This window comes from Nicotiana sylvestris, chromosome 3 (genome assembly GCF_000393655.2).
Source record: "Nicotiana sylvestris chromosome 3, ASM39365v2, whole genome shotgun sequence".
NCBI classification, from domain to species: Eukaryota; Viridiplantae; Streptophyta; class Magnoliopsida; order Solanales; family Solanaceae; genus Nicotiana; species Nicotiana sylvestris.
In genome coordinates, this window is record NC_091059.1 from 199,767,129 (window position 1) to 199,837,938 (window position 70,810).

The following is a 70,810-nucleotide window of genomic DNA, read 5'->3' on the forward strand; positions in this document are numbered from 1 at the left end:
GGAGCTTATATACAGAACGGGGCAATTGATTTGAGCCGCTAGATCAGATGATCTCAACGGCTTGGATCAACTGGTAAGGGACAGGACGGGGTCGTTAGGTTTTAATGAAGGGCTGGGTTGACCCGAGTAAACAGGTCGGGTTACGGGCGTGAGCGTGGACCGTTGGATGAGTATGGATGAATGGCTCAGATCAAACGCCCTATGCGGCGTCGTTTTGGGGTGTGCTTGGAGGGCCTGGTTTTGGACTGGGTCTTGGGGTTGGTTTGGGCCCGATTTTTAATTGAATTTTTGGCCCAAATCCGGTATCTTCTTTCCTTATAATTAAACAAAAATTCCTAAAAACCAAAATTAAACTACACAAATATTAATTAACACCTAACAACAATTAACACACGAACTAAAATATTTAATAAAATTACCATGACAACAAATAGAATAAAAATGCATATTTTTGTGATTTTCGCTTTTAAAACCAAATTATGGTTAATTAATTCCTAAATGTACCGTTTATTCCTAAATGCAATGCAACATGTATTTTTGTATTTTTAACTATAGCAAGGCGAGTGTTTACGGACAGAACAATTATCAAAATGTCATGCAAATTCTCAAAATTGTACCCGAAGACAACTTGTTTTATTTATTTTTCGATTTCTTTTGGAGTAGTTTCCGTGAAGCAAAAATCACGTGCTCACACCTCCCGGAATGGCATATTCAAAAGTGAGGGTATGAAAAAATAAGGTAGGGGAGAAGAGCAAAATGACGAAGGGGAAGCCAGAAGAACATGAGAAGTGGCTGGGTGAAAATTTTGGCTAGTACAAAATCTACTAGTACTACCATTTTAAAGCCATTTCTCGAGATGTCGCCTTGGTCCAGAAGGCAATAGCCGGTAGATACTGCCGACACCCTGCTGGAATCCAAAAGGGGTGTAACACGCCGAGCTGAGGGAGGAGGGTGAGCAACGGTATATAATCCGAGCTCCCACTTGAGCAGCGGTGCATAATCCAAAGCATCCCCGGAGCCGGAGAAAGTCGGACCTCTACCTCATTACCCTAGGGCAACGCCAACAACAATGACAACAACAACAACAACATCACAACGGCACAACTTCGCCCAATCAAAAGAGGATCAAGGATTGGGCCACGGAACACATGGCGTAATATCTTAAGGATACAAGCTTCAAACATGACGAGATGACAGAAATTCAAGATAGTAGGAAAGGAAGAAGAGATGGGTGTCAAAGGAAATTTGGATAAAAAGCCAACCTTAAAAAGTCCCATTTATAGGGAAGGCAAAGTAACTGGCGGCATCACCGCCCTCGAAAAAGCGTAACAGCAGGCGTAATCAATGCGTTCATAGAAGTTGAACCGATAACAACAAAGATCAAATAATCGCGATGTTTTGGGTAATCCTGGAAAACCGAAAAGGCGAAGCACCTCGACACTTGTAAAAAAGGGACTGCATCATCACTTCCCTCTAAGAAATGTGGAGACTATCTGTGCACGGTGAAATCTGGGAGGCTGATTTCTCTTCGACTGAATACCTCGAGGGACTATCCCAAAAGCCTAGGATATCGAGCCAGTCACACCCCTCAATATCGGCCGGTATCCTGCCAAGGATAATGTCGACTACAGCCCCATTGAACGCAGGGATCTCCTAAGTAACACACCCGGGCTCAATCAGGTCTATTTAAGCGGCTCGACATCAGCCCATGCATACATCACAGAGTTAGCCGATTGTCTCATCCTATTTTTTTTATCATGCAATGTATCTCGTACGAAGTTGGGACTCCCCCCTTTTCTATAAAAGGGGAGTCACTAACACCCTGTAAAGGAGAGCTCCAACCATTCTACTCAAGTGCAATAATATCTTCTCTCTTTTTCCGCTCTCTAACTCGCTTTCCTTCATTGGCTCGAAGCCACTTAGCTTTATTGCTTTCTTATATGTTATTTGTTTATCACCTAGCATTAGCTCGAAGTCGCTTTAATAGCTATCGTTCTCTTACCTGTTCTTCGTTATACAACTCAATAGTGGCCATAAAGAGCCTTGTTTAATTATATCCTCAACTGTTATCCCATCCCCGACTGTCCCCGATACCTCGAACTCGAACTTGTCGTCGACCCCTAGATCCCCCATCGATCGGATCCACACTAGGGCAGCAGGCACATCGGTTCGATTACTATCTCGTTTTAGCTTGCTTTTCATCATTAGATTCCATATTATTAGCATCAACTGATCTAATAACTAGCTCGGGAATAGATCACGTAATTTTAAAATCCCATTTACAAATTTAATTGTTGTTACCATTTTCACGGTAAACAGACTGTATGCTAATTAAGGTGGCGAATTGGTAATAAATGATTTTCCTTTTAAGTTGGTTGTACAGCTCGTGGAGAAGGCCAAGTATTGAATTTTTTTTTAGTTATTGAAGAGCAAAAAAATGACAATATAATCAACTTATTACAGAGAAAAACTACAAAGTAATTGGTTTCTTATATTTGTCATCGTACTATTTTGTCTAGGTGACTTGTATAGGATTGTGTAATTGTGAGAGTATATATATGGAAAGATGAAGTTAATTTCGTAGTTATATTTTTTGTTATCATCTATTCTTTTTGTATTGAGTTCTCTTTGTATTGAGTTAATTATACTAGGATCACATGTTTACAAGTATTTGAAAAACTAATATTCTTTTTATTTGATGAAAGAATTTTTTTATTGATCTTCACCTTACAAAGATATTTATAAATTTATCTCCCTACTATAACTGTAAGCTATTCTATTTATCTTATCACTAATTATATTCTCCATTTTGCATACCTACTAGGTAGGTCTGCTCTATAGTATACTATCTATACAAAAGATTCATCCATTCCTTTTCTTTTCTATTCTTCCTATTAGCAACTATCAGCTGCACTCTTTGATATTCTTTCACATCTTTGTTGGAATTGGCACAACTTGATTTCATAGAGCTTCATTTCTTGCTTGCCATATTCCACACATAATTGTTGTAATGATTGAAGTCACAAATCCCCCGCAGATTCTTCCTTATATACATATTCCTATCTTTCGCCAAATGTTTTGCTGGTCTGGTTGGCTAATTTTTATTCCCAGCCATCTGCCAAGTTCTTCAATACTTCTTCTGGAAAAATGGTAATCAAAATACAAATGTTGAACTTTTCATCATGCATTCCACACAATAGACATGTTTTCTCCTGGCTCACTTCTATCCTGTGCAATCGATCCCTGATAAGCAGTCTTTGTCTCATGATCAACCAACCTATAAAGCAATATTTTGCACATTTAATATGTTCTAGATCTATCTAGCATATGGCCACTTAAGTGTTATTCCTCTTCTCCATTTGTACCCATCACTCACTATGTACTGCTTCTTTTGTCCCTTTCATCCTTGTTCAAATCCAGTTGCAAAGATTGTTTTTATGTCACAAATCTTCTTCCAGTACCATGCACAGTCTTGTGGTAGCTTATATTGCCATCAATATTTCTCCTTTATATAAATGTGGTTTACCCATTTGACCTATAGAGACCACTTTCTTGCTCAGTATTCTACACATACTTTGTCACCGCTGCTTCATTCCATGCCAAACATTCCTTCCCCCACTTCTTTTGGTCTACATACTGTATCCCATGCTACCAAAGGAGGGTTGTTGGTAATAACTTTCCCATCCCATAAGTAATTCCTACATATAACTACAATTGCTTTCATCACCTTTTTTCGAATGATGAATATAGATGCCCTATAAGTGTATAAGTGCAGCAACACAGTATTCACCAATTGAGTTCTCTTTGCATAGGACAAATTTCTCGACCCCCATCCTTTTATTCTTATTAGAATCTTGTCTATTAATATTTCACAATCTACTACATTCATTTTCTTTGGGGAGACATGTACTCCTAGATATTTGAATGGTAATTTACCTCTTTTGTAACCTGTCAACTCACATATATCTTCAATATCCCTTCCATTCATGTTTGCACAAAAAATATTTGATTTATTTGCATTCAATGTAATTCCTAATGTATTTGAGAAGGACTTATGACCCCTTAGCATGAGCAGTACAGAAGCATACTCTCCTTTTCTAAATAGTATCATGTCATTCACAATGCATAAATGTGTCAGATTAAATCCCTTACATTTGGTATGATAGCTGAATTCTTTCTGTTTAGCTATATGCCCCATTAATCTTGTAAAGTATTCTATACAAATCACAAATAATAGGGGTGAAATTGGGTCCCCTTGTCTTAGTCCTCTCTCTTCCTTTTTATGCTGCCATAACATCATCCATTCAAATTGATTCTATAATTGGTTGTGGTTATGCATGCCATGATCCACCATATAAACCTACTAGGGAAATTTAGTGCATGCAACATTTCCTCCACAAACTTCCATTCAATAGAGTCATATGCTTTCTTCAAATCCACCTTTATCAAACAGCTTTTTGTAGTATTCTTCCTGTTGTATAGTCTGACCATGTCTTAACATATCAATATATTTTGCACTATTGTCCTATCTGCCACAAATGCACTTTGATTATGTGAAATGATATCTAGTAGTACCAGCTTCAATTTATTATATAACATCTTAAAAATTATCTTGTATACCACATTGCAACATGTTATGGGCCTATAGTCCCCCCACTGTTGTTGCACGAGAAGACTTAGGTATGAGAGTTATTACTGTACTGTTTATAGCTTTGAGCATTCTCCCTGATTGGAAGAATTCCAATATTGCACCAGTGATAGCCTCTCCTACAATAATCCAGCTATCTTTAAAGAATCGGCTTCCATACCCGTCTGGTCCTAGTGCCTTTGTCCCATCTATGTCCAACAGTGCCTCTTTGACATCCTTATGTGTAAATCCTTTAGTCAGTTGACTTCTTTGCTCTTCTGAAATAATTGTTCATTCTTTCACTATACCACTTATCACACGGTCTCTATCCTATTTATCAGTGCCCGGAAGATTTATATAGAACTCCTCAAAAGCATCAGATACTGCATTTGTTGTTTGGATTGTTTCCCCATGAATGTTTTGGTGAAAATTCTGGTTGTTGCTCTCTTTGCCTTGATCACCGAGTGGAAATAACTTGTATTCACGTCTTCATACTTGAGCCATTGAACCTTACTCCTTTGCTGCAAATACTTTGTTTTTGCCTCTTTCCAGTATATATACTTCTTAGTCAGTTTCTTCTCCTCGTTGCCTATTCTTTCATTTCTGGGCTCCTTTTGTATTTTCTCCTGGTATTCCATCAGTTCCTTCTTGTTGTCATCTTCTTTTTTCTCCACTTCTGCAAATCTATCCTCGTTTAACTGGATTAACACTTTCTTTAGTCTATTCAACTTTCCAACCACTTTAAACATTTTTGTCCCTTGTATTTGTTGTCTCCAGTTCCCCTCCACTTTGATCATGAAGGATTTATCCATACTCCACATGTTATAGTACCTGAATAGCTTCATTTTAGGTGCTCTTGTCACTTCCCATTGGATAATTGCAGGACTATGATCATACTCCCCTGCTGCCATATAGTGTACTTTAGCAGCTGGCAGTTTATTCACCCAGTCATTATTGGTGAATACCCTATCTATTCTGCTAAGTACTTTGTCGTGTCCTACCTATTTATTACTCCAAGTATAGAATCATCCTGATTATTTCAATTCTTGCAAACTACAGTATTTCACACATTCTTTAAACTCTTTTATTTTTGTATATGTCATCTTACTTCCTACTGTATCCTCTTGATTGAGTATAGAGTTAAAGTCTCCCATTATTACCCATGCCCCTATAACTTGGTCAACTATCCTTCTTATATCTATCTCTCCATAGCTCACTTCTTAATGCATGATCATTAAATCCATAAATCATTATAATATTCATCTTCTTTCCAATGCCGCTATGAGTTATTATATTGTGAATTAGTTGTTCTGTTACCATTTTCACCTGCATAGTGAAGATTTGGGGCCTCCACAGTATCCATACCCTCACTACATTATGATTTAAGTGATTAGTAGTATAGGACTGACATGTGCAATGATTAAGAGCAACTTTGTTAGCCTTAGCTTTCTTAATCTTTGTTTCCAAGAGCCCAAACAGTCCAACCTGCTGCCTTTGAAGGAATAAGTTGACTTCCTTCTGTTTGGTTGTTCTGTTTAGGCTCCTGGTATTCCAAAAATTAATTTTATCCATTAGGGATGTGGTGTTGAGGCCCCCAACCTGCCCTATTTTGCTACTAGCTTTTGGATTTTCTCTTGGTCTTTCCTTTGACTGCTCCTCACCTTCTTTGTTTCCATTGTTCCTATTACTCTCTTGTGTAACAGCCGCATAATTGTTCTGATTACTTCCTCTACTTCTCCATGTTTTCTTGCCTTGCATCACATGACATGTTTCCTGTTCCTTATTGTTGTTGCCTGCCACTGTTTCCTTCTTCTGCATTTCATGCTGCTTCTCAGTATTCTTCTCAACTGGATTATTGTCCCTTGCTTCCAATTGCTATTGTTTCTCTGGTTTCCCCATATGATCTATTTGATTATTGTTCTCCATTCCTTTGGTGCTTATCTCCCCTTCCTTGTCCCGCCTTAATTGCTTCCTACATTTACTAATGGCATGCCCAAAATTGCCACATGCTGTACAATAGATTGACTTCCATTCATATCTTACCTCATGCTCTATAATTGCTCCACATTCATTTTCAAACATGACTATGTCTTGGTAATTCTAATCTGGTTCAACCTCTACCAAAATCCTTGCAAATTGTAATAATTGTTTTTGCATAGTTGCTCTATCTGCTTTCAATGGGTTGCCTATCAGCCCTACTATTTTTGTTAGAGCATTTTCCCCCAAGTACTTAATGTCCAAATTCATTAATCGAATCCACACAGGAATTTTATCAACCACCTGTTTGCTAAATTTGACGTCCGATCTTCATGGTTTAACCACCATTGGCTTTTTATCAAACATTCTAATCACTTCTTCCACCACCTTCTATTTATTCTCGAATGAGTGAAACCTTACTATGAAAACACCACGATTCACCTGAGTGATTTTGTCAATTTCCAGTGATCCCCATACTCGTTTAAAGTATCCTTACATAATTGTTTGTGGAAGATTTGATCCTAAAACATAGCAAATATCAGCTGATTTCCAGTATATTATCTCATCCTTAATATCATTCATTGTGATTTTCACATTCCCTTTCTTTTGTTCCCCTCCCTTCCCAGTTAGATTATATCCTTCAGTATTTTTCCCTTTCCCTATAATTCTACTCCATTTTTCCTCCATTTTTGGTGTTTTTTTTTGCATGGCTGTGTTTCCCACTAGATTCCGAATCACTTACCTCCTCCTCCATCTGCTCTGCTCAGGATTTCGTTATCGGCGTGTTCTCCACCATTGTTGATGTTGACACCAGTGTTCTCTCTAGATTCAGTGGTGCTATGCCTTGAATTGCATTGACATTCCTAAATTTCCTCGTTTCCGATGACTGTGGCACTCTGTTTAGGTCTCTTCTAGTTGTATTGAGCTGTACTGTACTCCTTCCTGCTCCAGATTTTGCTTTCCTCGCCATATCAGTTGCCTGAGATGAGAGCTCACATTCTAGAGAGAGAAAGTTTCAAAAGCCGTAGACTAGATTTTATAGTCCATAATCCATAGTAGGGTGCGATTTGAAGTTAGGTGCAATTTGGAGATTCACATTAGAAGGTACATATAAAAATAACTTATTATCTATTAAATTTAGAAAACCACGACACTTGGAAGGGACAAGCATCTGTATGCTCATATTTATTCACTCTCAATAATAAACAATCAAAATTTGATCGGGCATGCCATCTAATGGGTTATGATGTGTGTCGGGATTGGACAAGATCAGACTCAATGAATTGTGCTTGACACAGATACGTAAAAAGTTTATTAAATATTTGAAGAAGACTAAAAATGCTTAGCTTTGATAAATTTAAAAGATTAAAATTGATTACAATTATATTTATTTTAAATCTATCCAAATATTGGAAACTATTTTATTGTCATTCTTTTTCGATATTTCACGTAAAATTTTGGCCATTATATTAGCGTGTCCATTGCCACGTAAGTAAGCTGACAATAAAAGGTCAAGGGAAACATCCTAACGTTTCAACATATCAGAACGACACCGTATTGTTCCCAAAAGATGCAAGAATATGGCGGGAAAACATCGCAGGAATTGCAATGTGATACAGTCCTAGGGTTTATCAGAAGCGAAAGACTCTTCCGTCGAAGCGAATCCTCGCATTCAGCTCGTTCGAGAAAATGCCGACATACAAGATTAGGGGTATCGATGTCGATTTCCCTTACGAGGCTTACGATTGCCAGATCACGTACATGGAAAAAGTCATTCAGTCCCTTCAAAATGTATATGTCTCCCTTAATCATTCATTGTTTTTATAAATTTTGGGTATCGTTATTCCCAATGCTAAGTTGAATTTTTGATTCATCCTTAATATATACCATATTCAGCTGATATCTTGGAAATTAGTTGCTGAAGTTAACAATCAACTAAACACCTAGACTTTATTTTGGATGGAATGTGAAAAAAGTTTCTTTTTTTGTGCTGAATTTTGATTCTTGACCCGGTATTTTGTGAGTTAATGTTTCGACTAGTCACCATATGACATTAGATCCTTGATCATTGTTTCAATGGGGCTTCTGTTGATGTGAATAAGGAACATCACCCTCATTGTTGTAGCTTCTTGATCGCACATAGTCGGCCCAGTGGCGGAGCCAGGAATTTTTACAAGGGGATTCAAAAAATTAGAATCTGCGACCTAAAACAATTTTTGAGCTATCTTTGCCACCACAGCTTTTGTGCAGTACTATTTTCTAACGAAGAGGATTCAATTGAACCCCCTTCCTTAACTATGGCTTCGCCACTTTGTGGTAACATCAATTTGGTATGTTCACAGTAAGCAGCTGTGCGACTACATTTTTCGTGAAGAGTAGAAGCAACATCCCAGGTGCTAGAGACAAAATATATTTCTAGAATTGAAATTACCTTAGTAAACATGAAGTGTGTTCCATGTCTGTATTCCCATTTCCCCCCTGTAGTCTTCAAAGCTTGTTGTTTTACTGAATGAATGCTTGTGATGTGGCAGAGATGTAATGCATTGCTTGAGAGCCCAACCGGGACTGGAAAGACCCTGTGTCTTCTTTGTGCCACATTGGCTTGGAGGAAGAGTTTGGGGGGTTTCTCAGTCCGGAAGAGTGGAATAAGAGACCGTATTGCCAGTAGCCAGCAGTCAGATGAGTCTTCTCAATCTGAATCCTCAACATTACCGAATATTGTATATGCATCACGCACACACAGCCAAATTCGACAAGTGGTGAAAGAGTTAAAGAGGACCAATTACAGGTAGAGTTAGATTGTGAGTGCATTATTGAACAGGTGGCTTTAGCACTATGTTTTACTGTTGACCAACTATGTTAGCATGTTCTTAAAAGGGTTACTTATTTGCAATACTTTAGATCTGCATATGCTATAAGGTATCTGATTCTGTCAATATAATGTGATGTATAGGCCAAAAATGGTAGTCTTAGGATCTCGGGAACAACTGTGCATTCATGAAGAAGTGAGTCTGCTGCGTGGAAAAACACAGACAAATGCCTGCCATGCACTTTGCAAAAAGCGCAAAAAGCGTTATTGTGGCCATTTTTCTCGCGTTGCAGGTACATTAGCACATTTAGTAACTTGCACTCAAATTCTTCATAATTGAGCTGGACAAATGATAGTATACTTTGGATCTAATACAATAATATAAAAGGTGATTGTGTATCTAAACTTATAAGTAACTTTTTTTTTGTTATTTACTATGCTTGGTGAATTATGACTGTTAATGCTTTTATTATGTACAGAGTTCATGAAGACTAATCCTAGTCTAGGAGAGGAGCCTATTGACATAGAGGATTTGGTCAACATAGGAAGAAGCAGTGGCCCGTAGGTTTTTCTTGTAAGTCTTGCCATTGAATGCTGATAGTATGATGTGGACTCACTTTTGTTTTCTTTATAGGTGCCCGTATTATGTATCACGAGAACTTCACAAGACTGTGGACATATTATTTGCACCTTACAATTATCTTATTGATCGCGGATACAGAAAATCTTTGAACATTCAGTGGACAAACAGTATACTTATATTTGATGAAGCTCATAACTTGGTAAATTGCACCTTCAGTTGTCATGCCAGTATTTTCTTAGAATGTTCACCCTTGTGTCATGCTTCTATTGTAATTAAAGATTCAATTCTAATTTATTTGATGGTTTTCCATTTTGACCAGGAAAGCTTGTGTGCTGATGCAGCCTCTTTTGACCTTTCTTCTGGCCTTCTGACAGCTTGCATTTCTGAAGCTAAAAGTTGTATAGACCTTTCGATAGCAAGGAGGGAGAACTCAAGTGACAAATCATGTAATCCAGATAACTTCGCTATTCTCAGAGGTAAATCGCTAATTTTTGAATAAAATTTTGATAGTTCAATTAGACATGTTTTTATTCGTGGGTATTTTTTGATAAAGTTCTATTCATGGGTATTGAGCTTATAGTGCATTGCCTTTAATTGTTCAAGACGTCTGTAAGTGATTATTGCAATTTAAGAGACATTTCTCATTAGAGTTCAATCAAGTTGCTCGTTACTTCAATTTTGTTGTGTTTGTTCCTCTCGGTCATTTTATACTAAATTCACTTGTTTAACTCCTTTGTATCTGAGGTAGTAATAGTATATGGGTGTCACTTACTCTTTAACAGTGTGCATCTCATGCAGCACTTCTTTTGAAGCTTGAGAAAAAAATTGCTGAAGTGTCCATTGATTCAAAAGAGTTGGGTTTCACGAAGCCTGGGCCATACATTTATGAGTTTCTTGCTGATCTAAATATCACACAGAAAACTGCCAACATGCTCATTGATATAATTGAGGAAGCAACTGTACTTCTTGAAGAAGGTGAGTTCTTACTGCCTTGACCCTATGAATGTAGTTTACCATGTATCAGATCTACTTTGGAGTTTGGAGTGAAAGGTTTGTTTGCATCGCTGTTTAACTTGGCATGAAGACTAATAATTTAGCTTTCGATTCATTCATTATAGGTTTAGTGGTCGAAAATTGTTAAACTAGAGTTAAAATTTGGTCATGAAGTTGGTTTCATAGGGAAAACATGTATTGTTATCTTAGTTTTATTTTTTTTGGAACATGCGCTTAACGTTTATGATGTGCCAAATTTGAATTGTGTCAGAAGCTAATGTACATTTCTGTTTACCAAGGTTTAACCCCTTTTTGTGTGATGGAATTCACTCGTTTACCTTTTTTTTTAATTAAAAAAAATGTGTTCCATGAAATGAAGTGGGGCAGAAAAAATTTGGGTTTGTTTCTAGCTTTTGTAGCCAGGAGTGATATCGTGTTTTATAGTTTTTGTAGCTTGTATGATGCTTCTCCATTTGAAATCACTGTATTCTTGCTCCTCTAATCAGATGCAAACACTACCGAGGATGGAAAAACAAACAAGTCAAAAAGCACGGTCTGTAGATTGGAAAGCATGGGTGACATTCTACAAATGATTTTCAGGAATGATGGAAACCCTCATGCCCAATACTATCGTGTAAGTTAAGAGATTATGTGTCCCTTTTTTCTTTGGTTGGCAGGTTGAAAAATGATTTGTTGGGGACTTACGCGATTGTACTAAATTCTGATTCTCAGTAGGTTGTCTGATTGAAGCTTTTTCACGTCTTATCAGGTTCATGTTCAGGAAGTTCAAGGAGGTGGCATAGATTCCCTTAAAGGTAGTCAAATTTACCGTTGGCTTAGTGCAAAAATAACATCAGTTCTTGGGATACTTGTGTACTCCATAGTTTTTTGTTTTCTTAACCACTAACCCTCTTCCTTCCCCATCCATAATTTTAATTGATTTTGTACTGCAGGAAAGGCATCTAGAACACTGAGCTGGTGGTGTTTCAATCCAGGTATTGCAATGGAGCAGTTCTCCAAATTAGGTGTTGGATCTATCATTTTGACTTCTGGCACATTATCTCCGATGGATTCATTTGCTGAGGAATTGAAGTTGTGAGTCCAATTTATCCAAAAATGTTTTTACTTACATTTTGTTCTGGCATGAATTCTGATTTCCAATCTCTTTTCCTTTCTGCTGCTTGTAGAGATTTTCCAGTTCGTTTAGAGAACCCTCATGTTATATCAGACAATCAGATATGGGCTGGTGTTGTACCCATGGGTCCTTCTGGTTATACATTCAACTCATCATATAGGACTCGTGATTCTATTGAATACAAGCAAGAGCTTGGGAATGCCATTGGTATGAAGAATGTGATGCTGCGTGGTGTATGCATAACTGTGAAATACTGATGATATTTCCAGATAATGTTTCTGATGGACGTTATTCTTTTCTGATTTTATGCTTCAGTCAATTTTGCTCGTGTTGTACCAGATGGACTTCTTGTATTTTTTCCTTCATATTACCTGTTGGAGCAATGCATTGGCTCCTGGAAAACTTCGGTAAGGATCTTGAAGTTTTGAACATATGAAAACAGGCATCCGCTTGGCATTGATTTCTCTGAGCCTAATGTTGCACTATGAAAATTGTCAGGGGCATTCAAACTCAATGGATTCGAGCACAATATGGGAAAGGATATGCAAATACAAGCTGCCTGTCGTTGAACCAAGACAATCTTCTCTTTTTCCAACAGCAATTGAAGTATGCCATATAATTTTTGTAACTTACCTTTTATCCATTCTGTGTTTATGTCTGACTCAGAAATTTTGGGCTTGGACAGGACTATATGACCAAGTTGAAGGACAAATCAGCATCTGGGGCTGTGTTTTTTGCAGTCTGTCGGGGAAAAGTAGGTTTCTGCTTTAAATTTTTTTTCATAGTTTTTGATAGCAGAATTTATAGCTGTTGAGTTTTGAGCTTTTAATTGCAAGCTCATTTTATTTGTGGGTAAGAGATGCTTCTGGAAGTCCTCAACATAGTTTAACTAGTAGCACTTTGACCTGATGGATAATTTTGCCAGTGTTGAATCAATATTCTATCCAGCCATCCTATGCTGCTGCTTGGATCCTAAAGATGATTGTTGTGGCAATATGCTATTATGATTCTTGGAGGGGTTCAGGAAATGACTGTGACTTCGTACCTCAAGTTTCTATCAAAGCTGTTTGAGCTTGTACCTGTATATTGTTGCTTAAGTTTGATGTTCAATCTGGGTCTGATGGCTTTATGACAAACTTTATGCTGGGTTAATTAGTATGTGATGTAGATACAGAGAACTAAAGGATACTTAGGAACTTGCTTATGGAGGTGTTTCATGGCTTGTTTAAATTGAATATTACATTTTCCACCACAAATATTTTGAGCGAATATGGCCCCAGGGCTTTGGTTCAGCGGTGAGGATGCAACACATGAAGTGTGGATTAGGCCGCACATTACGACTTTGAATGCTGCCATTGACTTAAAGCCTGGTATTTAAGTGGGACAGGGTAGAGGGTGTGGGCCCATACTCCTTCGAGTTTCAAACCTCTTAGCACAATTGGGATTGGGCAAGCTAACTTATGTGTCAGTCATTAAAAAACGAAAGAAAGCGAATTTGCCAAAGTATGCTAATTTGACAACCATAGCACTTCACTGGATGACTGCTGCTTTTCTTAGAGACATTTATCTGTAAGGTAAGTTGTATTATTTCTGCTTACTAGGGAAAACCTATGTTTTTTTTCTTCCAAAAATTTTTGGAAGTGGGAAAGCTTAGATGACCACATTTCTTATTTCCTTATGCACACTGTTTTAACAAACTTATCACATTTATACATTGAGAAAATATCTAACTTAGTTGTGGAGACTTCCTAGTGAAGAAAAGGACGTTACTCATTGAACTTATAAATTTAAGTTATTTGCTATTACATACAATGAAGTGGAGGTGGAGCACGGTGGTTCCGCTGTACAAGAACAAAGGTGATATCCAGAGCTGTAACAACTATAGGGGTATCAAATTACTGAGTCATATCGTGAAAGTTTGGGAGAGGGGGGTAGAAGTGAGGGTGAGGAGGACGATGCCTATTTCAGAAAACCAGTTCGGGTTCATGCCAGGGCGTTCTACCACGGAAGCTATCCACCTTATTAGGAGGTTGGTGGAATAGTACAGAATAGGAAGAAGACCTGCACATGGTGTTTATTGATCTGGAGAAAGCGTATGACAAGGTTCCTAGAGAGGTTCTATGGAGATGCTTGAAGGCAAAAGGTGTGCCAATTGCTTACATTAGGGTGATTAAGGATATGTATGATGGAGCTAAGACTCGGGTTAGGACAGTAGGAGGTAACTCGGAGCATTTTCCGGTTGTTATGGGGTTGCACCAAGGGTTGACGCTCAGCCCATTCCTATTTGCCTTGGTGATGGATGCACTGACACACCATATCCAAGGGGAGGTGCCATGGTGTATGTTATTTGCTGACGACATAATTCTGGTTGATAAGTAGCGAGGCAGAGTCAACGAGAGGCTGGAGGTTTAGAGACAAGCCCTTGAGTCCAAAGGTTTCAAGTTGAGCAGGACTAAGACGGAATACCTAGAGTGCAAGTTCAGCGCCGAGCCGTCGGAAGCGGGATTGGACGTGAGGCTTGAATCACAGGTCATCCCCAAGAGGGGCAGTTTCAAGTATCTTGGGTCGGTTATACATGGGGATGAGGAGATCGACGAGGATGTTATACACCGTATAGGGGTGGGATGGATGAAGCGGAGGTTAGCGTCTGGAGTTCTGTGTGACAAGAAAGTGCCACCGATACTCAAAGGTAAGTTCTATAGAGTGGTGGTCAGGCCGGCCATGTTGTATGGGGCTGAGTGTTGGCCAGTTAAGAACTTACATACCCAAAAGATGAAAGTAGCAGAAATGAGGATGTTGAGGTGGATGTGCGGGCACACTAAGATGAATAAGATTAGGAATGAAAATATTCAGGAGAAAGTAGGTGTGGCCCCCATGGATGACAAGTTGCGGGAAGCACGACTCAGATGATTCGGACACATTCAGAGGAGAAGCCCAGATGCCTCGGTAAGGAGGTGTGAGCGGCTGGCTTTGGTGGGTACGAAGAGAGGTAGAGGGCGGCCTAAAAAGTATTGGGAGAGGTGATCAGACATGACATGACGCGACTTCAGATTACCGAGGACATGGACCTAGACAGAAAGTTGTGGAGGTCGAGCTTTAAGGTTGTAGGTTAGGGGTAGTTGTGCATAATTCTACGGCGGTCCAGAGTGAGGCTAGTCTGTTAGTATTTAGTCTTAGACTGCTAGTGGTTAATTTTGAGTTCACACCACTCTTTCGTTTCTCTTAGTACTGGGCTTTATCTACTGGTTATTGTTTTGCTTTTCATCTATTTTCTGGTTCTTGTGATGCTGTTTTTTTCCTATAGTTTGATGGTACTGATATATTACCTCTTTTCATCATCTTTTCGTCTTCTTGAGCCGAGGTTCTTCGGAAACAGCCTCTCTACCCCCTCGGGGTAGGGGTAAGGTCCGCATACACACTACCCAACCCAAACCCCACTAGTGAGATTTCTCTGGGTCGTTGTTGTTATTGTTGCTATTACATACAATGAAGCAGACAACTTGGTTATCTCATAAAAGATGTGTCAAATGTATTAGAGGAACAACCAAATTTTTTTAAAGGTTGAAATGTAAAACATTAATACATATATGTTCCCAAGCTCTTATATAATGGTATACATTCAGGTTATCCTAGATAATTGATGATGATGTTATAAATGGCACCCTTTGACCATGTTTCCTCATTAATGGTTGTTTGGTACAATAGGTGAGTGAGGGACTGGATTTTGCCGACCATGCTGGTAGAGCTGTTTTGATCACTGGCATCCCCTTTGCCACAAGGACTGATCCTAAGGTCTGTGAACATACTTACTGCCATTGTGTCAATTTTCTCGTCGGAATTGTTCCCTGATTCAAGTGTCTTCTAGTTCTTTTTTAGATAAAAAACTTACATCTTCAGTCACTTTGCATCCAAACATATCATCTTCAACAACTAATGTTTTTAATTTAGCTTCCTTCCTGATATTATTTGGTTTGTGGTCATTTTGTTTGTCTTAATATATGAAAGCAACCCAGGGGATGGAGTAATTTGATCTTCGGTTCATCTGAAAACTTTGATCTGAGGCTCTAATTTCCTTAGGAGAAAAATGTGTTGCACTTGTCTGATAAAAAAATGTGTTGAACTTAGTCAGTTGTCACCTCCACGTTGTTGTCTGTTCATACAAATATTAAATGAAACATTGTGCATCTTATGTCCGAATCAGGTTCGTTTGAAACGTGAATTCCTGGATCAACAGATGAACTTGCAATCAACTGGATCTAAGGTACAGGTCAAATTGAAGAGTTGTTTAGTTAATTATGGGCATGTTTCCTGTTGTACCCACCTTTCCCCAAGGGCTGAGCGTGTTCAAACTAAAAAGTGATGTGACAGGTCCTAACAGGAGAAGACTGGTATACTCAACAAGCATCAAGGGCTGTAAATCAGGCTGTGGGTCGTGTCATTCGTCATAGACATGATTTTGGAGCAATAATTTTTTGTGATGAAAGGTCATTATGAGTTTGAATTTTTCACCAAATTGCTGTCATATATTGGCTCCTTTGCCCTTATACATTTGACCAGAATGCTGCTATAAGCTGTAATGAAATATCACATGCTTACAACTTAGTCAAAGCTGTGATTCAGGATAGGATATTTGAAGGACTTGGTTGTGATTGCTTAAGCACATTCTGATAACGAATATATGTATATACACCCACGTACACTTTCATACTGTTGGAATTAAAAGCATTGCCATGAGTCAGCTATATCAGTTCAACAAATAGGAAGTTAGTGATAGGTGAGTCACCTACATCATATTTGCGGAATTAGAGTTGTTACTGTGCGTCATTTGGTCATCATTCTGCTTGTTGCATAGAGCGACCTATCAATTCTTGAAGCATATATCTTTAACTTCTCCTTTATCTTGAGCAGATTCACATACTCCAACCGGCAGTCACAAGTATCACGTTGGATACAACCCCATATCAAGGTTGATTTGTGTGAATTGGTATTTTGCTCTATTTTTGTTTTTATTTTATTTTTTCTAAAGAGTGTCTGCTTCTCTTTTGACTGTCCAGTGTCATTCCAAATTTGGGGAAGTAGTTTTTTCATTGACTCGCTTTTTTCGTGATGGAAGAATTCGTGGCCCTACAAAACTAGAATTGATGCAATCAGATGACAAGGGTAAGTATCACTAGTTAAAGAAAACCACATTACCCTGTTTTGGCTTATTGTTGCACTCTCTTGCTTGTAGCTACTGATGCCATTTTCCCTGAACATTCTAGCTCACTTGATGATACATGGTTGTATTCTTTGCGAACAGTACTAGGTTAACAATACTTGAGGATTTATTCAGATAGATCTCTTTAGATCAAAGGTTGCTCTCACAACTGGTTTGATTTTTCTGTTTAATTATGGTTCAGATATTTTGGCGTGTTTATTCATAGTATTGGGTTATAGCATTTGGTTGAAACCCAAAAAGAATCTGAACTCAAATTAGCAGTTCAGTCTGGTTTGTCGGTTTTTGGTTTGGTTTGAGCATTGAAGAAAAAACCCTGATATTTTGTTTGGTTCAACTGAAAAAGTAAGCTAATCAATGGGAATGTGTGCACGCGCTTAATAATCTCTTCTCTAGCATTCTCTCCCCCAAGCGGCAACTGCGGGGAGCACTTTGTGCACGAGTAAGCCTGTAATTGATCCCTATTTTATCCTTCTACTATGTGTGCTATGCATACACCACCTGAGTTGTGTTCCAGAAGAGCCAAAGTTCCATGACCTGATTGTCTCTAGTAAAACTTCATTCTGAAAGAACTGATGAATGAGCCTATTCACATAATAGTTTCTTGGGACAAAGTGTACACAGCGAATTTAATCTATTTTATCTCTTATCATTAATTTGATGATATGCTCTTTAGCTTGCGTTTATAATAGGTAGTTAGCTCACGACTCGCATTTGCACTCATGTTTTTTTTTTTGGGAACAAACCTAATACCAAAATTTGGTTTAGTTTGGTTGTTACCTAATGCCAGCTCCCTAGTAGAGTTTATAAAAATTTCTGATATTACTGTCAAATATGTGTTGCCTTCTTAATTGACGGTTGATTTCTCATTTCATGTATAATTGAGTATATTGGATGATGTATGTTTGTTTTGGATACACAATATCTTTGATGTGCTAAGTCAATTGATGGAATCTTTTGGACAAGCTTCGTAAACGAGTTTTGTTTAAATTTAATGCCTAACTTTTGGTGTAACTTATAAAAGACTGCAAATTAACAATGATTGCGTAAGTCATCTTTTTTTGGTTATTCACTCTGTTTAAGTTGACTGAACGCACCTCAACCCTCAACTGGAACTTCGTTTAAATCTGTTCAAGCTCATAGATGACACATAACTTGGTGCTTATACCAACTTTGTAGTCTATAGGTTATTGTTGTTGTTGCTTTACAACAACAACAACCTGTTCTTTTCTTTTTCATGTTATTAAAATGCTATACTCAGTGATTTAGTTAAACTATGTGTATCTCTGCGTCCTTCTTTCATTAGTTGAGTCAAATAAAACAGCCCTCCCTGAGGTAATTAAATTTGTAATTGTTATCAAATATGATTGCCATTGTTGTTACCTATTGATTCTGGTTATTCTTCAATATATATTATCTATTCTCTCTTGCAGAAATAGTAAAGAGAATAGGAAGCTCTCAACCTCAACTTCACTTTGAAAAGCTTTTTACCTCTCTGGTAAGCTAATACAGTGTCTGCTTCTTTTGAAGTCAATACAACAGTAATGCACATTTTCTGATTCCTTTCTTCACTTGATTGTGTTCTTAGGACTCATCAGTGGATTTTCCTTGTTCTACTAATCAATTATCTTCTTCAGTTAAGCAAGGCAACAGCCTTGGCAGTCTGGAAGACATACTTCCTGCTAATAAGTCATCTCTTAGGTCTGATAAGCTAGTTAAGAATCTGGCCATAAAACATGCAAGTAATTTGTTGGTCCCTGGACGAAAAGAAATGCTAATTAGCAAGCAGAAAATAATTGACTTGACGAAACATGAATTGTCTGATGAACGACCAGAAGATGTTATTGCACCTTGTTCTCTGAAGAGGCCTCGGCTAACATTAACAGGACCTGATTGTCAAAGAGATCATTCTCGGAAGTCTCATGATAGTCCGGGCCGTTCCTCAGTTGCCCATCACCTGCTGTCAGAAAGTGGCTCTAGCTATATATTGAAGAATAAGAAGTCACAGTACTCTGAGGAACGAAGTACACAAAACACTAAATTAGATAGAACAGACCTGCTTGAAAATGAGATGACATCACGAAAGACTGCAGGTTTAGTTGACCTGCAAAATGAAGATGGCATTGATACCTCTGTGCCTTGCAATAATGAGGAGAAGAAAGGATCAGCTTTTCTTGTTCAGGTAGGTGCTGGAACTCTTCTTTCTTCTTCAGCTTTTTCTTCTTCTTGAGCAGAGGGTCTATCGGAAACAACCTCTCTACCTCTCCAGGTAGCGGTAAGGTCTGCGTACACACTACCCTCCTCAAACCCCACCTATGGGGTTATACTGGGTTTGTTGTTGTTGTAGGTGCTGGAACTTTATTCTTGCCTTATCAACCTCTTATGTATCTTTTACTAGCATGCTAGGACATAGTTTGTCTTACCTGCTTTAGCCGCAGTTGTGCCATTTCTGTGTATTTTGGTCTATCTCAATTTAGTGTCACTGATGGTGAGCAACTAAAAATTGCATTTGTATATTACATAAATCCCGAAGTTATTTAATCTATGGTGTCGCCTTTACTGTTCTGTTGATTCTCTTCTGAAAACAATTTGCTGATTGATATAGGAAAAGGTATAAAATCATGGTGCTTAACTATTGTTTATCTCTACATCTTGACCAGTTAAACTTTTTTTTTTTTTCAGTTTCTGGTTTCACAGGTAACCTGAAATTCTGTTACATTAAGTAATGACTTACTACTGGTGAGTCCACAAGTGTGACTTGCTAAAGAACCGAGTTGACAAAATTTTGGAGCAGAAGTAATATAATACATTTCCACTTTATATGGCATTGCATTGGCTTGACATTGTCACTGTCTGCTTAAATTTATCTTTTGCTACTGGCAAAGACATCTAAATCTATAACCCAAAATTTGGGGTTATTAGTTGAGAGTTTCCATCGTGATTTCCTGTGCAGGTCCGAGAAAAGCTTACTGATACAGAATACCATGAATTCGTGGGGTATATGAAGTCGCTCAAGTCTAAAGCAATGAAGATAGGCCAAGTTCTTCAATCCATTGCCAGATTATTTTCTCTCCCTGATAGAATACCCCTCCTTCACAGGTATGATCTGTACAGTTAACTATTCTCTGATCCGTTAATTGAGCAAGCATCTTCATTTCAATCTAGTTGTTGGTTATATTGCAGATTCAAGGATTATGTTCCTGCGAAGTACCATTCTTTGTATGATCAATATTTAAAAAGAAATCATGAAGTAGCTGGCTTATGAGTCATCCTACTTAAGTCTAAGTCTTCATTGAGAAAAATCCTTGCTGCGCCTAGGCATGCACACAGCCACAAAGTCAGTCAGTGAACAGTATGTTCATGCTGCCGATTAGGCAAAGGAAAAAAGAGAAGCTATGCTTGTGAAGGGCTTTATGATACCATACTACAAGGAAAACGCCACCTCCCCTGCCATTTATCTCAGGGGAGCTTTGTCATGGTCCGCTGGGCCTTTGACAGTGTGGTTCAAGCAGTGTACAGAATCTTAATGTGGGTTGCCCTGTAGTTGTTGGGAGTTAACATCACGAATTGAGCAACAAGGCTTATAGTTTAGTGGTATTGATGAGAGTGTTCCACACAATTTGTATGGGTTGGATTCTCATTGTCCTTTCCATGTAATATAAGTTTCCGAATGAAAAAATTGCGAACTGGTGTACCCTCCATAGGCACCTGGTTTGGAGGCCACTTAATCCTCAAGAGGCGTGTAATTTGTGTAGAGGCCAAGTGGCCTTGTAAGTGGCAACTTATTTATTTATTTGACCCGTCCCTTTTTTCGACGGGGAATTTCAACCTTTCAAAGACTCATATTCCCCCTTTTCTTTTCGTATTTGCGGCACTGGACTATATTTTTGGAAAGTGCATGGACAACTGCCATTTCCACCTTTCACAATGTTCTCGTGAAGTTGCCCACATGTTCCTTTTGATCGATGTGAATCTTTATGTTAATAGTTTCCATTTTATGGTCTTAATTGTGTATTGCATGGTTTAGTATCCCGTGTGGTTTTTGCTGATTCGTTTGTCTTGACATTCATTTGAAATTTTATGGGATTATGTTAATATTTTTTTAGATATTATACGATTTGAGATTTATTGCAGTTCAAGCAAATGAATATCCGAGAGCGGTTGGCTTGTTTTCGATAAATTATACTCCATAAAAATAAGAAAAGAGTTACTTCCAGGTTCCAGCGCCCCAACTAGGGGTGGACATCGGTCGGTTCGGTTCGGTTATGAATACTATCAGTTTAGTATATAGTTATCGGTTTACAAATTTGATAAACCGATAACCGAACCGATAAGATATCGGTTATCGGGTATTGATTAATTGATTATCGGTTCAATTATCGGTTCAGTTATCGGTTTACCCGATAAGATAACTAAATTTAGAGTTAAGCAAAAAAGAAAAGACAACTCACCGGAGTTAAGCAAAAAAGAGAAGAATTCACATATAACATACTAAAGACTTATGCTAGGAGTAACTAGTAAGGTTTACGAAGAATGAAGATGAAACAACTGAAGAGTGGGGTTGAGAAAGAATAGGAGAGAATGAACTGAAGTCCTAGCATTTGTATATACTTAAGGATAAAGTCATAATTTTATTAATTTTTATTGGGTTATCGGTTAACTCATTAACAAAATTGGCAAATCGAAGCCCGAACCGATAACCCAATAGTAAAAAAAATTTAAACAATTATCGAACCGTTAATCCAATAACCTGATACCGATAACCCAATAAAAAATTAACGGTTCGGATTATCGGTTTTACCCGATATATGCCCAGTCCTAGCCCCAACATAAAAAAATAGAATCAATTAAAATAAAAGTAGAGGATAGCATAGACTAAGGGAATTCTAGATGTTCGCGAGACCTGGAAAGCTCGCGAATTAGCAAAGGATTTACCTTGCGACAAAAGTCAAAAGTATCATTATATTTTGGATTTATATACACACAAAATATGTACAGTAATAAATTTTTGTATTGTTAGTGTAATTTAACTTGTTATAATATAGTATTACTTACATATTATTTATTTTAAGCTCCAAGTAGAGTTACTTGTAATTACCTTCTAAATGATCCGCGTGTAAATGTTGTTTACACTGTTAGTACATGAAATAATTCTCACTTCTGATATCTTCAGGTCTTGTCACCAAAAACCTTCCCCGATTGACAAAATGTTGTTCGCTTCTTCTCCATCAAGCACGAAAGTTTAAGGATAACTGTAGGTCGGTGGCTACCTAAGGAAACTCCGATTCGATCCGCCCCGGCTGGAAGGTTTCATGCATTTTAATATGGTGTGGCAAGTTACTCGACTTATTCTATAAGTTACTAATTCCATTTATTAGGTGATACAATAGAATTTCTTTTTGTAGTGACAGTGTATAAAATTTAACCTAAACCCATGCATGAACAAAAGATTTAACTTCAATCTTAAATAAAGTGACACGACGAAAATAAATAGTATATTAATATTTGCATGTGAAGCAACAAAAGGAACAATGCGCTTCCCCGTCAATACATTGACTAGTAATTCAAAATTAAACATGTGACTAGTTTCTTACGTTACGTTTTCCCCTGGTTTAATTCCCCACCCAATGATCTACCATTCCGTGATATCACCGGTACTCTGCCGGAGTTTTCACGCAAAACAACGATCAAATCCACAAACGCACTAAGTATATATTTGTACGATTTCTTATCGTTCAAATTAAAATAACAAAACAATAGCTCTTCCATAAATTCCCAATTGATTTTACCTTGATCATTCAGCCTCGCCTCCATCATCTCTTGCATCGATTGCCTGAAATCATCGTACGGACTTGGAGAATATGTTACGACTGTAATAAAATCATTTGCACTCAGTGTTTCCTTTGATCCATCAGAGGTACTAATTGCCAATGAATCATTTGAAGTAGTATTTGTCGTAGCTGAGGTTGATCCAGTGTCGTCTGAAACTGTCACGCTTGTCCGAGCTTCTTCAATTAGGGAACTTGACGAACCACGTGCCACAAAAAACCGACGAGACCCGCTAATATTTGATGGCGGTATGACATATCTGTTGAAAATATAATTAAGTAATTAAAAATGTATTTTCTCTGATGGTTTACATTTTTAGATTAGATTGTCACACCGTTGAAGAAGGTACAAATTAAAGTAGGTCATTCAAATTTCACTGTCACTTATTACGAATCGAAGGGAATAGTAAAAGCTTTTAGATGCAAATGTATATACCTTGGGGACTCGAACAAAGAATTTGAAGCTCCTGCATTTTCTTCTTTCTTTGGAGCAATATTATCTTCTTTCTTGCCTTTCTTCACGATGTTGTTGTTGTTGTTATTTGGTTTATTACTAGTATTGACTTCGACTTCACTATCATCATCTTTAGAATAAAAGGATTTGAAGTTCTCAAAGAGGAAACGATCTATATCTGCAAGTGTAGCAGCGTCATCTTTGCCTTGTGCTTGCTTTTCTTTGCGATGAACGGCCGAGAACGACGGCGTTTTGGGGTGTCTACACCCACGGAGCAACCAGCTAGTAGAAGATGAGAGAGTCTTATTGACGGAAGAATTAGGAGGTTGTGGGGAGGGTTTATGTTTGATCTTTGAGAGGTAATCTGAAAGAGATTTTTGAAGTTGCTTAGGCATTATGTTGATGTCTTTGTTTTTGCACTTTCTCTGCTTTGTGTGTAACTTAATAGAAGCAGGATTTGGTGTACTTTTATTTTTACAAGATAAATAAATTAATAGGTGAGTGCTGAAATCAATGGCTTGTCTCAAAAAAAGAAGAAGAATGAATAAATAAATAAATGCCAAAGATGAAACGGTTTAAACATAATTAATTGATCAGTTTAATGAAGTGATTAATGGATGGTTATTAATTGCGAAGAAACGTACTAAGCTTTTGTCTTTGCTTATTTTTTAATTTAGAAGTGCATTAAATCGCAATTTTCTATTTTATTTTGTTTTGTTTAGTCCTACTATTTGACAAATAGCCCGAGATTCTCTTGAAGCTGAAAGTTTGAAACAAAGCAGAGTAATTTGTAAAGTATAGTTGGAATTGTTAAGGGTGTGTGCATTTTTTTCTTTCTAAATTTTAGCTAATGAAATACAAATACTCAAATGTAATATAGTATGATTAGAAGTAATTATAAAGAGGGAAAAATAGATAGGTACAAGTAAAATTAGCTTTCACTTGATTTGTACCCCTTACCTCAAAGACCTTAAGAGTTTCTATTTTGCAACTTAAGCGAAACTTCCTTGGCATTTATGTACGTAGTAATTAACTAACAGGGACGAAAGAATCTTTGCTACACAGCATGTTGCAACATTAATTTAATTTGACTTCTTCTTTTGTCATTTACATTAATTAATAAATCAGCGTTAATTAGTTGCCGATCATGAATATAGTGGAATATAAACTATAAAATTATTAAAATTACAAATGTAAAAGTTAGACCCATTGGTTATCCATTTTCTAAATGGATAATTGATTCTTATCCATATTTGATCCGTTTTTAAAAAGTTCATTATCCAACCCATTTTTTAATGAATAATATGGATGATTAATTGTTTTCTTTTAACTATTTTGCCACTATTAATTAGTAGTATGGTAATATTTGGATGATGCACAAAAACTAATTTGGTCAAAGAACATTCAGAGAAAGACTATTAAGCGCGAGAGAGAAATGTGAATTGCTTAACGCTGTACTTTGATTTTAGAAATGAGATTTTTACCTATCTATACCATATATCAAATCTTATTACCAAAAATGTTCATTATTTGTTATTTACCCGTGTAGTCCACACTTTTACTACAAATTATATACCAATCCAAAAATAGGTAGATTTTGCCATTAAAAAAGCCCTAAAATGAAGGCACCAGATCTGATGTGATTCTGTTAACGATTTTATTCGAATTTTGAAACTGAAGGAGATCTCTCTTCCTGATGAAGGCACCAGTTGCGTAATTCTCTCCTTCCTCAACAGAAAGAGATCTCTGTTGATATCAGCTACAACAAAAAACGCAATCAAATTGTACAATTACTGAAGAGAGACTATATCTGTTCTTCGTCTCAAATTGTACAAAATTGCTCTTCGTCGATATCAGTATTCAAATTGTAGAAACTATATCTGTTCTTCGTCTTTTTTCCTATCAACTACACGAAATCATGTCAAAAATCCCAATAATGCTGAAATCGAATGGTAATTGGGATAACTATGGCAGATTTAGAGATTTTGAAGTTGATGCCATTGTGGTAGATGATAATGCAAGCTACGGAATTCTCAGTTCTACAATTGCAGAACAATTATCGATTGATACATCAGATAAATTATAGAAATCAAATACATTGTGAACGAGAATTGTCCTCCAATGGAGATTAGGAATGATATGGGGGTTCGTGTGTACATGGAAACCAAAAAGGAGAATAAAAACTTAGGTTCGTATCCTTTATGTATAAGCGTAAGAGATTTCAATATGGAATTGGCAATCAACAATGAAAGCACCAGTGCAGGTATGTTTGATTCGACATTGCAGAGAGTTATGGTGTTACTATGTTATCTACAATATTACTACAATTACCTACAATTAAACTACAAAGCTCACATAGTACTGAAAAGGATAAAGCAATGTTGCTTTCAAAATTATCTACATAGAAACTACATTTATGAATTTATTGTTTGCAGGTTCGTCTGGATCCCTAAACTTACTTGAATTTCCATCCTCACCAGCTATAGAGGAATATCAAAGTGAAATAATAACTGAATCTACGCAAACATATATTGAAGAAGGACAAGTTTATCAGGACAAGCAAACAGTAGCTGCTGCAATGAAGAATTATTCAGTGATGCACAAGTTCCAGTTCAGAGTAAAAAGATCTAGTCATAGAAGGTATGTAGTTATTTGTGGATAATATATCAGCAAAATCAATGTATGATTGAAGATAGGTGGGTTTTATAAATTGTAGTTAAATTGTAGTCAGTTTGTAGTTAATTGTAGTTTTTTCATAAATTTGTGTAAATATTGTATTTCTTTTGTAGCTACTGGCTTATATGTGTTGCTGAAAGCTGTAAATGGCATTTCAAGGCAACGTCAATTAATGATTCGACAATGTTCAAGATAAGAAGTTTCAGCCGTCAACACACATGCTGCCTAATGGACGAAACATTCATACAGCGCAAACGTACTGCAGCAGTACTTGGTAGCATGGTCGTTCCAAAGTATTGTGATCCTAAGACTGTTTACACACCAAAGGACATACAAACTGACATGTTATCCGAACATGGACTGAACCTAAGCTACATGCAAGCATGGAGAGCAAAGGAAAAAGCTTTACAGTTTTTGAGAGGGAATCCGTGTGACTCCTACAACAAATTACCCAAATATTTTTATATTCTTGAGAAGAATTATCCTTGTTCTGTTGTTAAATTGAAGAAGGCAGCAGATGATTGCTTCTTATACGCATTTGTTGCTCTTTGTACATCAATAAATGGTTGGCAACATTGTAGGCCGGTAGTAGTGGTTGATGGGACATTCTTAAAGTCAGCCTACAGGGGGATTATGCTGACAGCAAGCACCATGGATGCAGCAGGTAATTAATGGAATAATTTTGTACTTATTTTGTAGACAGTCTTTAAAATGCAGTTAAATTGTAGTTATGTTGTAGTTATTTTGTAGTTATATAAAAGAATGTAGTTAACTTGTCTATATTCTCAATATATATTGTAGTTGTTATTTAATCATATTTTATGTCTTAAAAATGTAGGTACTATTTTTCCCTTGGCATATGCTGTGGTTGATTCTGAAAACGACGCGTCTTGGAAGTGGTTCTTTGAGCAATTCAAGGAGGCATATGGTGAAAGACCTTCAATGTGTGTTGTTTCAGATAGGCATGAGAGTATACTGAAGGCAACATCAGTTGTCTATCCGGGCATGGCACACTACTCTTGCATGTGGCATATATGGACAAATATAAGGTCAAAATTCAAGAAGGGACATCTACAATTACATGAATTGTACTTTGCTACAGCACGGTCATACACTCTGGATGAATTTAATGAAAGGATGTTGAAGATTGAAGAGGTAGACCTGCGTGTAAAGTCTTACCTATATGATATTGGCTATCATAGATGGTCAAGAGTACATGCAACGGTGAATAGAACTTTTACTATGACGTCAAACATTGCCGAGTCGTTGAATGTTGTAACAAAAGATGCAAGAGAGCTGCCAATATTTGATATATTTGAGTATATGAGGACTCTTCTTGAACGTTGGACAAAAGAAAAGTTATCGAAGGTAAAGGGTACTTTCACATACCTTGGTCACAAATACAACAAAGAATTGGAAGACAACAGTACATTATCTCAGAAACTAAGGGTAAGATATTTTTTTGTTGCAGTAGAATCAAAAAAGTACTAGCTGCAGTGTTTCCAGATTGTAGTTAAACTGTAGTCAAATTGTCGGTAATAATAGTTTGTAGATGAGCTGTAATATATTTGTTGCTGATTTGTAGGTAAATTGTTGATAATCCATTTTAATGATTGATGTATTATTATTTCTGTTTGGTCTTCAATTGTAGGTGAGGGCTTCAACAGATCATATACATACTGTGTTAGATGGTGTGAAGCGGTACATTGTGCGTCTAGAAAATAAAAAATGTAGCTGTGGACAATTCCAACTTGATGAACTTCCATGTGCGCATGCTTTGGCAGCATTAAGGCATAGGAATGAAACATACGAAAACTATTGCTCTCCGTATTACACAAGGAAGAGCCTTCTGCTTACCTATGAAATGCCAGTAAATCCTCTTCCTGATGAAGGCAAATGGGATGTGCCACAACATATTTTGGATGAGGTAGTAAAGCCACCGGCGGGGAGATAAAAGGCAGCCAGGGAGACCTCACAAGGAAAGATATAAAACATTTGATGAAATAAAGTCAAAGAAATACAAGGTGTCATGTGGCAATTGTGGAGGTGAAGGGCATAACAAAAGAACTTGCAAGAATGCGCCGAAAAAGAAATGAATATCATGTAGTTAGAATAGTTATTCAAAATAAATGTTAGTGAGCTCAAATTATCGGATTTTCTTGTGTAATTGTTTAAGTTTTTGAAGATGAATAAGAAGTATAAACATCAATTTGTGTATCTGCACTATTTATGTTTTTATGTATTCTGTCAAGCATCTAAAGTTGTTTTTTTTATAGAATAGTTAAACTTTAATATTTACTGTATACAAAAAAACTGATATTAATAAAGAATGCATTCAACGTAAATTGTATCCAGATTGTAGTGAATATGTAGTTTAACTGTGTTAGAACTGTAGTCCTGTTATTCATATGTAGAGGAGTTGTAGTTAAAATGTAGTTTAACGTAGTTTAAATGTAGATAAATTGAATTTTTTTGATAAACTTTGTTGATAAAAGATGGCTAAATTATTTATATGATTCCTGTATTTATTTTATCTTTATGCTGTGTAACAAATGACAGTTATATACAGATATTACTTGGCACTTGAAGGTATTTATAAAAATAACTTGAAGATTAAAGTCAAATTGTAAGACAAAGCTGTTGCTGTAAAAATGTAATCAGAGTACTCGAGTATAATGTAATCAACAAAAAGTGTTGTAGAAAACCAAAACGACATATTTCCTACATTGTTTTCCAATTCAACTACCAAATTTCACAGACCAAACTAGGAACACAATAGTCTATTTCTTCTTTCGTTGCACTCTAGTCCTCTCGTTTTTTGCCGGAGCACCCTTCCTCCTTGCTAGCCTGCCAGTAACCTCACTCTCACTGATTGACCCATCTTCTTGCTTCTTTGTTGCATAGTCCCACAGTAGAGCTCCATAGCGTCTACGGTGTTGGTCAATATCAGAAAGATCTTCCTTTGGGATTGCCAAATCTCCAAGGCTAACATACTCCGCAAATGCAGCCACAAATACACCACAATCGCTGCATAAGATGAGAATTTTTCATTATATAACAAATGATTAAAATAAAATAATTAAACATATAAAAAGGGAGATTATTTTTTTATACTGAGCCTTCCTTTTGTTGTGGAATCTCAGCAACCATCCATTGTATGTCGAGAGGGTCCGTAACTGGTTTCTCGATGTATGCCTTTGTGGTCTTGAAGTTAATGTCTTTACGTTTACCATAGAAACCAGTGCATGACAAATACAGAGGGATAATGATTGAAAACTTGTCAACCAATGTCTCAACTATTTTATGACGGTTTGCTCTCACCATGGAATCATAAACATAAAGTTGTCTGTCCTTTATGTCAAAAACTAGCAACAACCAATGGAAGTTCTCTACAAGGTTCACAGGTATGAGCACATAGTCAACAAGATCCCAGGCAACATTAGCAAGAATTCTGTACCCAAGAATATATTCTCCAACATCATCCTCGGGTTTAACAACCGAATACCTTTGTTCCGGTGGAGAACTTATGAACTTGTCATAGATTCTTTCAATCTTTGTCTTGAACAAGCAATCCGTGGTTGTGAACCTAGTATTATTGTTGGGGCCATATTTGCCTCTTTTTCGCAGATAATACATAATAACATCAATGTGCTGCCAAAATAGAATAAACATATACAATAAGGTACGGTGTAACCACACTTGTCTACAAAACAGCTACAGATTAACTACAATTTGAATTTATTAAAAACTCTAACAGATTGCTGCAAATTAGCTACACTATAACTACAGAAATATAACAGTTAGTCCAAGTACCTCACAAAATGTAATTTAATTGTAGTTTGTATGAACCATAGTGAACAAGTACTATATATACAATTGACCCATCAGACTATAAAATAACTACACATTAACTATGTCAATTCCTATTGTGAATGATTCTTTTCTTTATACTTACTGTGTTATTGATGACTTGTCCGGGGTGAGCAAGGGCATAAAACCAGTCCTTCTTATCAATCTTTTCACAACCAAAATCCAACCAAGGCTTGATTTGGTTATCCTTCTTGGAAAAGTAATATTTCCTCCTGTAATAACAAAAAAATATCAAATACAAAAAATTGACAAAATGAATTACAATTTTAAAGTATAAAAATGGTGAACAGACAGTGTAAAATGAAGCACTCATACCTCCTAGATACTTTATCACTACGAATGTATAACCAGTTGGTGAACCTTTCTGTCAATTCAGGATCTATTTTCACCTATGACACTTGTGAAGGGGTGCTTGAGGTAAATATTTTTAGGTCCAACAGATGTGCTGCCTCCAAAACTATACAAAGATGTGAAAGGTGATCGTGCATGTTTTCCCGGTTGCCTGGTTCTTCCGAGATGAACAAGGGTTGATTCATCTGGTATGGGCTCGCCATACATGACCAACTGTGATAAGTTTTCTAGCAGCTCAAAGTCATCCAATGTCAAACCTTTGTTGTCAATGCCTTCAGGAACAACTTTTTTATCAATGCCTTCAGGAACAACTTCAGTCACAGTCACACCGTGAATTGGCGACTGTGGAACTTCACCTTCTGTAGATAAATGTAGATCTATGTAGTTATGAACAATATTATGGAGTTATAGAGAATATAGAGAATATATTACCTACTTGTTGTGCCTCAGCTACTTCATCAATTACTGGTTCTTCCTCAATATTTCCTTGTATATGTTCTGCTGAAACTTCAGCTTGAATGAATAATTGGAAATGAGAATTGTAGATATATGTAGGAATATGTAGTTAAGGTGTAAATTATTAAAATTTTGCATAAAAACCTTATTGTAATGAAGGAATGGTTCTGTACCTGCTTTATATGCCTCAGCTGCTTCTTGGAAGTCAGGATATAAGTCAACATGTGGTTGAAAATGTTCTGGAGAAATTGTAGCTGCAACACATAGTAAAAAAATGATTAGTATAATTAAATAATGCTGTCTTGAATTTTGTAGATATGTATGTAGGAATTTTGTAGATACCTGTATTGCTTGTGCTTCCATGCAGTTGATCACCAGCATTGAACTGGAATTGCTGGTTGTTCTCTCCTTGATGTTGGTAATTATTTTTTGTTGAACTACCAGCAAACTACAATTTTGGGGAATATTTGAGACTACTTTATTCATATGTCTTAATTAGTCTTAGTACAAAATTATATGTAAATTCTTACCTTTGACTCGTCCAAATCAAACCTCTTGTTTATCACATTCATAACACCCTTCAAAGATTGATCTATGAACTCTCGAAGGCTTGAGAGTTCCTAAAAAACAACCTTCTTATAGGCATCTAACTTTCCATCAACCTAAAAATTAAATATATAATTAGTTGGTAATCTTATTCTAACTGCTACAGTTACACTACAATTCAACAAACTATAATTGTTATAGATTTATACCACAAATTAACTACAATGTATAACATACTATAATTGTTATGTAATGAAGTCAAAATGTAGCAAATTATGTCAATATATTGTAGTTATTCATAATACCTGCACAATCCCCTTTTCCAACTTCCTGAGTTTGCTACTGATAGATTTAATATCCTCTTGACAATCTGTATATTTGGGTTTAAATGATGGAGAAGCAGCAGTTGGAACATGTGATGGTTGAGCACCATGTTCATCTTCATATTGAATCTTGTCTGGCAGATTAAGCACTCCAAGCTCTTCTCCAGATTCAATCATGTTTGTGAACTGAATGATGAAAATAACAGTTAATTCAAGTGACAAAAAAAATGTAGATTCAATGTAGTTATTATGAATGTAATTGTAGCATCATACAAAAGTGGAAAAAAATACCTTGATCCACTCAGGCTTGATCATCTTCTCTTCAATTGCAGTTAACCAAATCTGCCCCTTTGTAGCTGACCATCTTAAAATGCGAGGTATAGATTCAGAACATCTCGTAGCAAGCTCGGTGCTGACGGACGAGCAACACTCATATAGCCACACTTGCAAGGCTAATGAGCATCCCCGTATCAGATAAGAATGTACATGGGGATTAAGACGATGTCAGACAGATTCAATAACCTGCTTGAAGGATTTGATACCCCATGGGTATGACTCAAAATTACCAGACTCTATTAGAAAGAACATAAACTTGTCTATGAAAGTCACATGGTCTTTATCAGAAGGACAAACAAAAAATTCCAACATATAAAGAATGCACAACTTCACCGCATCCACATCGTTTGCCCATGCTTTATTAGTCACTACATTTTTCAAATGCCATTTCTCAACCCTTTCTTTGTTCGGAAAATATGTATTCATTAAAGGGCTAACATAGGTGGAAGTGTAACCATAGTCTGAAAACTTATTCACACAATTAAGACCAGTTATCAACCCAAATTCTCTCAAGGAAAAATTCAATTTTTCACCCTTAAATAGTACTGAAAAATATGAGTTAGTAGACTTTGTCAATTCATACTTCATCAAAAGATGAAGTGATTGGTTTTGCATACAGATTGTGGGGAGACCTAATAAGTAACCAAAACAAGTTTTTTTGAAAACCCTTAAAGCATTCGGAGAGAGTAAAGCTTGTATCTGGCTAGGTATGCTAGGATCACACAAACTGTGGAATCTAAGCACACCATAATCAAAATTTTGTTGTGCAAAGTAAGGTCCATTCTGTAGAAAATATAAAATTAATGAACATTAGTAGTTTGCATAAAAAGGAAGCAGTAATCTACATATAACTACATAACAAATACAAAATATAACTAGAAGAAGAATAGCCTACCCACACAAACTAACTACATTTATACACTGTCTAAGAGTCACAGTTCCAATTAAACTACAAAATTGAGACAAAGAATCTACAAAACAGTTACTTCAAGTATCTCACATAAATGTAGATTAACTGTAGTTAGAATGAAGTTAAATATATGAGCTATACAGGCTACAATAAAAAATATCATATCTACAATTTAACCATCAGACTACACATCAACTACAAACTAACTACATTTATACACTGTCTAAGAGTCACAGTTCCAATTAACCTACAAAATTGAGACAAAGAATCTACAAAAAAGTTACTTCAAGTATCTCACATAAATGTAGATTAACTGTAGTTAGAATGAAGTTAAATATATGAGCTATACAGGCTACAATAAAAAATATCATATCTACAATTTAACCATCAGACTACACATCAACTACAAACTAACTACATTTATACACTGTCTAAGAGTCACAGTTCCAATTAACCTACAAAATTGAGACAAAGAATCTACAAAACAATCACTTCAAGTATCTCACATAAATGTAGATTAACTGTAGTTAGAATGAAGTTAAATATATGAGCTATACATGCTACAATAAAAAATATCATATCTACAATTTAACCATCAGACTACACATCAACTACAAACTAACTACATTTATACACTGTCTAAGAGTCACAGTTCCAATTAACCTACAAAATTGAGACAAAGAATCTACAAAATTAGGACAACACCACATTTTACCAAAATACACTTGAACAATCAAAGAAGAACAATGCACGTGTAAACATTATCTACAGAATGTAACAGTTACTTCAAGTGACTCACAAAATGTAGATTAATTGCATTTAGAATGAAGTTAAATATAGCAGCAATACAGGTTGCAATGAAAAATACCATCTCTACAATTTAACGATCAGACTACAAATCAACTACAAACTAACTACAGTTATAGACTGTCTAATAATCACAGTTCCATTAAACCTACAAAATTCCGACAAATAATCTACAAAATTAGGACAATACCACATTTGGCCAAAAAACACTTGAATACTAAATTAACACTTGAACAACAAATTTTTACAACCAAAATCAAACTACAAAACAGTGAGGAAACATAAATAGTGTTTACCTTTATTGAAATTTTTTGGTGAACCAATTTTGGTACTTTTTTTGAGGGTTTCTTCTTTTTTGGTTTTGATGAAGAAGGAGAGACCTTGGGTTTTTTCACAGATGGAACTTTGGGGGAATCATCTACAAAATCGTCATCTACACTCAACTCTTTCCCCTTGCGTTTGAGTTGTTTCTCGAGTAGTTTATCAACTCCACCAGCATCAACATCGTGCAAATGCTTGCTTCTCATTTCCGCACGAATTTGTCTAGGAGATGAAATACCAGTAGTTTGTTCACTTGCATGCGTCGATTGTGGGTTTTTGGGTGGTGATTTTGGTGTTAAAACACCCAAATCAAAGGTTGGAATATCAGCTAATATAGCTTTTGATGATTTTTTTGGGGAGTGTTGGTTTTTTTCATGATTTAGGAGTTGAAGACAAAGATGGAAGTGAATTCAAATCGTGGGGGATACAACTGAAGGTAATTAAGTGGAGAAGAAAGTGATGGTAATTATGGGTGAGAAGAGATTGTACGAGAATGGGGGGAAAACTGAAGGTAAATCGTGTGGGGGGGGGGGGGAATTAACTGAAGGTAAATCGTAGGGGGTGTGGGAGGGGGGGGGGTGGGAGGAGAGAGAGGCGGGTAAACGAAAAAACGTGAAAATACGGTCCTAAAATCACGCCTACAATAAATGAAGGAATAATTATACCCTTAATTTAAATTATGGTATATAAATGGTAATTTGGTATGCTTAAATGTAATTAACACAACCCTTAAACAATGAAGGTAATAAGGTTTGATATATAGTATAGATAGGTAAAAATCCCTTTAGAAATTCTTATCTCATGGGCTAATTTTTAAGATTGATTTATTTTTTTAGAACTCAACAGAGAAGCTCTATATTCGTAAGTAAAAGTTACTTAGAAATTATGTAGATGCAAGTAAAGCAAGGAGTCATAGGTTCGAAGCGAAAGAACAAAAAAAAATAAAAGAAGAAGAAGAGTTGCAAAAAGGACAGTCAAAGAAAGTAAAAAAGAAGAAGCTACACATTTATTCTCTAGCCAATATACATACATGAGTTAAACTTTTCTATAACAATCTCGTTTATTTTAATATTTTTTGGCTGCTGAATTAAAGTGTTTATAAAGAACATATAATATAACATAACACGAAATATTGATTCCAAAGAAAACTTAAATGGTATAATGAAGTGTTGTTATAAAGAAGTACTGTTATCGAGAGGTCTTATTATATATTACTACATTAATTATATACAGTATATAGGTATTAGTTTTAGGAGCGGTAATACAATATAGTTTTCCCAATAAAAAACTTAAAAGGCCAGATCACACTTTCTTGGGCCCCCAACTAAGAAAATGTTTACTCGACAGAAAACGGCCCAATTTGAAACTAGCCTACACTGGTCTAAGAGGAGGTATAACCGGAGAACACGACACGAAGCGCAGAGAAACAACAATACACATCAACAAAATTTTTGAGTTTTTTGTATTAAGGATTGAAGGAGCAGAGGCTATTGGCTTATCGAGATGAAGAAAAAGGTTGGTAGATTATGGAAAGAGAAGAAAGAAGGAAAAATATAATGGAGAAAGGTTCGGCTGGCATAGCACATTTATCATCTGGTAATTACCTCTTTTTTCATTCTGATCATAATTTGTTTTCATGAAAACGGATCATGTAAAATTGCTTATCTTTTGCTGAATTATAAAAAGATCATCTTTTTTTGTATTATTATATTTGAGTAGAGGTAATTTGGTGCAATTGTATCTCATGACATTGTTTATGGCGGGTTCCTCCCCCCCCCCCCCCCCAATACACACACACAAAAATTAATGTGCTCTTATTCTGTCTGTGATTTAACTTTTCTGCCTAGCAAACTTGCAGATTATTCAACTTGGGTAAAAAAAAAAAAAAAAAAGATGGCTTCCCATGCTTCGGAAATATCTCATTGCTCATTTGCTTGAGGCTTAGTAAACGTCAAGGGGTCGTAGCATATAGATTCTTTCTTTCAATTTTAGTGGGAAATTTGGCCTATAATAAGTTCAATTTTCAAATAGAGAAATAATGGGATTTAAGTTCAATGTATGTTTCGTTTATTGGTGGTAGTTATTACCAGGGGCAGCCCGACAAATTTTGAAGCCTAAAGCCGAATTTTATGAGGGGCCTTAACTTTTTTTTTCCGAAGTCTACTTTTCCAACTTTTTTTAGATGCAAAGTTGTTAATAATTTTCTTATAACCGATTTTCCTAATAAGTCTTTCTCAATTGACAATATAGCTAATCCATTAACCTCCTTGAGACATTTTTTATCATAGATAAAATTTTATCAATTTTTATTTTGAAAAACTTCTTTCCGCTGAAGCAACGGTAACATAAGTTATTAACATTATTTTATAAGCAATATTGACATTTGGAAAATAATCAAATCTTTTTATTTGATTGAGTATATCAATTAAACTGTTATCTTCTAATTGTACTATTTTTCTTAACACTTTTAATTCAGAAAATAAATCTAAACGATCAATATCGGATTGATTATTATGCTTTAAGGAACATTCAAGATTAAGGCAATATTTTTTCAAATTTTCGTCATCTAGCGATCATATTTTTTTACCGCTAAATAGAAAATCAAAAGTATTTTCATATGCTTCGAATTGTTCAAATCTATTTTGAAATAAAAAAAATAGCCTTGTCTACTATGTATAAAAAAGTAATCAACTCTAATAGATTCTTCGAGAGATTTTGAGATTTCATTATCATCATTCTCATCAAATTGTTTCTTCATATATATCACTCGTTTCGTATAAAATCGGGTTTGATATTCATTTCAAATACAATTTTCTTGGCAGAAATTATAGCAATTGCAAATCTTTCTTCTCTATATTTGTTAAAGAAAGAAATCAAACATTTTTACTTCAAATAACTTTTTTTTAAAACTTATATATAACCTATTAGGTGTAACAAAAAATGGGGCCCCACAAATGTGGGGCCTAAAGCAGTTGCTTTACCTGCTTTAGGGAAGGGCTGCCCCTGGTTATTACTCTCAGCTAGTTCAGTTTGAGCATCTTTAGCAAACAGTAGGTGATACTCCACCTACTGCTTTATTCCTTTGATGATTAGTAACATGTGGTATTGATGATGTATTCTGATACTCTAATCAGATTTTCTCTTAGTGAATTCCATGTAGCGTCTTTAAACCAGTATCTCTTCGAAAGCCACCTCGATAAGTTCTTTCCATTAATCATTTCTTCAATTTTTCTCGTTAATACTCATGAAAGGATGCATATTAGGTCTTAATTGGCTTTTTATGGAGGGCCCTTTGCTGAAAAAGGCTGGAAATACAGGACACTATCTTGGTTCTATATAATTTTTAGTTAGTCTATTTTGGAGCACCTTAGTTACAACTATTCAGAATTGTAGATGAAGAGATACTGAGGTAGAAAGGGTTTTATCAGCGCATACTAGCAAAGCTTGGCCGAGCATCCTGTGTGTAATATAGCAGGATTCCAATTCACTACTCTTCTGTATTTGTTTCTTCATGTCAACGTGGTTCAAATACAATTTTGCACTGCCTTCCATCATGGTACAACTTGTCCTCATAAAGTTCCTCGTTTTATTCTTGAAAGTAGAAAGGATTGTTGGAAAATGGTGAACTGGTTACTATCGAATTCAATTAAATATCTTCGTGTTGTCCAACTATTACTAGGACAATATCTTATGGAGTAGTTACAAGAAGAACAGGACATATGTTGATATAATTTCAACCAGAATAAATGAAATTGTCTTATCTAGTGGTTTTTGCAGCTAGCTTGGAAGGTGAGCATGATAATGAGATTGAAAAAATTTCTCAACCAAATTTATCCGGTTTAGGAGCAGGAGTGGAATCTCAAGTGCAAAGTTCTGATGGAGAAGTTGAAGCTAAAGGGGCTACAGCTTCACAGGCTAAGAATGAAGTAGAATCATTGTTAATCAAGCCATCAGTAGCTAAAGCATCAGAAGATGCCGAGGTGCTTCCAAGAAAACGCAACGGTTTCCTTCATTTATTTTCTCTTAGAGATATCAATTCATGCATTTTGATCTCTGAGAATAAAAGAGTCATTTGTTCTGTCATGATTTCGTTTTTAGTTGTCCTGTCTTATGCCCATCTCCCTCATAGTATAGCAAGGTCAAATAGCGTCATTGCCTCAAGGCCCCTTTATATACTGTTGCTAACTGATTTGACAATAGTGATTGCACGAATAATTCGCAAGGAAGTAGTTCCTGATGAAGAAAGACGCGAAGACAGACAAGGAGTGAATGATTTCGGGCACAATTGGGATGGAGCTCTAACGATATTGGAATACGGTTTGGTTCTCTATCAGACAATTCGTGCACTCTTCATAGACTGCAGTTTCTATTTGGTCATTGTCATATGTGGTCTGTCTCTCATATAATTGTCTCATATACTTCCCACAGAGCTAGTTTTGCTAATTCTTTTTAAGGTGGTGAAGAAGGAGTTCAAGAGAATTTGCTTTTTACCATTTATTCACTAACTTTTTGCTTGTATAATATGGCATGAGACCTCATGTTGTTTGTAGTTGGATCTGTTTTCTTTTACAAACTTGAGCATTTACCAAAACTATTCCTTCCTTTTTTTTTAACTTTTCCCTTGTACAGACAAAATCAGTGTTTCAGGACTTCCCCTGCATCATTGAATAATCATGTAGCATACTAAAATATGCTCAACACAAGCCTTTTCTCGTTTTTACCATGTATATTCATATTTGAACAATTTATATAGGTGGCTGAGCCCAGACCCCACATGTTGGGAATATACTGGGTCTGTTGTTGTTGTATATAAGTGGCCGAGGTCTTTGTTGTGTTATTACTCAGTTAATATTCAATCAAATGAGCATCTTGCATTCGCGATTGTAACTGTATACGACATATGTGAGGCAACGTGCAGTGGCGGATTCAACTATGAGTTCGTTGGATCCAGTAGAACTCAGTGTTTTGAGGTCGAGCCTTTTTAATATGTGAAAGAGACAAGTATATATATAGTGGATATACATCTTCTCAACTCATAACCCACAACGTCTTAATTCTACATTTGTTATTTGTTGTTAGGTGGTACTGTACAATAAATTGAAAGATGAGAGTTAGAAATTTCCAGGTCGGGGTATGCATGCCAGGGTTAGTTGAAAGTGTCAGATATGTATAAGAGGACAAGATTGTTGGTAAAAATTCCAGGTTTGATTAAATGAAAATGGGGGACCATTTGGACGATTCAAGTTGAAGAATGTGTTGCCTTTTCACGGTGAAAACACAAGCTGACAACTGTATGATAAAAGGGGAAAATGTTGAGCTTTTAATTTCTGGTGAAAAGTAGAATAAAAAGATCAAAGATTTAAATGCCTCGACTACAAAATGCATTTGTGTAGTTATAAATTGAGCGACTTGGATGGCAGGAGATGCCTTATTGCGAGTGATGGAGATATTATGTAGCAAATTCTTGAAAATTGCATGAAGAAATAATACTGGATGCAAAATTATTGCTCCATATGCTAAAATGCGATCAATTATTTTCTTTATATCCTATTTTATACGATAGTATTATTATTATTATTATTATTTTTAAGTCGAGCAATGTTTTCCCTACAATTTTTAAAATTCTGGCCTTTTAAGATTTGTAATTGTTAAATTTATTTATAATTCTTTTACATTGTTTGTTTTGTATTGTAAAAGAAATTAAAAGTTAATGTCCAAATGCACATTGATGATTAGTTACACCAAACGTTAGATTGTTTGACCCTTGTACTCTAAAATCCCTCGTCCTTTTTTTTTTTTCCGTCCATTTTCTGAGACAAAAAGGTTCCAGCTTATTCTTTGTTAAGCAAATTGCAAAATTAGACATTATTTTTCTCGTTCACTACTTTTCTACGCATGAGATGTGACGTTTTATTGTCTTAGGACATCAAAGAGAACACATTTCAACTTTCAAGTCTTAAACAAAACAAAAAAAAAAAAAACACAGTTAAAGCCTTATCTTCAAAGTTCACGGGAGAGAGGGAGGATAGTGGACAAATAGACACGAATTACTTAAATTGTGATACATGTTCCCTATGAGTCTCTAACATACTCCCTCCGTTTCATATTAGATGATGTACTTTTCTTTTTTGTCTGTTCCAAAACAAATGACACATTTTTAAATTTGGAAATTATTTAACTTTAAACTCTTTCATTTTATCCATTTACCCTTAATGAGAAGTTTTATAGCCAGACAAATATGACCCCACAAACTTTTTACCCTTTAAGCTTTTAAGACCACAAGTTTTAAAAGTCTTCTTCTTTTTTCTTAAATTCCGTGCCGAGTCAAACTACCTCATCTAATATGAAATGTAGGGAGTACATCTCTATCACATTTACACATTAGGCTGGCAAAGTTACTTGCTCTGGGTGTTTATGAGGTACGTTGTTTACCCGTAAGACAATACAGTTACATTTATATGTAATTTATAGATAAGTGAATTGATTTGATCCCAAAATGAAAAATAAATTAAATAAAAATATAGGACTTAGCATAGAAATCGAGATAAGCCAGTGAATAGCCTGATTTCAGGAGCGGAACATCCGTAGGCAGTAATAGTTATATTAATAAGCAACAAATGGAATGTTATTGAGCTTTTGAACAATATATAGCGTAAGTTTGTCAGAAAATTGGTGTCCCTCTAATGGTTGTTGAACTTACTATTTATAGTTGCACCTAGGAAATAAGGTCCTAAGATCAAAACCATCTTAAATGACAATTATGGGGGCCATTGAAGAATGTGTAATAACAGGCTATGAATGCCATATTCTCTATAACGGACTATGTATTTAATATTGCATAATATTCTCCATTGAATGCTATCGGGTGACAGACATTTATTTGTTTTTATGAACAACATTCCCTTCGGGGACAACCGAGATTGCGGCCCCCGGACTTGATTTCCACCTGTCTCGCTTTCCATCTATCTTCGGTTCCACGTGTCGCTCTATTTGTATATGTATTCTTACCTAATTTTATTACTTAACTATGATAAATTCATATGATTTGGTAGAAATATCAGGAGGTGCAGACAATTTTTTCGGCACCCGAGTATGTAAGGGGTCGTTTGGTACACACGTATACTAAATTATTTCAAGATTATAATTCCTGGACTACTTTATTTCACCTGGAAGATGGAATAAAATAATTCCAATTTGATTGAATGAGGTGAAATATCTAGGATTAAGTATGAGATTAAATTTATTCTATGTTTGGACGTTCCACGATTAGTATTTAGCAAAGCCATATTCTTCGATACAAAGGGTTAGAATTCAGTAGCAATTAACGATCTTTCTGTTTAAGCAAAGATCGATTAGTCTTTTGGGAGGTTCAAATTATAGGATGCATGCATGCATAATGAGATTCAGGATGTCAAACCTTATACGTACGTTGGCCATGCCCAAATAGTAAATAGACCTACTCTTAAGGAAAACGTCAAGTTCACTGAACTTGGTTTGTTGCTGTTGGTCCGGTCCCTTCAGATAGCGAATAGCCCTTCTGATACTTTACCTCTATTTTTGTTCTAATTACGCCTCAATCACAAACGAGTCAAATTTAATTCCCCTTTTACTTCATATGTTAATCTTTTATAGTAAACTAGAAGTTGCCTAAAATTATAGATCCTTTAAGTATCGCAGTCAGTCTTATATTGACACACAAATCTCTAATCAGATTATAAAAAAGATTTTTTGGCATACACACAATGTTTATGTCAGTGTAACAAGAGTAAAAAAATCCTTTATCTTAAGTAATTGGTCACACCTATGTGGATCTTTTTGGTTCATCATTTTCAACCTTTAACCAAACCATGCATGTGTCTTACTTACTTACGCTGAATATTATTATTTTACAACAATAATGGAGTAATAATTATGCCTAAATCTCAAATAAGTTAATGCCGGTTAACCCAAATAACCGCCCACCTGATTTCTTAAATTAAAAATAACCGGTGAGTATAATATATATATATAATTTATGTATAATATATGTATATATAATCTATTTATACTGTCTAAAAACAGTAAATAATAAATTTGGTCAGCTATTTATGTATCTATGTATATGAATAAAAAATAATAATAATAAATCTGGTCGGCTATTTGTGGAAAGATGCATGTAATTAAACTCATGTTGTATTTAACTTGCTAATAGTATTAAAATACAAATGGTTGAGTTTTCTTACTTTGACAAGCCCTCACATGGCCACAAGCACTTCTTTGACCGGACCCATCCTGTCCCTTGTCTAACTTCTTTCTAGCTATGCTCCTGCCTATATTCACACCTACTATTAAATTCCAAATTAACCATTTCGGCTGCCGAATTCATTCTCCTATAAGCCTATTAATTAAATTTGGCTCTACCCTATAAGATAATACTAAAAATAGTGCCTTAAATTAATACAAATTTAACGGCCATGACTCGTGAATGAATAACATCATTATCACCTAATCTTGTTGACTACTTAATTTAGGCAATAATTCTTCTAACCAGTGGAAGTGGATTAGAATTGTTCCGATTAGACTTCATAATAAGAAAAAAAAGAGAGAATTTCACATTTGGTCCTTAACTTTATTCACTATGACATTAAAGTCAATACTAACTATTTTTATCACAAGAAATTTCCATTATAAAGAGAAAAAAATTACTATTATAGTGCACAAGATTTAATGAGTTTACTGTTATTATGAATAAAATTGAGTTTTTTGACATGGAAAAATAATTTTATTACATTATTATTATATTATTCAATATAACCATACGAGAAATTTTCCCGAAAAAGAGACTGAAGATTCTCGTTCACCTTATGGGTTGGTACCTTCAATATTATTTGAGAGAAAAAGTCAAGATTAAGAGGATCCAATGCAAATATTCCTGTAAAAGCAGAGCATCGAGACAAAAAAAAACTCAAAAGAAGATTTTATCTGTAAAGCATCTTCCTTAGCTTGTTAATGAAGGGAAAACTTAAAAACGCATTGTAAACAAGTAAAACAGAGTCAACACATTTTCTATTTTTTTTTCATTAACACCGAATTAAAGAAGAACTATTACAATAGAATGGCAATAATGCCACACATAATTCCTTTTTCCTGCATCAAATTAAGCCACTAATTCATTTTTGGGGAAAATCCTAGAAGGAACAGCAAAACGAGCAGAGAATGATCTAGAAAGTTCATCATCATCAGCAAAAATAGAACCCTGCTCATCGAAATTCTGTGAATAAGAATGCGGATCGTAAGTAAACCGCATTGAATTAGAGCAATCGAAAACTCGCCTTTTGTCTTTTCTGATCTTCTTCCATAGCAATCTCCAAATAGGTCCTCTGCTCGATCTGCTCACCGGAAACTTATAGGTGACGAATGGATCATAGTCTCTGCCGGAGTAGCTCCGCCGCCAGCAGATGTTGCCGGCGTCGGAATCGCACCAAGCTCCGATATCCATAAGAGTAGACAAAATGGATTACATATGTTTTCTGAATGTGAATTTGAGTTGTGAGTGAGTGAGGATTTTAATGGAATTAAAGAGGTTAAAATGTTAAATGCATGGTGGGGGAACAAAGTGGGTTATTTATATAGAGGAAAACGATGCATCTCTACACCCCAACTGTATGCTCCAGCTCAGAAATAGCACGTGACATCTTCAGGGGTAAACTAGTCATTTTAATACGTTGTCTATGGGTTGTGGCTAACATTTTTCAATTGGATTGTGATTAAGTGATGATTAGTTGTCTGTGGTATTATACCCGTGTCAGAAATTATATATATATATATATATATATATATATATATATATATATATATATATATATATATATATTATATTAAAATAATATACAAATTTTATATATTTTTTGGACTATTATTGTTATAGCGGCTATACGGTGACATTTTTTCTAATTGTTTTTATTCTTCAGTTGTGGAGATTTAATAGGTCTATAAACTATTGTCATTAATCATACATATATTATGCAATTAAATTGAGATGTTTGACTAGAACATTTGATGGGATCACATGGCCTTTAATTTAGACAACTCAGAGTATGAACCTTGGATTCTATTAGAGTTGATATTTATGTTTATATTTTTATAACACAAATAATAGCTACGTCTCACTTGCAACTGTGTGTATTACATTTGAAAAGAAAGAAACCAAAGGGTATTCCAAAGTAAATCGTCGGGCTATTTGTATATTATGCTCTTTTATAATTTTGAATTTAAGAAAATAATCTTTTTAAATCTCTTACGTGTAAAAGTAGATCTCCCATGCGTAAAAAAAAAGGTAAGATCATAAAACTGTAAGTTTGTAGAGAGCCAAAAAACCAATTGACCTAAACCGTCAGATTCAGAGCATATTATGAAGTAAATTATCCAAGAGATATGTTGTAGAGGAACAATGCAGACAAGATTAGCTAGAAAACTTGATCAGTTAAATTTCTATCCTTAACTTTCGTGGCTGTAGTAGTTAGCCATGGTGTAGTTGTGAGATGAGACTTGTGCGGATCCTGATGTTGGGGCTTCATGTCCAACAGTCAGTTTTTTTTTCCTTATGTACATATAGTTTCGATTTTGGTAATAAAAATTTATTTACTAAAAAAATTAAAAATAATAGCCACGTTTCGATTCCAAAAAATTTAGATTGATTATATGATTTCTCAAATTTCATGCTAAACTAATAACAATAACTATTGAGTTTTAATTCCAAACAAGTTGCAATTTACTACTAATATGAATTTACATTATTAATGTTGTTCCATTTAACTGGAGCAAATATTTGTGCTTAAATTATTGAGAGAAAGAGAAACTGGATCTTGCTTTCTATCTTTGTTTCTTCATATTCTCTTTGTACTTGATCTTATCTTTTCTCAGTTTCTGTTACGCCTAAAAAAGAAAAAAGAAAATGAAAGGATGAATAGCGGGAAATCATCTACAGGGGAGTCAAGGACTGGTCTCTTTCTCTTTAGGCCGGGGCCTGGAGAAAGAGTGAGACAAAAAGAGGGACATTTGCATTTATACCCACTTTTTCGATCAGGTTTTAACTTGTGCCTGTTTTGCAAAAAAAAAATTACAAGCGTACCCACTTTTTCGCGGTACTTCAGCATACGGGGCTGAAGTAGCAAAGACAATCGCGCAAAACTTTAGCATTCTAGTAGCCGGGACTGAAGTAGACCAAGTGTGTTGAACTTAAGCATTTTGATGCTGAAGTTTTGTTCTCTATTTGTTGAACTTAAGCATTCTAGTGCTGAAGTTTTGTTCTCTATTTGATGAACTTGTTTTTGTTTGTAATTGCTGAACTTAAGCATTTTGGTGCTGAAATTTTGTTCTCTATTTGCTGAACTTAAGCATTTAGTGCTGAAGTTTTTTTGTCATGGATAAACTTTTTCAAAAACTTAAGCAGAAGATGCCGAAGTTAATTAGTTCATTTGTAAAAATTTCAACACTATATAAGTTGAAGTTGAATCCATAAGATCACGTTTACTTTATCAATTCTCAACAACTTTTTATATCTCTAACCAAAACATAAAAGGAAGAACAAGTCTATTTCCATTATTTTCGTTTATTTTCCTTATTTCAATTGAGTTCATTACAAAATATTATCTTCAATGCCTGCTAGATTAATCAGTAATTAATCACCTTTTTTTCTATTGTTCTGGGCTTGTGGAAGCTTCGAACTTGGGGTTTCATGGTTTTCTTTTTTTGTCTGTTGTTACCTTTGTCTTGTCGCTTGGATTCTTTATACCTTTCATAAAATGTGATATTTCCCCAGGGTGATAATATTGGTCCCTTGGTTTCTGTACCCAATTAGTATTAAGCTTAGACATAAAAAAAGAAGAAGAAAACGAAGGAGGAGGAGGATAAAAGGGCTGAAATTGTTTAAAAACTAGGTACAAGTTAAAGCTTTTTAAAAAATGGGTATAGGTTACACGGGAGCGACCAAATAGGGCGCCCCGTGCAATTTTTACAAAAAGAGGAGACATTTATCAAAATTAAATAGGCCAGCGGACGTGGTCCTTTGAGAGGGCAGAAGGTATCAAAGTAGACGTAACAATGACTGAACATGATCAGGATTGTAACATAAATAGCCGGCCAGATTCAATGTTTATTTTTTTAGCCGCTATATATAGATTATTTATATTTATATATATATATTATATATGGATAATATATATATTATACATTCATCGACTAATTTTTAGTTTAATAGATTAAGTGGGCGGCTATTTGAGTTAATTCTTCAACATCATCAAAGTAGATGTAAGAATGGGCTAAACAAATTAGATTGGGCTTTCTCCAACTCTCTTTCTTTCTTTCCTTGTCCTCTGCGTACAGAGACAGATCCAAGATTTAATGTTTATGGGTTCCTGCAATGACTTCGAGTAAATTTTCAATAGTAATTGAATTCACATTTAAATATTTGTAGATATTTAATGATTTTTTAGAACACATTTACACTGTTTGGACAAAAGCTATTGGGTTCACGGGAACTCGTAGATGACATACTAGATCCGCCCCTGTCTGCATATCGAATGCGAATTCGCGGTGCATAACTGTATGAGCTTGAATAGCTTTTATGATTGAATTGGCGCGAATCTAAATCAGTTGAATTATAGAATTTCATGCGTGAGGCGATGAAATTGAATGAGAGATAAATAGCTTTATGTTGCTCTATCTAAAAAAAAAATTGTATATCCATGAAATATTCACAAAGAGATCATCTCAAAAATTCCATAAGTTCATGTAGACATTCTCCAAGGCCTATCTAACTATTAACTAGTGGTTTACTCATTTTACTAATGCAATTATATTCACCCAAACCCCCAAATTGTCAGTCTATTTTAATTTTTTTGTGAATTTTTCCTTTTAGTATCGTAATACGTATTTCCTTCTTCTTCATTTATGTTATTTGATTATAGAAAATTATATTAGACGGTATTTATGGAGGTAAGAATTATAAATAATTAGGAGTCATAAATTCTTTAATAACATCAAACGATAAAAGAATAATAAGTGTGACAAAGTGAAAAGAATAAAACAAACATTCGCGTGGCTAAAAGTAAACTTAAGAAAAAGAGAGCTCAAAAGCTAAGATAAAACAACAATAAGAAAAGATTGCACTAACAAGTAACAATTATGGAAACCCAATCAAAATGAATCTACAAATCTTCAATTTCAAATTTTAAATTTTCACTTATTGTTGAGTTCTAGTAAGAGATTGTCCACCTTCAAGAAAGTTGTCGACAAGGGCGGATCCAGCCCTTTCTCGTATGAACCAGTATTTTCGAAGTGTAACACAAATTTATATGCAAAAATTTATTAAATGATAACAAATAATAGATATGAACCCATAACTTTAAAAATATAATGGGTTCAATGCTAAAAAATTTAAAAGTTAAACCTATCGAATTTAAATCATGAATGCGCACTTGTCGATAATGCTTCTGGAACCTTTAACCTTTTTCTACAAACCCCTCACGTATAATTGACAGAAACTTCCAAACTCAGATTTCAGGTACAATCTGGGCCAACAAACAGCAGTTGTTAACAAATTTTTGCCTCAGTATTTCATCTTGGAATTTACTAAAAACATAGCACAAACGAATAGGAGTATAAAACAAGTGTTTGGAATCTCCGGCAGCCGCGTCACCAAAACTTTCAGTCAGAGACAACCCAAACCAAGCCAAGTGTACCCATGCAGATAAGTCTTGTTAACAGAAAAAAGCCACTTTGATTCCCACAGCCTTTTCTACACAAAAAAACAATACTACATTTCCCACTTGCAAAAGCTAAAGAGAAAAAGCAAACCCCATTCTATAAACCCCAGTCCTTATCCGTGATAAATATGAATCAATCTAAAGCTTCTTTTTATTAAAATAATACTACGTACATCTCCGATCCACTTTTCTTCTCCTCCTTTCCTTCCATGCGATCGATACTCTCTAGTCTTTAGTTATATATTTCACGTTATAGTGCTGGTTAACTATTGTCAGCTAGGTTTTTTTTTCTTGAAATAGAAGAAGATGTGTTACTCGGGGGTTCCTTATTGGGTTGGTGCCCATGACAAAAGAGAAGGACGATATCGTCCTGTTGCGAGGGAACAAGTAGCATCAGCATCAACTGGAAGCATAGGAGCTGGTGCTGGAATGAGGAAGTTTCAGTGTGTTTGTTCCCCTACAAAACATCCAGGCTCGTTCAGGTGTAGGCACCATCATTCTGATTATAAATGGGTTGCTCCACTAGGAATTAAGCCTAGCAATCACTTGGGTACTTCTGTTGCTAAGGCTCTATGACAATTCTGTTGTACAAGTTTGCATTAGCCTTTTAGTGTATTTCTTTTTCTTTATCAATAAGACGTGGATGATCTTGTTCATACCATCTCTAAGATCATTTTAGTCTGTTTTTACTTTTTGTGGTTTGGGGGTGTTGATGTTTAATGACTTGCCGTTCTTTTAAAACAACATGTCGATAATACCTCTTTTTTCTTGGTGCTTGAATTGCTATTATATTATAAAATAAATTTATTCACAACGCGTCTGTTCGCGGAGGTAAACTCGTTGTATTGCCCAGTTAAAAATCTTTTCCTGGGTTGAAGTTTAGTTTAGCGTTGTCTAACCTTCTGTTTTGCATGAACATCTCAACGAACGAGGAAGCTCAAGGAATTGGGAAAAGGGATTCAAGGTAGGGACAATGTTTTCTCATTGTTTTGAACTGGCGAACTTTTGAAAGAGGCGCGCGCACACACGAGAGAGAGTCTGCACGTGCTAATATTATGTACCATGATTTTCCTAGAATAATGGGAAATACTACTATTGCAGAAAAAACACGTCAGACGTAACAATGTTTTCCCCCACAAAACACGACAGCGCTTCATAATTACATTAATGGGGAATCCAGTGTGCAACTTACTTAATATTTCAGATATCTAAAACCCTTGAAACACATGAATTGAATGACCAAAGAACATTTACAAGGAGAGCTCGAGCAGAGTCGGTTACTGCCCTCATTTCATTTCCATAATTATTCACAGTTCCATCACGAACCGAGTCACTGTCAGGAAAAGACAACAATAGTTTACTTCCAAGCTACGTATATGGTAAATGAGCAACAATTACTTTACATTTTGGCTTCATGTAACACTGTGAGCTTGTAAGTGATAGAGGAGATTGATTTTATAAGTTGGACAAAGAGTACTTGAGCAGAACCTTCTAGGAAATAGCTAACCATTTACAGCAATTCTCCTATTTTTGGTCGACATACCAAAAAACAAATTCACTAACTAAAAAATTAAGCCTCAGAAGAAAATATCATACCTCAGGGTAACAGTTCTGATGAGAAATCGTTTCGCTGCGTGTGTCCACAACAATTTCACACGACACTTTCCCCTGCAAGAACATAGAGGAAGCTGCACAATAAATCTTATTCGGACTTGCAGGTTGAGAACTAAACGAACATAATGACATTTCCTTTCGGCTGTCCAATTGCCCACCACATAACATTACAGCTTAGGAGAATTGAGTTCGCTTTTTTGGAAACTTGTGTTCCACGACAAAGCTTCGTCCTTCCCATCCAAAAAAGAGATTTAAGAGAACATTTAGAGTCAGCAAGTTTAGGGGCTTCTGATTAACCAAGATGATGCTAATTCTCTATTTAACTTATATGACCGTAAGTGTTTAACGAATTTGGAGAAGGTTATCACTTTTGAATTCCATTAGGTACCTATGCTAAAATTAGATTAGAAATTCTAAGAAATCTATTGGACATAGCCTCTCTACCTTCACAAGATAGGGATAAGGTCTGCGTACACATTATCCTCCCCCAGACCTCACTTGTGGGATTACACTGGATTTGTTGTAGCTGTTAACTTCTAAGAAATGATGAAGGAGATTCCATTCCCCCTCATACTGAAAAGAAGGAACCCGTCAAAGACAAGAATTCCCACATCGTCTATTAACATGTTCGGTGATCAAAATAGAGTACATTGTTCAAGATTACATAATTCAATTACTCGTTGAGGCAACGGGGCCACCAAGAAAGACAAAGAATTACCAACACGATCAAGTAGAGGACAAGATACCTCGAATAATTATAAATTTGAAACAGAGTCACCATTAAAGCTGTTGAATCAGATCCATAGAAGAACGATTATCTTAAGACCATTCTATTGTACCTAGTTTTTTTCCTGCTAGAATCAAGCTATTTTCTTAGTAAAAATCAAGTGGAAAATGGGGAAATGTGGGCTCACTAGAGTATCTCAAAACAATAACACTAGTAAGCATTGCAAATGAGAAATCTAAACAAATGAAATATATCAAACCAGGAAATGATTCAGCAGTCCAATCCTGTAATGTCAACCAATTACTTTTTCAAATGTGGTTTGGTTGTCCAGTTCTAATATGCATGATTATTAGGATAAGAGACAAAGATACAAATTTTTTGGTGTCTGTTGAGAAATGGGAAGGGGGTAGCATGATTTTTCTGTTGTAAGAAAGTAGAAAAAAAGATACATCATATCAAGAACAATAAAAGTGAGGCTCTTAAAACCTTTTTTCGGTATTTAAAACATGCAGAAACTTCTCGTTTAACAAAACTAGACAGCATTATGGAATAACCAAAAAAAAAGAGAAGCATTTTGCGACAAAGGGAGTAGTACTCTTTGTACAACTAAATTTTCGTGTTAAAGAATATATAAGCTAGAAGAAATTGCCAGCTCTACATGGCCTTTTGATATATTAGTCTAACTAATATCAGCAGAAAGATGCAAATTTTGAGTATTCAACAGGAAAAAGGGATCTTGTAGAAGACATAATAATCGTTGAGCAGATTGACAAGGGAAGATTTATTAAAAAAAAGGCAGCCCGGTGCACTAAGCTCCCGCTATGCGCGGGGTTCGGATAAGGGCCGGACCACAAGGGTCTATTGTAGGCAGCCTTACCCTGCATTTCTACAAGAGGCTGTTTCCACGGTTTGAACCCGTGACCTCTTGGTCACATGGCAACAACTTTATCAGTTACGCCAAGGCTCCCTTCAGATGGAAAGATTTACTATTATCATGAAATATCTCAAAGATCCTAGACCGCTGAAATCAAAAGAGCAATTACAAGCAAAACTTTGCTTTAATATAGTTCCTCAAAGAAAACTATTTAGTACAGTTCAGGCATATCTACACATAATAAACTCTCAATCCTTTTAAGAGCAAATATGACAATTTCTCCTCTCTAAAGTTGTTTCTAGATTCTTTCTGGTGAAATATTTGTATTTTTCGTTTTCAATCATACTACTATCATTTAGCAAGGATGTTAATACAACAGCTAATAAACTTATAGAATGTTAGTAAGTAATTAAGTAATGCAATAGCATCAGAGAGCTAGAGTAGCATACCTTTATGGGAATATCAAAGAGGAATAAACCAAGCTCACCACCAATCTGAGTTACAGTATCAAAAGTAATAGAACCTCTCGCCAAGTCCTCAATCAATGGAATAATGTCAGAGAAAATGCTAATATCGTTGAGCTCCAGCGTAGCATTGATGTAAGAAGACGCCCTGGCCCTAATTTTACCATAGTCGGAGGTGACGTATCCCAGCTGCTTACCCCTGTACCCTATAGCAACCGCTACGGAGCGAAAATTGACTGAATAGAAGTCTTTATTACGAATCCTAACAGTGACGTCTAGGGTAACGTCGAGGGCGATTTTGGGGAACGTGTGGATTTTGAGGTGGCGGAGACGGAGGCGGGCAATGGAGACATCGGGATCAGAGGGCCAGAGAAAGAAGACTGCGGCGGCGAGGAGGATGAGCACGGCGGCGGAGTAAATGTACCGACGGCAAGCGACGCGGAGCAATTGGCGAGGGCTACGGTAGTAATGAGGTAGGACGATGATGTATTGGGGTTGTTGAGGGGGTTGGGGATAGGTGGGGAGGGGGTCGTACGGGGTAGGGGATGGATCGGAAAATTTAGAGGAAGTCATTATAGCGTGAAGGTTTTCGCAATGAAGCCGAATTGGGACCGGAGATAAAATAAGGAGAAGAATTGAAGAAGACGGAGGAGGAAGGTGAGAGGCGGCCTGCGTCCGTCACCCTCACAAATCCAGTGTTTCTGTCGGATTAAGACTCTTCTATTTTACTCATGTTCTTTTGGCGTGGTTTAATGATGATTGATGCCGAGGTTTTGCTGCAACAACTGCATTTGTCTAAAAACTTTTTTGGGTTTCTTATGTATGTACTCTCCCAGTCCATTTCAATTACTTTTTTGGCCTTTTATTTGATTTTTTTCATATATAAGAAGCAATTATTTTTTTTTTGAAGTCACCCTTAAAGTAAAAAGTCCTAGAATATCTATTACAACAACAACTTAGTAAAGTCTCACTAGTAGAGTTTGGGGAAGGGTAATGTATACGCAGACTTTACCCCTACCCCTAAGGAATAGAGAGACTGTTTTCGAAATACCCTCAACTCAAGAGAACAAAAAGACAATATTAGTATCACCACAGAAATCATAAGAAAAATTGAAACAATGGAATATCTATTATATTTATATTTTCAATGAACATATTAAAGAGATGATAAAGGTTAGTATAGTCAGTTTTATTATTAATTAATATTAAAAGATAAATTCCTTAATATGAGTAAAAACAGTAAATAAATCAATTAAAATGGATAGGAGGTTGTTCCAATTAAGGATGAATAATTACACTCATGCAACCAAATTCCTAGTAGGGGCGGATCTACTCTATAATTTGGGGTTCACTTGAACCCATTTCATAGAATTGGTCTAATATTTTCTTTGGGAACCCATGCTCTGTAAAGCTAAGTGGTGCACTGGTTGGTTACTTGTTTCCTTACCCCAAGGACAAGGGATTGAATCCCCTTGGACTTTTTGGTCCTGCATTTTATCTTTCATTCATTTGTTTTCCGACTCATTCACTACTCCCTTATTTTTCTCTTTCAGTTTTTTCCTAGTAATATTTATTATTCTCACTAATCTCAATTTGTGCCAACCTCAATCCCAATTGCTATCTAAGTAATTTTCTCTTTACCTTTTTTATTTTTAGTTTATAATTGCATATACCTCAAAGAATTTTGAATTGTTAGCATAGTTTCTTAATGAATATTTTAGTTATAGTTTGCCAATTATTAACTAAATATTAAATAACGCAATGACTTGTTTCAACTTAATTATTGAACTTTCGTCTATAATTTTTATTACAAACATATAGTTTATTTTTGTAAGTAATTCACATATAAAGAATTAGTTAAGATTTTTTGTGCTTCTTATTGCACATTTGTACAACTTTCAAATTTTACGATCTTAAATTGTTATTAGCATTTTATTTTTCCTCTTTATTTTGAATTTTGAGGGTGAGAATTGAATGGTTTAAGAACTGTATACGTTATTTCTCTGAATAATATTTAAAACTGATAATAAGGCATAAAATACTAAATGTTCTCACATCAGTTGACATTATTGACCAAAAAAAATTGACACTATTTAGGAGCACCGAACTTATGTTAAAGCCGGTGGTGTGCACCCATGGTCTTAAAATCCTAGATCCGCCTTTGTTCCTAGATGAGTTTGGATTCTACGCGTTGATAATATAGTCAAACCTCTATATAATAGCCTCGTTTGTTCCGAATATTTTTGGATGTTATAGCGAAGTGCTGTTATAGAGAACATATATTATAACATAACATGAAAATTGGTTCCGAAAAAATGCAGTGAATTTGCTGTCGAGAACCGGTTCTTTATTCAGTTTGATTTTTGAGCTTTTACATTTTCTTGTTTCATTTTTGTAACTCAGAACAACACCCCGCTCATTTGTATTCATTTGGAGCACTTAAACCACCATTCAACACCAATGAACCATCAATAAGATCCGCCCGCATCTACACCAATTGTGGAGCATGAAGAGAAGTTCCCTTAATTAGAATTGGACCGTTGCAATTATAAATCAACTGTTCCAAATTCTCAAGCATTATTTGGACTTCCAATTTCTATGACACAAACATCCTTAAGAAAATTTATAACAAGAATAGTTTAGGCAAACGTCATTTATATACGAGAAACCGTTGCCGAAGTCGCCGTTGCTCTTTGACGTTCGTAGGCAACTTGAATTGGCACAGCAACCTCTACGGAGAGCACATAATTCTGAACTTGCTGGCTTCTTGACAAATTCCGCCAGAAACTCAAATCTTCTTTGATCCATATACGAGCAACAGTACAAGTAATAAATAAATCACACCTCTCAAAGCTGTTACAAAGGAAAATGCATACAGTACACTGTTTACACTACAAGCTGTATATATTCACCGATCATGAGTTGCCATTTCTATTACGATGCTTTGCGATAGATCTCAAGTCCCTGTACATATCCGCACAGGCAAGGGAAAAATCGGACATTGCTTCGAAAAGCTCAGGCAAGCGGCTTCTCAGGCTTGTCAAAGATTTATCTCTCACCTGAAGACACTGCCTCTGGTATGCTTCCTCCTCGTCTTCCAGCTTCTTCCTCAGTGCCTCCAACTGTAGCTGCCGATCAACCACAAGACTATCCTCATGAGCTTGATCTGGATCCATTTCATCCGGGGGCGTTCTACGCTGCATATACTTGTGATACCAATCCTCATATTGCCTAGTCTTCTTGTTAAGCTCTCTCCGAGTATCCTCACACCTGTCCTTCAGCTTCATCTCCTCCTTTTGGTATTCAAAGATAGTATTTATAACAGCTGAAAAGTTATAAATAGCAGTTCTAGCCAACTCATCAGGAAGCTTGTCAAGATAATCATGCCAAGCATGTATAAGTGACAGAATTGGCGGGGTTTGGGGTCTTTGTGGCGACGAAACCTTTTCCTTCAGATTTGTGTCTATAGGAATGAGATTTAACTTTAACCAATTGTTTAGAGCTTTGATGTAATGTTTTTGGTGGGTAACCAGTTTGTCAAACTGTGAATGCCACTCTTGGACAACAACATACAACTGCAAAGTTCGTTCATGATGGTGCTCGGTTGTTTCTTTAGGGGATTGGGATATATCCAAAGACCTTAGCGCTTGCACAATCTTAGACTGACTTACATGATATCCTCTCATGGTCTCCCACATTATAGCCATCCTGCAATTGATAACAAAAGTTCAGGAAAAGTCCTATGGATTAATATCTCTGAGTCAGCAAATTTGAGTGGCCAAGGTGGAAAAAAGAATAAATGTTCAAATAGATTGGCTGCCTAGTTGTTCTTGGTATTATTCAAGTTACCTTCTTCACCAAATAATAGCTGCAACAACTTGGACTTTTTAATGTTTCATTCTTTTTGACACAAATTATAAATGTTTGGGGACATAGGAAAGGAATGGAAGAAATAATTCAAACAAACATTTCTTCCACAATTGAAGGACTTCAGACGAGATACATAACTGACACCAAACAATCATTCACTCACATATTTCAGGTGATATAGACCTTGTCTCAAAGAAACTAGCCAGTCAGGCCCTTGGTTTTCCAAAAGATAAAATCAACTCAGATGAAAGATACAGTTTTTAAATTTTAAACAAAAAGGAAAAAAGAGTTTAATGGAAGAAAAATCTGCTCTTAAAACAGCTGTCAAAGGCAGTGTGTGAGTTCCATCTTAGAACACCAGATTGCAATATGGCTTGGCCTATGCAGTCTAAAAGACTTACCCATCAACCAGAGCAACCAATTTTGGATAAAGTTGCTCATCGCGTAACCGATTTATCTCTGAAACAGTAGAATCCATAGACTGCATGTCGACAATGTATCTTGTGTGTAGGTGACTTACTGTAGCTTTCACTCTCTCCAAGGCCTCGGTATTTGTACCACGTTTCTTGAGCTTATTCAATGAAGCAACCTTTCTCTGATATTCAAGTTTCATTTGTTCTCCTGCCTGTGAAGGATCATCAAAAATCCATGAGAAAGGGCATATCAGATAAGATAGTTCAAAACCCAAAATACATTATATAATTCCTTTGACAACTTCACAATATAATTTAAAATGCCACGAGTACACCTGGATTTACTAACTTTTGAAAAACAATTACTACATATAATCAAGGGTACAGGCCGTGAAACTCGCATACTACATCACTTAAGACTTAAAAGTACCTTTAGTATTCCAAAAGTAACGTTTCAAAGCAGAAATGGCATCATGACACACAAAGCAATACATCCTTGATGACCAAGTTGCTCACATAAGGAAACACAAAGCACCAGAGGACATTATCCTAAAACAAAGGGGCTTCTACTAGGCTACTTGTCAGAAACCAAAGATGATTCAGGTTCTGGAACTCTCAAGTATCTATAAATACTGAGAAGTCAAAGTTAAAGGAGAATTATGCATTACAACATCGTCTTTGACACTCAAGGGCAGCAGCTCTTGGAAGTAACTCTAATCTAAGTGCTTTACATCAGGTATCATTATCAGAAGCCAAAACATCATGCTGACCTGACATTGTTCAACCTCAATATACAGCTAACAACACATTTAAGTGGAGCTGCTTCTTCGGTTTTTCTAGTAGGATGCCTAAGTTTAGCAAGAACTCCATGCTACACGGATGCTTCATTTGCCACTTATCAACAACATGATGTACCTCGTATGCCCCAATATTGATGCGACACATTATAAAAAGTTTTAGATCCCTTGAAATGTTGACCTATGTTCATGTAAGAGTCAGAAGCCCTATCATTAAATTATCATTTTGTGGAGCTTTATAATTGTCTAGACTTATAAATTAATTTTTGCAATTTCAAAACATTGCTTCTTATCTTGATTAATTTACTCCATACTAGATGCTAACCAGTATGTACATTTAAGTAAGATTAGTTTAACAGCATATATAATATCATCACATCGTCAGTCATGTCCTATATTTGTGTTCATGCTTCACAAAACATGAAACATTCAGAAAAATGCTCCTAAATTCATAGATGAAGCCATCTGGCACTGGGAGAAAAAACCCAGGATCCTATGTTTCAGACATTGCACCCCCTCCCACAACCCAACCCCAAAAGAATATAAAAAAGGAGAGAAAGAAAAAGCATAAAGGAAAAGAATAAAACAAGAATAAAAGAAGTAGATAGATGGAAATCTAAAGGAAAATCGGTAATAGCAAAAGAAGAACAAATAAATTACCGCAATGGAGGTGGAAGGACTACCCTTCCAACTATATGGAAAAGAACATTCAGTAAAAGCAGGTATACTAGGCTAAATAGAATATAAAATTAAAAGTGATCACTCAACAAGATTTGATTATGAGGAGACCAAATAGGCGAAGGGAAAAACATGGAAGAAAGAGAATGCACCTAACAGATAATATAATGCAACAGAAAGATAAGAGAACTACACAGAATTCATTCATGACAATTAGACTCGAACCAAAAAGAAGAATAAAATGTTAGATAAACACACCTTCACTTCATCGTACAGCTTTTTCTCCCATGCGAGCATCTTGTCTAACACTGTTGCATGAGTTTCATGTTCCTCTGAATCAAAGTCATCCAATCCATCATCAGCATTTGGCAAGCCTCTGAAGGACCTATTCCATGTTATGACACGCATGACCCTTGCAGAATGATCAATGTGTCCTAAAAAGGAAAAAATACAGAGATTTAAACATTGGCATTAACATTTAATAGACAATTCAAACTCCAGGAATGAAAGTTTATTTAAAGAGTAACACATCCTGGAATATATTTAAAAAGATGGCAGTTTTATGAGTAGCCATCATATAACACTGTTATTGAGCATGATCGGCCAACGTCAACTGTGTATTAACAACCATTGCACCATCGACTAAAAGGCAAAACCTAGAAAACACATTATATACCTCTATTATCGGCAAAATTTGAGTGATAATGCAATCGATTTGCCTCAAGCATCTTAGATACTTCGTGAGCACTCTCGGATGCCTTAAGGAAACAATCATCCAGCTCGGAGAATATCTGCAGAAGGTTAAATTGACCTCCTTTCTTTTTATTCTCTCCTGGAACAACATTTTTCACTCTTTTCACAACTTTAGCGGCAACTTGAGGCGGAGGAGGTGGCTCTGATGGAGTCTCCGTTGCCGTTTCTACCACCTCAGCCTCCTCTGGCATCTCGTTCTTCCTCACTCTTTCAGTTTCATTAGCGTTTTCAGCTCTCTTAGCCCTTTCGTCATACATCTTCCGCTCGAGATCATCTCTTTCAATCCTACTCTCGTCCACCTCAGCTAGTGTAGGGCCGGGGACGTTGTCCATTGAAGGGAAGAAAAAATCCCATGACATGGACGCCATCCCCTTGCTATCCGGCGGCGGTGGAGGAGGAGGCGCTCGATTATTCTGTGGCGGTGTCCGTGGTGGAGAAGGAGGCGTTTGCAATCCCCCAGTTCCTCCACCACCACCGCCGCCGCCGCTACTTTTACTGCTACGATGCCTTAAACTATGCGTGCTTTCAGTTTCCATATCATCCTCGTTTTCCTCTTCTATAATCATATCGGATCGTTTCGGTTGGGGTTCGGGGATGGATATTTCGGGCATAGTGGCAGCACGCTGAAGAGGGGAAGGTGGGAAAGAAGGATTGGAAAACGGAGGGAGGGGAGGAGGAGGAGGCATGTCTAAGGGGGTGGAAGAGAGGGGAGGAGTACCACCGGGTAAGGGGGAAGAGGTGGCGGCGGCAGTAGAAGGGAATTGAACTTCGCCGTGAGCGTAATCGCTAAGGGCAGCACCAGTGTTTTTGAGAGACATAGTGTAAGCGGAGTGGGCGGCGGCGAAAGCGTTACGGGAAGATACAGCTTCTTTCATGAAAAACTTTCGCTCTTTGCATCGGGTCACAGTTTCTTCATTCTCGATCTTCGATTGTGTACACCCCATTGTTTCTATCCTTGCTAATTCACAAGCAAAACTAAAACTCTGTCTGTATATGTGCATAAATTTACAGAAGAGGAGATTTTACTGAGAAATACATAGCGACAATTGAGATCGGATCAGCTTTGAGTAGAATTGAGAAGAGATGAACAGGACTTGGAAATTCTGTACAGACTGAGAGAGAGAGAGAATACTCTTTTGCTTTTTGTTTGTAAAGAAAAAAGGGGAATAAGGAAAACTACAAAAGAAAAAAAGGAAATTCAGGTTTAACGGCACCGTCTACTTGGTCCTCAACAACGACGTCCACGTTCACGTATCAGTGATCCCCTCTCTCCCTAACGTAACCCAAAAGAAATAAGGTAGGAGTAATAAATAAACTGTTATGAAATATAACTCAAATTAACAATCTGGAACAAGGAAATAAAAGTAATTTAATAAAACATGAACAAGAAATGGAGATAGAGAGAAGGAAGAGATTTTCTTCTTCAAATTGTGTGTATTTTCCTATCTATTACAAAGCCTTTATATAGGCATGAAAAGTGAAGAAAATATGTCATGAAATATTAACCATTTGAGAGAAAGATCATGGAGGAAGAGTAGACATCCACCATATTTTGATTTTTATCATAACACTCCCCTTGGATGTCCATAAATAATGTGCCTCGTTAAAACCTTATTAGGAAAAAACCCTATGGGAAAAAAATCCTAATGAAGGAAAAGAGTACACATATTTAGAAATACGCCTTTTGGTTGCCTCGTTAAAAACCTTGCAAGGAAAACCCAATGGGACAAAACCTTGTAAGGGAAAAAGAGTACAACGCGTATTAACTCCCCCTGATGAGATCATCAGTTCACATCGTTGAGCCTTCGTATCCCAATCTTGTACACTAGTTTCTTGAAGGTTGACGCCGGTAGATATTTGGTGAACAAATCAGCCATATTATCACTTGAACGGATCCGTTGCACATTAATATCACCATTATTTTGAAGATCATGTGTGAATAATAATTTATGTGAAATGTGCTTTGTCCTAACTCTTTTATGAATACAACAACAACAACAACAACAACAACAACAACAATAACCCAGTATAATCTCACTTAGTAGGGTCTGGGGAGGGTAGTGTGTACGCAGACCTTACCCCTACCCTAGGGTAGAGAGACTGTTTCCAAATAGACCCCCGACATCCTTCCCTCCAAGAACTTCCCACCTTGCTCTTGGGGAGACTCGAACTCACAACCTCTCGGTTGGAAGTGGTGTGCTTTGTCCTAACTCCTTTATGAATCCTCCCTTTAATTGGGCTATGCATGTTGTATTTTCTTCATACAAAACTGTGGGTAGTTTATCACACTTCAAACCACATTTGTCTCGAATAAGATGTATAGTAGACCTCAACCATCCACATTCTCGACTTGCTTCATGAATAACAATTATCTCAGCATGATTAGAAGAAGTAGCCACGATTGATTGCTTAGTCAATCGCCAAGATATAACAGTGCCACACATGTAAACACATAACATGTTTGAGATCAAACCTTGTATGTGTCAGATAAATACTCCACATCGACATAACCAACAAGATCGGTATTGCAATCATTGCCATAAAATAAGCCCACACTGGTAATCCCCCTTAGATAACGCAATATGTGCTTGATTTCATTCCAATTTCTCCTTGAGCGGAGCTATATCTTGCTAAGACATTAACTGAAAAAGTTATGTCATGCCTTGTAGTGTTTGTAAGCACGTGATTTTTGCCCTATATGAGAATTACTCCCAAAAAATTCAAAAATAAAATGATTTTTCTTGGTGTGCCATTTTGTGATATTTTGTGACATTTTGAATAATTATTTGTATTTGTCTGTGCGTGTTTATTTGATAAATTAATAAAAAATACAAAAATATGTCGCATTTTGCATGTAGGATTTAATTCTATAGTTGTTAGTAATTAAATTTGTTTTACAAAAATTTAAAAAATTACAAAAATAAGCATCGTTTGCATTTTTAGCATTTAATGTCCAAATATACAATTTTATGCTTAATTAATACTTAATTGTGCGTTAATTGTTATTGGGAGTTAATTTGCGCTTTTATAACTTAATTTAATTCTTAATAATAGTTTAAGTATTTTTATAATTTAGTTTTAGAGAAATAAAAGAAGAAAAGAAAGCAAAAATATAAAGAAAGTCGGAATTAGGCCTCTTCTTCAATTTCAAGCCACAAGCCCAAAAAATGGCCCAATCTTCCCTACGACCCAGTCCATTTCGAACTGGGTCGACCCAGTCCATAACCCAAAAGACTCAAACCCCATTTGTCTTTCATTTTTACAAAACAAAAACAAAACAAAAAAAAAAAAAAGAAAGAAAAAACCCTAAAAGACCTAAGTCATCCGCCCCCCCACCTTTGCTTCTTCTTCTCCAAGTTTCTCCCTAGCATCAATGGCTTCCCTTCCATCCTCCTCACTGCACACACACACATATCGTCTCCAAGCTGCCCTCCCATGAACAACCTCAGAAACCATGAACGACCTCAAAAACCACCAACGCGACTTCATCCTTCTCGCCGTGTCGCGTCGTTTTTTTACTGTTGCTGCACCCTTTTCTCGACACATCTGCTGCTTCAGTGATTGCCATGGCCGTGCTTTAGTTCCTGGACAACTACGCAGTCGATGCCTTGTCGCCGCTACAGCTCCGCTCGTTGCCATGGCTGCTGTCGCGACTGCGTCTTCTCTTCGTCGCCGGTTGTCGCAGCTACTCCCTCCATCGTGCTGCTGCCGATGCTGCTGCTTCTGTTTCAATCAAATGACCAAACGAACACAGCCATGGACGAGCTTCGACGTCGACCATGTCGTCGTCCATGGCTGTCCGCGACGTGTTGCTGCCTTCGCTGCCGGATTGCTGCTGCCGATGCCGTGTTGCCGCTGCTGCTGCCACTGCTGCCCGTTTTCTTCTTCGCAGCTGCTCCATCGCGGCTGACCATGGACGAGCTTGCTCGTCGCTGCTGCGTTTTCTTCATCTTTCACTGATGCTTGTTGCTTCGTCGTCTTCAAGTCCGTTTATGTCCAAGTTTCGTTGGTTTCGTTTAGAGTTCGTTCGATGTTCGTCATTGGTCATTTACGGTTAGTTGTTCTAAGTTTATTTTCATCCATAATTTGTTTGATATTTTCAGATTTGAAATTAGTATAAGTTTGTTTCATTTTTCATATTTATTTTTAGATAAAAATGGTTAGTTTAATTATATTGTTGATAGATTTGAATTGAAGATTCAATTAAATTATTTTTTCAGTTTGAGAAGATTTAGTTTTAATATAGAAAAGTGTTAGCTTAAATCGTTTAAATCCGTTGATTGTTGTTAATATAGATTTAATTCGTGTTTCATCTTGTTTGAAGTTCGTTTTTAATTCAGTGATTTAATGTGAAGTTATGTTTTGGTTTTAATTTTTGGATCATGCATATTTGTTATAATTTTGTTGGATTTAATTTAAAAAAGATTAATTGATTATTTGAAGATTAGTAATTTGAATATGTTTATTTGTTTTGTTTAAGTTTAATTCGAAGTTGAATAAAGCTTGTTTGTTATTGTTGTTAAAGTAGATTCATTCATGTTCCTACTTTGTTTGGATGATCTTGAATCCGAATTTTATATAGTTTGATTTCTTGTTTACCATTTATGATTATTGCTTGAATTGTTCTCATAATCTTGTTTAAAGTTTAATATAAGAATTGTTTGTTGTAATGTTGTTAGAGTTGATGTTAAGTTCAATATTATTGAATTTAAGAATCTAAATATACTTGTTTGATTGTTGTTGTTGTTTAAATCCGAAAAATAGGTTTGTTGTTGCCAAAAATATTGTTCAATCAAATTTTGGTTGTTCTTGGTTGTTCAATTTATGTTCATATGATTTGTTGTTGAAATGTTGTTAAAATCATGTTCATGTGATATTGTTGTTATGATGTTCATCCATGTTCATATTGTTGTTTGAACATTGTTAGAAATTGATCATATTGACTATATTTTGGTTATGTTTGATTAAATGATGTGTTATAGCTGATGGGTAGTTTGGTAAATTTGTAATACGATCAGGGGTAGTTTGGTAATTTCAGTAAGGTTGGAAGGGGTAGTTTAGGAATTGTACATTTTGAAATTGTTTATTTGAAGCATGGGGGACAAAATGAAATGGGGTGGGTTGTGATATGATTATTTAATATAAAGGGGGGACAAGATTTAAATTAAAGGGGAATCTTGCATTATTTTAAATAAAGCATGGGGGACAAAATATAATGGGGTGGTGTGATATATTTATTTAATGTAATGGGGATGAGTGGGAAGATAATGGGTTTGGTAGAGAAAGGGATTGATTTTAATTGATTTATGGGATGTGATATATATATGTGAAGTCTTGAACATAAAAAGGGAGAAGAAATACAGACAGAAAAAAAGAGATTGAAAAAAAAAGCTGAACATTTATTCCGAAAAAAAAAAAATTGAAACTCTCAAGAAAAGAAAAAAAAAAAACATACAAAGAAAAATTTTTTTTTGAAAATTAGAAGAGAAAGTAGTACACACCTGAGAAATATTCTGGTATACAGGTGTAGAAATTAAGGGTTGAAGATTAACTAGCCTTTCAAAAATCTGAAAATTTCCTTTGGTTTCTGTCCATTATTTTCGGCATTCCTGGATTTTATTTTGAATTTTTCAAAGCTGTCACTGGGATTTTCGTTGACTGGTTATTGCTGGTTATTGTTGCTGTTGCTGTGTTACGTATTACGTTGCTGACTTTCTTCTTCTTATATTGACAATATCAGGTACACAACTGTAATTTTGGCATTTTGTAAGCTGAAATGAAGAATGGAGTGTTAAATTTTTAATTTAGTTTAATTTAATTTTTGTATTGTATTTAGGTTATTCATGTATTATTATTCTGTAAATCACTGTCATCGGCATAACTAGGCATATTATAGCGACATATTAAATAACGCCTTTACCAGATTATTAGGAAATATATTTAAGCCTGATTATTAATTAAAACTGTTTAATAAAAAAAATAGAAGAAATAACGTAAAAATGGCGTTATTGAATCAGTTTGGCAAAAATTAACTAAGTTCCATATTCAGAAGGTTCTTCGTCAACGATAAGTTAATCCGAATCATGTAGTCAATTTCAGTTATAACATGAATTAATTTGCAAACAAGTATTAGGACATGATGAATTAAAACAAAGTTAGTTAATGTTAAATTGTTTAAATTTTTAGAAATATGATTTAGTACTCAAGTTTTTGTTTTTATTTCTTTCAATTTTCAGTATTTGTAAATAATTAGTTTCAATAAGCTTAAGTCTTACTAATAATTTGAATTTTAATCCAACTATGGGATAATTAGTTTTTTATTTTTATTTTTTACTTTTCGATAATTCCATGTTGTATCTATGATTATAATTTTATTACTTTCTGCTAATATTTGTTTTTCTCTTCTATTTAATATGTCATTTTCAAGAATGTAGATATTGATTTTATATTTATAAAAAAACTTAGTAATAATAAAAAGGTAGTCATTAAAGGATATTATTAAAGGATTTCGCTAAAAATAAATAGATGTAAATAATACGAATGTATAGGATTCTCCAATCTCATTTATTTATTTAATTATTAAAAAAAAATTACTTAGAATTTGGGATGGATTGTTTAGTGAATTTCACTTCCTTCCCCAAAGATAATAACACGTTAGACTCTTTAGGCGCGATTTAATTAATTTTACCTTCTTAAACTCGGATGCGCATTTCATGCGACCCAAATCTAAATCCTAAAACATCAAATAAAATATGTTTCGTATTGTGGGTGCATTTCATGTGACACAATCCAAAGATATGTTTTAAGCGATGTTCACATTCCTAAAAAATAATAATTATAATAATAAAGCGGTAAAAGATAAAATTTGCACATGGTTCATAATTGTATTAAAAATCAGATAAATAAGCCGAATATAACAGTTGAGCGACCGTGCTAGAACCACGGAACTCGGGAATGCCTAACACCTTCTCCCGGGTTAACAGAATTCCTTATCCAGATTTCTGGTACGCAGACTGTAATATAGAGTCATTCTTTTCTTCGATTCGGGATTAAAATTGGTGACTTGGGACACCCTAAATCTCCCAAGTGGCGACTCTGAAATAATTAAACCAATCCCGTTTCGACTGTCCTTTAATTGGAAAAAACTCCCTACGCACCTCGCGGTGCCGGAAAAAGGAGGTGTGACAGCTCTGGCGACTCTGCTGGGGAACTTAACCCAGAACCAGTGGTTCAGGGTTAGAAATTCGAGCTCATATAAATTGTTATATTTGGTTTTATCTGATTTTTACATGATTGAGCCTAATGTGCTAAATGCTGCTTTTACCGCTTTGATATTACGTGAACTGTGTATAAACTGTGCCGAAACCCATCTCCTCTCTGAGTCTTCTAAATCATGAAGAAGGGTGTACTTCGTACGACTTCTTTTCTGTATAGTGTCAAATCCCAATTTAGAACGAGGTTCGGACAAGTTGCTAAGCCGGTGAAGCTTCTGTATTCCCGGTACGCTACCCCCCCTCGGCTCGAGCTGTCCGCTCGGGTAAGCCAGGTCTAGAACAAACACCCAGGTTCTGAACCTAGTATAACAAAACCACATGTCGGATCCCTAGTAGGAACGTTTGTTTGCATCACGTGCATCTGACTTTGGAGGCTCAACACAGGGGTTGGGTCTGTCTAGGACAGGTGCACCAAAAATGAAAATGACCATCCTGATGCATCTTATTTGTTTTATGTGCATTTATTTGCTCGGTCTTGCATGTTGACCGGCTTCTGAGTCTCGGGAGTGTAAAAAATAAAATAAAATAAAAATAGCAAGTGTAAAGTTATTTGATTAATTTAGAAAAAATCAGTGCCCAAGTACTGTCGAAGTGCTGCCGAATTTTTTTTTTAAAAAAAAAAACATATATATATTTTTTACTTTTAGAATTGTTGGTTTGCCTAGAAAGCAGAAAGTGTGTAGGAATAAGTCTTTTATTTTAATTTGCTTTATTTAAAAAAAATGAAAAATGAAAATAGTTTTTTTTATATAAAAGGAAGTGGAAAAATTTGTTTGTTTTCAAAAAAAAAAAAAAAAAAATTAGTTAGTTTATAGCCTGAACTACGCGGGTATGATTCTCACCGGATGTGAGATCAGAGGCAAACCTCTTTGGTTTCGGCTCACCATATTCAAAAAAAAAAATCCAAAAATATTTAACATTACTCACTTCTTTAGAAAGTTTTTCTTTTAGACCTCAATTTTTTTAAAAAAAAAATATATTTCCTTTTAATCTCAAAATCCCAATTATTTGTTTAAAAGATATTCAAAATAAAATTCAAAAATATTTTTTTTGTAGTATTTCTTTCATAAATTCAGAATATTGGTTCAAAAATATTTCCTTTCTCCTTAAAAGTTTTTTTTTCAAGAAAAAAAAATTTATTAAAATCCAAAAAATATTTCTTTAGAATATAGATAGTTTTTAAGTCAAATAAAAGTTTTTCCTTCTTTAATCACTATAATAAATGTGCAGGATGAGCACAAGTCAAAATGAACCATTCTCAGTGTGTAACGAGGTCCCTTCGCAACTCCACATGTGGTGGAATGATATGGGAAAGGATAGTATAAAGATAGTGGAAAGAGTTTTGGGAGGTTTTGTCGATCTGTTGAATATCAAGCCAAGGACAGATATCATCGAGGCTCTAATACCGTTCTGGGACCCAACCCGCAACGTGTTTCGTTTTGCTGACTTTGAACTTTCACCTACACTAGAGGAAGTCGCCGGATATGCGGGGTTGAATGGGAAACTAAGAGGGCAGTATTTACTTTCACCAAGACCAGTATCTCCGCACGCGTTCTTGGATTTGCTAAGCATTAGTCGGAAGGTACAGAATGATGATTTGTCGAAGGGATGTTGTACTCTCCAATTCTTGTATCAACGGTACGGAATTCCTCAGGGTTTGGAAGAACCAAACCTCGGATTAATTCACACTGGGAACAGAATCAAGTGGGAAGCAAGACGTACTTTGGCATTTATCACAGCATTTCTGGGAGTTGTGGTCTGTCCCCGCAAAGATAAAAAAATAGAGATAGGCCTTGTAGGGATGGCCGATGTTGCAATCAAAAGAACCGACAGTACTGTGGTTCCTTTGATTTTGTCTGAAATCTACCGAGCTTTAACTATATGCCGAGAAGGAGGCAAGTTCTTTCAGGGATGCAATCTGTTACTCCAGCTGTGGATGCAAGAACACCTCCATCACCGAGTGGGATACATGAACCACGGGTTGACTGAGAAAAACTGCATTAGCGGCTTTGAGAAACGAATGACAGGCGTCATATTTCCCGAAGGCGTCGAAGCATGGCTTGCACAATTGAGGTCAACAACAGCCGACCAAGTTGAATGGGCATTTGGGTGGTTGAATGATACTGAGGTAATATACATGGCGGCCGAGGAATGTCATGTTCTTTTGATGGGACTTCGTAGCATCCAACCATATGCTCCTCATCGGGTACTGCGCCAACTAGGAAGATTTCAGGTAATTCCCACTGATGAGGATCTAAGCAAGCACGCCATTGAGTTGAGTCCAGGAGTCGTGTTCCCCGAAGGAAAAATTAGAAAGTTGTGGCACGAATGTAGATTCCTTGAACCCAAGACTATGGTTCGAGAGCTGGCTAAGGGTGAGGTAGACCCAAAATACGATGTTTGGTTCGGGAAAAGGTTCCAGATTCGTCAGAGGCCTGCCAAAAGAGCTCACGTCCAACAATTTACGGATGATTCGCAGGAACAGTGGGGCTGGTTAGTGAGAGAGGAAGGCTACCGGGTTGAAATCGGGCAGCTGAAGCGACAAATTGAAAGGCTTATGTTTGAAAACAACGTTCAAGTAGCCTCAGAGCAGGGTGAGAAGAACAAATTAGCCAAAGAAAACCAGGCACTGAAAGCCCGAATTCGCCGAGTCAGTAAGAGTGATAGCGACCGACAGAAACGTCTATCTGATGAAAGGTTGATAGCGGAATTGAGAAATCAAGTCAGCCAAAGCCGAGAAGACTTGGAGAGATCCCAGGCTTGTATAACAAGAATGCGGGTCAGATGGGCTACAGTTACAACATCACGGAGAGAGCACCTATGGCAAGTAAAAAGGGACTACGAAATGAGTGTTGCGACATTGAGAGAGATAAACACCATTCTCAATAATCGGGTCCTCAAACAAGCCCAGGATGCTAGAACATATAGAGAACACTACCATGAGTCGATAGCCCGGATGGAAGAACAAATGGAGAGGTTCCAAGAGCAGCTCATTGACAATACTCGAATATTGGGACTAAAGAATCAACGGATAGAACAACTGTGCATAGAGAGGGATAGAATCAGGGGTAGGATCAATGATATAGGGCGCTATATCACCACAAAATGCCTAACATGTGAAGAGATGCCTCGTGATGTCCTATTTGCCTCAATCATGGGCTATGTCCATCAGATCATGGAGGAACTAAAAAGCTTGCAAAGAAGCCTGGCCCCAAGCCCGCGGAAAGGCCGAATGATGCCTCGCGGGCACCAAAATTCAAAGCTTTAATGTATCCCTAGTTCAATCTTGCACTTGTTTGTTTTTCGAGTCTGTTGTCTACCCATATGTTTTTTTTCCTTTTCTTCAAACATTCTCAAAATATATATATATATATATATATATATATATATATATATATATATATATATAAAGTCTGTATTTTTTGTTTTTTCTGTAATGGCTTGTAATAGCATTATTTTTGAGTAATATAAAAAAAAAAAAAAATATTTGGTCTTATGGCACGAACTACGCTTGGTCTGATTCGTGCGGGGTCACGATACGTAGGCAATCTCTATAGGATTCGACCGTAATTAAAAAGAAAAAAAAAAGGAAGAATATATATTTGTCAGAGCAAAAATAAGTCGGGATGATGCATACGGTCGGAGCAAAAGCATGTTAGAAATGATTAACTGCCTAGGAGCATTGCATCCCCCTAACGTGCAATTACAATATCTGTTAAGACTCTAACACTGACAAGTTTGTTGTTTTTCCAATCAATATCAGTTAGTTGTTAGAGCGTACTGGCACCGTACCATTATCAGACAAGATCAAAAGGTCCTATACCAGAAAGCATGACTGGGTCAGACAACAGCGTTGAGTCAGAAAAAACGGCCAACCAGATGCTGAAAGAAGCCCTGGAGAAAATGGAAAAAATGAGGCTAGAAATGAATGAAATGCAGATAGCCTTAGCTAGAGCCCAGAAGGGGCAAGAACTACCCGTTACTCCTACCCTCCAACCAACACACACGCCGGAATACCCTTCTCCCGGTCCTTCAACAAGTTTCCCAAGCCATCATTATTATCAGGGAAGAGAGGCTTATGATTCCCAAGCTCCACCACCCACTCAAAACCCTCCTCCACCAAATGTTCCCGTCTTTGTGGCACCTCCCCCAGCCCCATTGCACAGATCATCTAGTGAGCCACTGTTTCAGGCTCACGATACACAATACTACCCCCCTGAACTCACATTCAAAGCACCCGAGCCACATACCTATAATCCCCACTTTGAGGTCCCGGCGGAGATTGAAAAGCCGGCTAAGAGCCCAGAGCAGGACGAGGTGATGCGGAAATTTAAAAGCCTGGAGCAATCCTTCAGGAACATACACGGGTTAGGTAACCAAGTCAGCGTGGCATACAAGGATCTATGCCCTTTCCCTGACGTTCAATTACCAGCAGGGTTCAAAATGCCCAAGTTCGATTTATACGAAGGGCATGGTGATCCTATGGCACATCTACGAGGTTTTTGTAGCAAAATGAGGGGAGCAGGGGGCAAAGATGAGCTATTAATAGCTTACTTTGGCCAGAGTTTGAGCGGGTCGGCGTTAGAGTGGTATACAAGACAAGATCCGAGCAGGTGGTACACCTGGGATGACTTAGCACAGGCTTTCGCAGGACATTTCCAATACAACCTTGAGATAGTCCCAGACCGTCTCACATTGCTAAAGCTCGAGAAGAAACCCGGAGAGAGCTTCCGGGAATTTGGGTTCCGATGGAGAGAACAGGCAGCCAGAGTTGATCCCCCAATGAGAGAAGGAGAAATGGTGGATTACTTCTTACAAACTCTCGAGCCAACTTACTTTGGTCACTTGGTGACGTCAGTTGGCAAATCATTTAATGAAGTTGTGAAAATGGGAGGTATGATAGAAGAGGGACTTAAGTCCAATAAGATCCTGAGTTATTCAGCAATTAAGGCAACAACTCAGGCCATTCAGAGCGGCACGGGAGGTGCGCTAGGGAAGAAAAGGAGAGAGGAGGTCACGACATTAGAGGCCGACAATTGGTCCAGATCTAGAGGTCCTTCCCCTCATTACCAACCCAGACCCCATCGTCTAAACTACCCACACATTCCAAATTACCCTCCACAACCCTACTACCAACCACAAGAACAACATTTCACCGTCCATCAAGCCCAGACATACACCCAACCTCCGGTTCGCCCACAATGGCGCACGCCGGTTCCCCACAATACATACCCACCTCCACATAACACATACCCACCACCACAAAACACCTATCCACCACCAAGAGCCTACAGGAACCCTCCAGGGATGGGTTTCAGGGGAAATCCGGCCGCCAGAAATGAAAGATTGCAGAGGCAAAGAACTTTTACTGAGTTGGGGGAAAC

General features: G+C 36.3%; 7 protein-coding genes across 11 annotated transcripts; 3 read left to right on the top strand and 4 right to left on the bottom strand.

The window, feature by feature from the left end:
* The first annotated feature begins 8,192 nt into the window (after positions 1–8,192).
* Positions 8,193–21,182, top strand: LOC104224182 (regulator of telomere elongation helicase 1 homolog). 3 transcript variants are annotated; one of them, XM_009775765.2, is made up of 23 exons: positions 8,193–8,395; positions 9,136–9,392; positions 9,558–9,706; positions 9,893–9,974; positions 10,048–10,195; positions 10,316–10,472; positions 10,795–10,971; positions 11,496–11,623; positions 11,759–11,804; positions 11,943–12,084; positions 12,177–12,331; positions 12,440–12,531; positions 12,623–12,730; positions 12,810–12,878; positions 15,830–15,916; positions 16,326–16,385; positions 16,493–16,608; positions 17,033–17,090; positions 17,179–17,284; positions 18,773–18,837; positions 18,928–19,521; positions 20,293–20,438; positions 20,523–21,182. In XM_009775765.2, exons 1-23 carry the CDS (start codon positions 8,294–8,296, stop codon positions 20,602–20,604), a joined length of 3,126 nt encoding a protein of 1,041 aa, XP_009774067.1. In that variant the 5' UTR covers positions 8,193–8,293; the 3' UTR covers positions 20,605–21,182. The 3 variants fall into 3 exon arrangements, with proteins under 3 accessions (XP_009774067.1, XP_009774068.1, XP_009774071.1); XM_009775766.2 differs by having other exon boundaries at positions 12,464–12,531; XM_009775769.2 differs by lacking the exon at positions 18,928–19,521.
* A 1,752-nt stretch (positions 21,183–22,934) lies between these two features.
* Positions 22,935–24,066, bottom strand: LOC104224183 (transcription repressor OFP14). The gene is made up of 2 exons (XM_009775770.2): positions 23,604–24,066; positions 22,935–23,427 (listed from the first exon to the last, which is right to left on the bottom strand). Exons 1-2 carry the CDS (start codon positions 24,014–24,016, stop codon positions 22,935–22,937), a joined length of 906 nt encoding a protein of 301 aa, XP_009774072.1. The 5' UTR covers positions 24,017–24,066.
* A 1,676-nt stretch (positions 24,067–25,742) lies between these two features.
* Positions 25,743–28,251, top strand: LOC104224184 (protein FAR1-RELATED SEQUENCE 5-like). Its single transcript, XM_009775771.2, has 5 exons — positions 25,743–25,884; positions 26,057–26,261; positions 26,411–26,961; positions 27,136–27,746; positions 27,949–28,251. Exons 1-5 carry the CDS (start codon positions 25,743–25,745, stop codon positions 28,249–28,251), a joined length of 1,812 nt encoding a protein of 603 aa, XP_009774073.2.
* Positions 28,252–35,616: 7,365 nt separating this feature from the next.
* LOC104234553 (uncharacterized) lies at positions 35,617–38,830 on the top strand. 3 transcript variants are annotated; one of them, XM_009788128.2, is made up of 2 exons: positions 35,617–35,813; positions 37,983–38,830. In XM_009788128.2, the coding sequence occupies exons 1-2, from the start codon at positions 35,744–35,746 to the stop codon at positions 38,621–38,623; spliced, it is 711 nt and encodes a 236-aa protein (XP_009786430.1). In that variant the 5' UTR covers positions 35,617–35,743; the 3' UTR covers positions 38,624–38,830. The 3 variants fall into 3 exon arrangements, with proteins under 3 accessions (XP_009786430.1, XP_009786432.1, XP_009786431.1); XM_009788130.2 differs by having other exon boundaries at positions 38,061–38,830; XM_009788129.2 differs by having other exon boundaries at positions 35,618–35,813; positions 37,995–38,830.
* Positions 38,831–43,353: 4,523 nt separating this feature from the next.
* LOC138888564 (uncharacterized) lies at positions 43,354–43,695 on the bottom strand. The gene has a single exon (XM_070170450.1). It carries the CDS (start codon positions 43,693–43,695, stop codon positions 43,354–43,356), a length of 342 nt encoding a protein of 113 aa, XP_070026551.1.
* A 5,333-nt stretch (positions 43,696–49,028) lies between these two features.
* LOC104234549 (uncharacterized) lies at positions 49,029–52,438 on the bottom strand. Its single transcript, XM_009788126.2, has 3 exons — positions 51,627–52,438; positions 49,559–49,630; positions 49,029–49,295 (listed from the first exon to the last, which is right to left on the bottom strand). The coding sequence occupies exons 1-3, from the start codon at positions 52,212–52,214 to the stop codon at positions 49,293–49,295; spliced, it is 663 nt and encodes a 220-aa protein (XP_009786428.1). The 5' UTR covers positions 52,215–52,438; the 3' UTR covers positions 49,029–49,292.
* A 1,700-nt stretch (positions 52,439–54,138) lies between these two features.
* Positions 54,139–59,332, bottom strand: LOC104234548 (protein ALTERED PHOSPHATE STARVATION RESPONSE 1). The gene is made up of 4 exons (XM_009788124.2): positions 58,076–59,332; positions 57,658–57,833; positions 55,913–56,136; positions 54,139–55,349 (listed from the first exon to the last, which is right to left on the bottom strand). The coding sequence occupies exons 1-4, from the start codon at positions 59,151–59,153 to the stop codon at positions 54,557–54,559; spliced, it is 2,271 nt and encodes a 756-aa protein (XP_009786426.1). The 5' UTR covers positions 59,154–59,332; the 3' UTR covers positions 54,139–54,556.
* Between the last annotated feature and the right edge of the window lie 11,478 nt (positions 59,333–70,810).

Excerpts from the sequence above, each read along its gene's own strand:
- LOC104224182 (XM_009775765.2), top strand. The coding sequence starts at position 8,294 with ATGCCGACATACAAGATTAGGGGTATCGATGTCGATTTCCCTTACGAG. Across the intron at positions 12,879-15,829 it reads TTGCAGTCTGTCGGGGAAAA|GTGAGTGAGGGACTGGATTT; the intron begins GTAGGTTTCTGC and ends TTGGTACAATAG. Across the intron at positions 17,091-17,178 it reads GGATACAACCCCATATCAAG|TGTCATTCCAAATTTGGGGA; the intron begins GTTGATTTGTGT and ends TTGACTGTCCAG.
- LOC104224183 (XM_009775770.2), bottom strand. The coding sequence starts at position 24,016 with ATGCCTAAGCAACTTCAAAAATCTCTTTCAGATTACCTCTCAAAGATC. Across the intron at positions 23,428-23,603 it reads TCTTTGTTCGAGTCCCCAAG|ATATGTCATACCGCCATCAA; the intron begins GTATATACATTT and ends TATTTTCAACAG.
- LOC104224184 (XM_009775771.2), top strand. The coding sequence starts at position 25,743 with ATGGAGATTAGGAATGATATGGGGGTTCGTGTGTACATGGAAACCAAA. Across the intron at positions 25,885-26,056 it reads CAATGAAAGCACCAGTGCAG|GTTCGTCTGGATCCCTAAAC; the intron begins GTATGTTTGATT and ends TATTGTTTGCAG. Across the intron at positions 26,262-26,410 it reads AAAAGATCTAGTCATAGAAG|CTACTGGCTTATATGTGTTG; the intron begins GTATGTAGTTAT and ends TTTCTTTTGTAG.
- LOC104234553 (XM_009788128.2), top strand. The coding sequence starts at position 35,744 with ATGGAAAGAGAAGAAAGAAGGAAAAATATAATGGAGAAAGGTTCGGCT. Across the intron at positions 35,814-37,982 it reads CATAGCACATTTATCATCTG|TGGTTTTTGCAGCTAGCTTG; the intron begins GTAATTACCTCT and ends TGTCTTATCTAG.
- LOC138888564 (XM_070170450.1), bottom strand. The coding sequence starts at position 43,695 with ATGGATATCGGAGCTTGGTGCGATTCCGACGCCGGCAACATCTGCTGG.
- LOC104234549 (XM_009788126.2), bottom strand. The coding sequence starts at position 52,214 with ATGACTTCCTCTAAATTTTCCGATCCATCCCCTACCCCGTACGACCCC. Across the intron at positions 49,631-51,626 it reads TCTTTGATATTCCCATAAAG|GGGAAAGTGTCGTGTGAAAT; the intron begins GTATGCTACTCT and ends ATGTTCTTGCAG.
- LOC104234548 (XM_009788124.2), bottom strand. The coding sequence starts at position 59,153 with ATGCACATATACAGACAGAGTTTTAGTTTTGCTTGTGAATTAGCAAGG. Across the intron at positions 57,834-58,075 it reads AAATTTTGCCGATAATAGAG|GACACATTGATCATTCTGCA; the intron begins GTATATAATGTG and ends TTTCCTTTTTAG. Across the intron at positions 55,350-55,912 it reads TTGGTTGCTCTGGTTGATGG|GATGGCTATAATGTGGGAGA; the intron begins GTAAGTCTTTTA and ends TATCAATTGCAG.